This window comes from Malania oleifera, chromosome 2, assembly GCF_029873635.1.
Source record: "Malania oleifera isolate guangnan ecotype guangnan chromosome 2, ASM2987363v1, whole genome shotgun sequence".
Classification (NCBI taxonomy): Eukaryota; Viridiplantae; Streptophyta; class Magnoliopsida; order Santalales; family Ximeniaceae; genus Malania; species Malania oleifera.
Window position 1 is genome coordinate 22,355,908 of NC_080418.1, and position 72,089 is coordinate 22,427,996.

Sequence of the window (72,089 nt, forward strand, 5' to 3'; positions counted from 1 at the left end):
CTTAGTGGTTCAAATATTTATTCAATTGGGAGAAACTATTAAATTAAAAATTTAACCACTATCCATTATATCATTAGATATTGAAAGATTTTGAATTAAAAGTTATCAGTTTAATACATAGGAGTGAGAAATGGGTCTGTCATAACATCTCAGAAAAGGGTCCGGAATGGCGAAAAACAATAGTATTAAAAGTTTGATGGAGTCGCCACTAACCTATTATTTACCTAGGTGCGGTTAGTTCACCTAATTACTACTCATTGATTAGTCCCTAAGCTAGTCTAAAGGTCAAGAAACCAGTAGTCTCCGTCTGCATTTATCAGAGTTGGGATCGAGAGTTTACTTATGCGAGAAGAATGAACTAACACTCCCTACACACTCGTTCTATGAACGGGACCTGCTTAATAAATAAATTGAATCTAACGGTCTTTAATTAACTCCTTAAAATAAATAAATAAATAAATAAATATTAAAATATATATACATATATATATATATATATATAAAAAATAAAGTGCTATTTAAGAATATCTAATAAGACTTCTAAAGGAGTGGATCTTTTCAGATAAATCTCTCTCACAACTAATATAGGTACCTCTTTACCCTTTGTTTAATTATTGTAATGCGCACACACAAAAATAGAGTATATATACCAATAATAATCAAACAAACTCAACAAATTTAAACAAAAAGAGTTTTCGAAACATTCTTGGATTTTTCTAAAATTTTATAGAATTATTTTTTAAAAAAAATTTCTTCATTTTTGGTAGATTAAAAAATCCTTTTAAATAACATTCCCTCTCATACAAAAGCTAACACTTTAAATTCTCTTTCTTGAGCAGAATTCAAAGAGTTAGTACCCTATAACATTCATCCATTGAATAGTTGTCATGCTTACCTTGAATGTGTGCTTGTACATTCGTTTTGAAAATGCTCAACCTTCACTTCTTTTGAAAAGGTTTTTGTAAGATTTGTGAAAATCCTATTACTTAATATCCAATCAAAACATAACACATACAATACACAAACAACAAATAAAATGAAGAGATTAATGATGAATTTAGGATTTCTGTATAGTATTGTTAAATCAACAAAGTAGATTGCCTTCATGTACTCAAAAAAGGAATCAAGTCATTTATAGTTCCTAAAAAAATATTTTAAGTCAATTTTAAAAATACTTTTTAGGTTATTTATGAAAAGCATTTAGAGTTTTCATGATTTTTGGTTTCTTCGGAAGAAAAACCATAAAACCCAACTTAAAATCCCTTGTTTTATCTTTCAAAAAGAGACTTGTTAATCCATTCAATAGCCTTATCATGATGGTCCATTAAAAATTAAATTTTCTAAAAAATGTTTTGGTTTATTTTGAAGAAAACCCATAAAAAACCATTTCAAAAACGTGTGAACTTTTGGAAGGAGAACCACAAACGTGCCTTGACCGTCATTGAAAAGGTTGGAGAACACCCAAACACCTTTTCACGGATGTATGACCCCAAACAATTGGAAAATTTTATTAAAAAATTGATGTTTTATAGAAAATGTCGATAGTCATTTCTTGATCGAACTGGCCAAATCAAGCGACTAGATCCCTCACCGAAGATTGACCCTAATTGTCTGGCCCGTTTCGAGCACTTTTGCTCCTTTTCAAAAATTTTAACTGTCTCGAATGATATGAAGTAGCCTAAATAAGTTAGATGCAACCCGAGCAAGTTTTGGATTTTTGGCACAACAATTGAGAAAATCGCCTGGCCCATTTTGGGTGCTTCCGATCCTCTTTGACTAATTTTAACTATCCTGTGTGATCTAGAGTAGTCCATAAGGGTTAGAAGAAACCCGAAAAAAATTTTATTTTTCGACACCAAAATCTAGAAAATCGTCTTACTCATTTCAAGAGCTTTCGCTCCTCTGACTAATTTTGACCATCTTAAGTGATTTGGAGAAGTCTAAAAGATTAGAAGCAACCTGAGCAATTTTCAAGTTTTTCGCACAAAAATCGAAAAAATTGTCCAGCCCATTTCGGGTGCTTCGACTCCTCATTGACCAATTTTGACCATCTCAAGTGATTTGGTGCAATCTAAAAGGATTGCAAGCGATTCAAGCAATTTTTTTTTCATTTTCAACACAGAACCAGATAAATTTGCTCGACCCATTTTCGTGTGCTTCTGCTCCTATTTGACCAATTTTGACTGTCCCAAGTGATCCTAAGCAGTCCAAAAAGTTTAGAAGCAACCCCAGAAATTTTCAAATTTTCAGCACAAAACTCGAGAAAACCACTCGGCTCGTTTCGAGTGCTTCTACTCCTCTTTGACTAATTTTGTCCATCCTAGATAATCTAGAATAGTCCAAAAGAGTTAGAAGCAACTTAGGCAAACTTTAAATTATAACACAAAAATCAAGAAAACTTCTAGCCTGCTTCATGTGTTTTTGCTCCTCTTTGATCAATTTTGATCGTCGCGGGTGATTCAGAGCACTCCAAAAGGGTTAAAAAAATTTTAAATTTTTTGCATGAAAATCAAAAAAATTGTCCGACTATTTTTGGGTGCATCCACTCCTCTTTGACCAATTTTGACAATTTTAAGTGATTCAGAACAGTCCAAAATAGACAAATTTTGAGTTTTCGACACAAAAATTGAAAAAATTTTAAATTTATTTATTTATTTATTAGAGGGGCTTTGCTAGTATTTTTGAATTTTATTTTATTAAAAATGGAAAATAATAATAAAGGATTTTTTAAAGAAAAAAGAAAAGAGGGGGGGTTGGCGCATGGCCACACGCATGGGAGACTATGCGCACTTGTGCAAGTATACGCCAATGTGCAAAACGACGCCATTTTTTCCGTGCATTTATTTTAAAATGGGAGGCAAAGGCACGCATGTGTGGCACCCACACGCAGGTGCGTGCGGGCATGCACACGTGCCTATTTATTTTAATGACACCTTTTTTAAGCAGGAAAATTTTTTAAAATATATTTGAAGGAAAAAAAATCCTAAAACGATGTCGTTTTACCTGGGGGCAATCTTTAACCTCCCAAACCCATTTTGGATAGACTTTCTCCATTTTTTTGACGAAAAATCCAAAAGAAAAAAAAAAAATTTCAGGCTCCCCACTTCCTATTTTGACTCTCTTACTAGCCCTCATTCTCCTAAAATCTAAAAAAAAAAAAAAATCCTCTAAAAATTTTTTTAAAAAATATTCTAACTTCTGCTTCTCCCATTTTCTCTCCTCTTTTCTTTGCCACTATTGTGAAAATTGCATGCACAACGAAACAAAATGATCATACAACACAGCAATCAACAGTGAAATGTGCAGAGAACACAATCACGCAGATTATAATAAAAGTAACAACAATGATACAAAGAATTACGTGGTTCGTCAATGCCTAAATCCATGGGAGCAATCGACAATGTAATTTTCACTATCTTGTACCCAAAGACACAGAGTTAGATAATACATGTATATATAAGTTTTCCAGAGGCTTTCCCTCCAAAACCCAACATGTCCTGCAAGTCAGCATTCTTGTTTTCTTCATGTTTTCTCTTTGTACATGTCTTCCACTCAGCATATGAGCCACTTATTACAACAATCTCCACCTTGGCGAATATACGCCCCTTAAGAGAAAATTGAAAACATAAACTCATAGCTCCCCCTTGACCTTGGGACATTAGGTTGTGACCACCTCCCGTCTAGCAACTGGGGACATTTAGTAAGTCCAAGCAATACTTGAGCTTTTCCATGGTAACCGGCTTTGTCAAAATATCCGCTACATTCTCAGAAGTATGAACTTTCTCAAGCACAAGTTCGTATGAAGAAACCAACGCCCGGATCATGTGGAACCGTACATCTATATGTTTGGTTCTTGCATGATATACTTGGTTCTTCACCAAATATATGGCACTCTAACTGTCACAACACAGCTTAACTTCACCTTATTGTATGTCCAGCTCGTTGACTAAACCAGTAAGCCACAATGCTTCCTCGGCAGCTTCGGCGACAGTCATATATTCCGATTCAGTTGTTGATAATGCAACAAAAGATTGTACCATGGACCTCCAACATATAGGTCTTCCCACAAAGGTGAACATATACCCTATTTGTAGACCTCCTATCATCCAGATCCCCTGCATAATCTGCATCAACATATCATACAACTGACGGATCACTCTGTTGCTTGTCGAACATAATGCCATAGTGAGAAGTACCCCATAAGTATTTGAAAATCTATTTAATGGCATCCCAATGTTGTCTACCCAGATTTGAAAGAAACTCACTTACCACGCTGACAATTTGTGCCACGTATGGCCTTGTATATACCATAGCATACACTAAACACCTCTCTGCACTAGCATAGGGGACTTTTGACATGTCACAGATATCATCATCCGTCCTTGGGCATTGAGTGGTAGACAACTTAAAGTGATTGTCTAAGGGTGTACTTACTGGTTTTGCATAAGTCATGTTAAACCTCTCCAACACCTTTTCCATATAACCGTCCTGAGATAACCACAATCTCCCTACAGTTATGTCCCTACAAATTTCCATCCCAAGAATTTTCTTGGCTGCACCAAGATCCTTCATGTCAAACTTTTTATTCAACAGAGTTTTCAACTGATTTACTTCAGTCATATCTTTCGCAGCAATTAACATGTCAGCAATATAAAGCAACAAAAAAATGAGAGAACCATCATCAAGATTCTTTACATACACGCACCAATCATACTCACGCCTCATGTAGCCTATCTGGATCATATAAATGTCAAAGCATTTGTACCATTGCCTCAGAGACAGTTTCAGCCCGTTAAGTGACTTCTTCGGTTTACAAACCAACTGCTCCTGTCCGGATTGACTAAACCCTTCTGTCTGTACCATATATCTACTCCTCCAAATCACTATGGAGAAACGATGTTTTTACGTCCATTTGCTCCAACTACATATCATAATGTGCTACCAATCCCAACACCATCTTGATGGAAGTGTCCCTGATCACAAGGGATAAAATTTCATCATAATCGACAATTTTCTTTTGTAAGTATCCTTTTGCGACTAATCGTGCCTTGAACTTCTCTCCTTCATTTTCTGATATCGCTTCCTTCTTCCCATACACCCACTCGCAACCTATCGCCTTCTTCCCTTCTAGAAGCTCCATCAAGTCCCACGTCTGGTTCTTATGCAATGACTACATTTCCTCCACCATAGCACCCATCCATATACTTTTCTCCTAACTATGTACTGCCTCTTAAAAAGTAGTTGGATCCTTGCAACTGGTAATGAGTGCATAAGACACCAAATCATCAAATCCATATTTGGGTCATGGCCTGATAATGCGTCTGGATCTGTGTATAATGATACCATCATTCTACTGGTTTCCCGAGCTAGAACTCCCTGCATTTTGAATGTTGTCATCATTGCCCTGAGTCTCTAACTCCACTTACACAACATGCTTATCTCTACTCTAGTTTTTTGGATTTTATTTTTCTTTATCTTCTTACCGAGTACACTTCACCATCGATTTCTCATTGAAAACCACGTCTCTACTAATCACCACCTTGTTTGTCATTGAATCCAACAGCTTGAACATACTTTTCTGATACCATAGAAAAATGCAACATCTAGACTTTACATCAAGCTTTGATCTCTTCTCATTAGAAATGTGCATATAGGATGGACAATCAAATACCCTCAAATCAGAGTAGTCTACCGCATTACCAATCCATACCTCCTCTGCAACTTTTCCCTCTGGTGATGCCTTTGGCATTAACCAAGAAACACATCATACTCACTGCCTCGGCCCAAAAGTTCTTTGCTAGCCCTACATTCAACCTAAGGCACTGAGCTATCTCAACTAGGGTTTGGTTCATCCTTTCTACCATACCATTTTGTTGTAGTGTCTGGCAAATTGTGAAATGTCTCCTTATGTCATGCTGCTCACAGAACTCCATGAACCTCAAATCAGCATACTTGGTTCCATTATCTAACCTAAGGCATTTAATTCCCCTCTCGGTCTGGTTTTTCACCTCAGTTTTCCACAATTTAGATCGAGCAAACATCTCTAACTTGTGCCGTATGAAGTACACTCAAACCTTCCGTGAGTAATCATCAATGAAACTCACAAAGTACGTATGTCCACCCTGTGATGTTACTCTCACTAGCCCCCAAACATTCAAATGAATGTAGTCAAGAATACCTTCCGTCTTATGAGTGGTTGTTTTGAACTGCACTCTGTTCTATTTTCCAAGAACACAATATTTGCATAAATTCAGTCTGCATGTTTTGATACCCTTTAAAAGATTCCTCTTATGAAGTTCCTTCATTCCATGTTCACTATGCCCTAACCACATATGTGACAAAACAGTATCATCTAACTCATATTCTACGGTTACAGCTCCACCTACAACTATAGTGTCCAGCAGTGCATAGATATTTCCCTCTAACTTTTGCCCTTTCATAATCGTTAGAACGCATTTACACACCTTCATAACCCCACTTTCGGACATGTAACTAAATCCATTACAATCCAAAGTGCCCAATGAATTTAAATTCATTCATAGATCCAGTATGTGTCTTACATCACATAATGTTTTTACAGCACCATCACACATTTTAATTCTGATGTTTCATATTCCAATTATTTTGCATGAAGCATCATTTCCCATCATAATAGAACCAGAATTAACAAACTTGTAAGTGCTGAACCATTCTTTATTTGGTGTCAAGTGATAAGAGCACGTTGAATCTAGGATCCAAGAATCTGTGAGGTGATCCGACTCAAATGAAATAGAAAGCATATCACCATCACTATTTTTTGAGTTTCCTTCCTATAGTAGATTGCTGATTTTGAAGTGCCCTCTTGATTTTCAGCATTTCCTTTCTTCCTTTTCGAACACTCCAATTTTATGTGCCCCTTTTTTCCACACTTAAAATACCGGATATCCTTCTTCTTTTTGGACTAAGACCGAGACCTATTACCACTCGATTTGTTCCGAAATTTGCTTCACCCATGTTCCTGGTTACCCTTTACCATAAGCCCTTCACCATGTAAAATTTCATCGCTAGCCTTCTTTCTTGGATGAAAACCCAGCAGTGTGCTTGTTACTTCTTCCAAATTCAAGATTTCTTTACCCTATGTTAGAGTAGTAATCAAATTTTCATACGTGTGAGACGCGAGTATGGAATTCAATAGCATCAACGCCTTGTCTTCCTCCTCGAACTTCACTTCAACACGCATTAAATCACTCAAAACCTGATTGAATGCATTGATGTGTTGGTTCAAATCCGAACCTTCCGCTGTCTTAAGCCAATACAACTTCTACTTACGATACAACTGGTTCGTCAGAAACTTAAACATATACTGGCTTTCAAGTTTCTTCCAAATAGCCGCTAGAGATTCCTCGCCCATGACGTGATACAGTACGTCATCGGTCAAACAAAGTCTAAGAGTCGCCATAGCCTTCGCTTCCAATTCATTCCAACTTGTTTTATCCATGCTTTCTTGTTGAACTCCGTATAAAGCCTTCACCATACCTTACTACACTAACAGATCCTTAACCCTTCTCTGCCATAAACCGAAGTTTCCCATTCCATTGAACTTAACAACATCGAACTTTGTAGAAAAGGTTCCAAAAACCATTACAACAATGCTTTGATACCAATTTTGTTGTGAAAATTAAATATGCAACGGAACAAAACGATCATACAACACAACAATCAACAGTGAAATATACAGAGAACAAAATCACATATATTATAATGAAAGCAATAACAATGACCCAAAATTACATGATTCGACAATGCCTACATCCATAGAGCAATCGGCAATGTAATTTTCACTATCTTGTGTCCAAAGACACAGAGTTATATAGTACAACATGTATATATAAGTTTCTCGAAGGCTTTCCCTCCAAAACCCAACATGTCCAACGTCCCAATTCAAAATTTGAAAACAAAAGCTAAGTAACCAAGCCAAACCGTCAACGGTTTGTAGACATACTATTGACGGTTTAATACCGAGAGCAAACAGTCAAAGTGACAGACTCAAAATCGTCGACTATTTCACTGCACTGGACCAAACCGTCGACGGTTTCCTCTTGGAAGTTAGCATTCCTGTTTTCTTCATGTTTTCTCTTTGTACATGTCTTCCACTCAACATATAAGCCACATATTACAACAGCCACTCTTCCTTATCTTCCATCCTCTATAAAATCTCCTAGGGAGCTATAGGATTGGGGCTGGTTCTCCGAGATTCTCACTAACAAACTCTCCTCTCTCCCTTTCCTTATCTCTCTCTCATCAACTCTCTCTCTCTCTCTCTTATCTTTTTCTCCCTCTCGTTATCTCCCCTCACCAACTCTTTCCCCCTTATCAACCCTCTCTCTGTATCTCTTTCCCTCTCCCCGCACTCTCGCTCAAGGTCCCTCCTCTTCCCCATTAGGCTCTTGTAAATTGGTAACCCTGCCTCCATTAAAGCAAGGGGTGTAATTGGTATGCTTATTGCAATTAAAGCAAGGGATCAATGGAACCTTGAGGTGGCCTTGAAAAATTTTACGTAAGTAAGAATGGTGTAACTGATGTAAAAGCATCTATTTTCTTTTTCCCTACTCTATTTAATTAATTGCATCAATACTTGTGTATTTGTTTGAGTAATTTTAATTTGCTCTAAATTTGATATTGATATCAAACATTTATTTTTTATTAAACTCAATTCACCTAACCTACTCTCGGCTTGTCACTTGGCCCAACAAATAAGCCCAACTCATATTAACAAATGAGCCTTGGCTTAACTAAAACAATCAATGGTCTAGCACCCAAAAAACAAAAAAAAAAAAAAAAAAGGATCTTACTCAGCAATAACAAGGACGGTATGCTCGGTTTGTAAGTAAATAAAAAAACTAAAGAATAAAAAAAGAAGACCAGCTCATTTCATGTGGGAAAAAAAATTCCAACTTACTTCTAAGCTTTGAAAATAATTTTCAGGGTCAAAAGTGCAAGGCAATTAATGGAGTTTATATCTCAATAATGTCATATTTGGTTTACGAAATGGAATGAAATAGGAATGTAAAACACTCCTTGGATGGCAGCTTAAAGTGATCAAATAGGCACAATAAGACTCCGTAACCTTCAAGTAAAGTGGGGAAATAAAGGAGTATAACTCCAATAACTCACTTTAAATTAAAAGCAATTGACCATCTTTCTAGCTAATGATTGAGAGTGTCTTTTCTTGTTCTTGCATTCGTGTCTTCTTAGCTTAGAAGAAGTCCCATATTGTATTCAAACATGTCCCTGTTCTGAGATATCTAGAAGTGTGTTCAAGGCCCTTGAGATTGATTGAATGAGGTAGTTTACGCGAGTTGCTAAGGCTACTAGCAGATGCATTATATCTAACCAGACTGTGGCAAATCAATACAAGTAGCTAAACAACTTGCGGTGTATGGTATTAAGTATAGTACTCAGCAATAGTCATATCACTCCAACTAAGATTTGGAACTTCTTATTTAAGCTGGAATATCTGAGCTTTATTTCCTCTGAAATAATGATCATGGGGATAAGACCATACCTATTTAGCCGATGCCATAAACATCACATTGGTAGTAATTGTAGGCTTAATTGCATTAAAAAACCATGACATGACAAGTGGTTTTGTGGTACTCCAGTCATTGGATTTGAACAAATAGTCCCTTCGGTCACCCTCATCATTGATGCCAAGGTTGCTAGGGCGTCGGCGAATCTTTGATGCCTCCTTACAATCAGGGCACGTAATCAAACTCAATGAAATGAAACTTTTCATATCTTCTAAGAAGAGATGAAAGGGAAGTAGCTTGAGGTCTTAGTTTTCCATTTCCCAATTGTTTGCAAGATAATCGGGGACGAATCCCCATACACTTCTAAGTCTCTGACTTTCATTTCCAAAGTCGCTTGTAACCTAGTAATGTAGACTTCATACTCTGCAAAGTAATGCTATTTGTGCATGGGAAAGTCAACTTGAGCGCGATGGGATATTGCATTCCTTTCGAAGAGACCAAAATTGCTCCAATACCATAACCTAGTGCATTAGCCATCAAAATACATACACCAGTTTGAAGTCTCAGCTCCTCTTCCTCCAATCCAAATAAAGCCATAACATCCTCACCTAAAAATTTGATCATCATTGGCTCATAATATTGAATGCCACAAGGAATTTTTACTATAAAAGGACTATGGGGGGAAAGGTGAGGCATCTCACAATAATTTACTTCTATTCGATAAAAAAATCAATCACTTTTTAAGGGATGGTGTGGATTTAGATGGATAGACAGTGTGGATTAGTTGTACATGGACTCATTACATCAACTCCCATCAAAATTTCAAGGATAAGAATAGTAAGTGTAAAAACCGTAAAAATCATAGGAGGGAGAAAAGAATAAGGTGAAAAGACTTAGATTAAAGGAGGAAAAGAGAGAGAGAGAGAGAGAGAGAGAGAGGGAATAGACTAAAGGTTGAAGAAAGCAGGAGAAAAAGATATAAAGAGATAGGAGGAATAAAAGGCAATAGGGGTTGTTTAACGCTGGGCTATTGCATGATGATTATTGAATTGAGTTAAAGATCCTTACAAGACAAGTCGTACACCTATTTTATACTCATTTGAGGTCAAACTTACATCAATTCTAAGGTTACAAATAAATTCATACCATTAATCCTAATCATAAATTCAGTCCAATTGTAAACATTAAAATCCTAAGCATAAATTAAGATTATTTCTAAATACTAAAAGTGCAATTATTATAGTTGACAAAAATTTTATTATAATCGCATGTTTGCCCAATGCTTGTTTGCCTTATTACCTAATGATTAAGCGACCATCATTGCTTAATGACCACGTGGCCTTTCTCGCCTAGGTGACTATTTCTAGTTCATGTGCCACCTAGGTAATAAGCAATTTGCATCACCTAGTGACTTGGTCAACTACCAGATGCCCAAGCAATGTTAGTCTACTGCAAGCGTGCACAAAGATGACAAACAATGTCCCTTATGGTGGCTCCATTTAGTTCCACTTAATAGACATAAATGAACAATCGTAATGCTTTTTTTTCAACCTAAAGTGTTTTTTTTTATTTTCTTAAGCCAAACAATTTCCTATCGATCAATTATTTATAAATATTGATGCTCCCCAAGAAGGTTAGAGCATATTTAACCAATATACAACGGGGATTAAGAGATGATCACCTGATACCCGATCTTGACCAAACCAAGGGATGATCCTCACTTAACCAAAATTCTTGTTGATGAATTCACCATTTTCTAGATCAAGCTTGAGATCATCCTCATTCTCAAGATCTCTTTAGTCTTTAGTGAGCTTTGAGTCCTCAACCAGTGGGGAGTTATTGAATTATTCATGTTTAGCCAAGTTAGAGTGCTCCTCCACCTTAGTATAGTTTGTCACTAGGGAGTATTCTTAATTTATACAATGATAGATGCCCATAGGAACCCAAGCAAACATTGCACACCTCAACTCAAAGTCGCCACGTTCACCACGACGAATCCACCCATGTGAACATGCATGATCATGAAAGAACGGTTACCTCCTTTCAAAAAAAGATTAAAGGGATGCTATTGTACCTTTATTGGAATATGACAAGCAACTCGTCATTATGCATAGGAGAGAGACCACCTAAACCATTAACTAGAAAGACAATCCACAAGTGCAAAGAAATACCAGAGGACTCATTGGAACTAACATGGAAATGGCAAATGATCGCAACGTGTTCATTGAGAAGACCAAGCAAATTAATGACAAGATGGGATTCCAACATTTTCCATGAACTTGAAGGCAAACTTACTCCTAAAATAGGGGAGGCTTAGTTTCATGTGTCCTAAACTTGGCCTAGCCCTCTAAAGTGTTTCTTCTCTAATATTTATATATATATAACCAGAGCCTTCTTTGCAGCAGGGGCTTGCTCTAGTCAAGAACAAGATTGCAACAAATTTTTTCAACCAATTCTAGGAGATTCATCAGGGTCCACTCAGTGCATTCCACAATCCCATCTGATTGATTGCTCAGACTGTCAGCCAGTTGCTTGAACAAGAATTTTATGAACTCAAAACGTACATAATATCTAGCAATCTTAAGCAGACTGGCAGCCAATTGATCATATGGGGATCAACTTTTAAAATTGCAAACAAACACAAGTAGATTAACTCAAGAAGTGATTCATAGATAAAATCCACAGCAGATGCATCTTGCAAAATCGCAGGAGAAATAAAAATGGAACTAAGACAAAGACAGCACACATAGGTTCAATAAAGAGTGAAAAAATTTGCTTTTGAACTCGGCAATGAAACACAGCAGGTTATCTCATGGGGTAGCACTAGAAGCAGATAGAATAGCAAAGACAGAATTTCTTTTTCCAGGGGAGGAGGCAGCAGCAAAATCTTCTCTTCTTTTAAGAGTCTAAAATCCCAAAAACAATCTAAAAATAGAAAATTTATGACCTTGGCTTCTCCTTCTTTTCTTTAAAGAGAGCCAAAAGAGAGACACCAGATACCTTAACAACTTTAAATCTGACCCCAGGGATATCTCCTACAGCATGCCCCTTACGACCAAATCCTGCAATTAGCACTTCATCCTGCATACCAAGTATAAAATCATCATATTAGGCCAAAATACCAAGGAAAAATGATAAAATTTTGAGCATGGAAATATAAACTGGGAAAAGAGGAGGCTCCCCCTCCAGCACCCAACAAAAACAATGCTCACATTTTCTTCAATATAGTTCAAGCAACCATCATTTGGTACAAAGGCAGCAATCTTCTTTCCATTCTTAATTAACTGTACTCGAGCACATTTTCTGATAGCAGAGTTTGGTTGTTTTGCCTCGATACCACTGTAATCCAGCCAGTCAAACTACTGTTAGGTCCTGTGTAAAAAAACAAGTGCTTCAATGAATGAAAAAGAAATCTGCCTCACATTTTCTCAAGAACAATGCCTTTAGCATGGGAAGATCCAGCAAATGGCTTCTTCCATTCATTGCCAAGATGTGACTTCTTATATGCCTTATCAGCCCACCTCTGGTTCCTACGATGTGACTTCAGCTTGCGGCCAGCTCCCATTCCACGTGTCTTCCTATATTAAATCACAAGCAAGCTTATGAATTTCTTCAATTTATAAAAACTAAGGTCCAAAAAGAAAAATGTTTACAGAAAAGCTGCAAACACATGAAAACGTTCGAAACCAACACCCCCCCCCCCCCAACCTCCTTAAAAAACCACTCACAAAGGGCCCAAATACTTCATGTTGGAATATAGATTTTAAACGTACCAGCATATGAATTTTGAAACTTATAAATAAATAAAAAGTGACCATAAACAATCTCAAGGGACAATTTTTATAGAACCAAATGACAAAATCAGATTAAATGTACTTAGTTTATGATATTAGAAGGATAGATCTTTTAGGAGTTCATCCCTACTAACGGCTCTTGACTTCCTCTCTCACCCCATTCATTGGAAATCTGAATTAAAATAAAATACATAAAACATTCACAAAAACATCAACAATCTTTTGAATGGCTTTCTAACTAAAAGAATAAACTTTTTCAATTTCTGTTGGGTCACTGGAAAGCTCACTGGGCCTGAGCTTCACAAGAGAGGGTAGCCCATTCCTCATTGCAAAGTCCTTCCACTACCCCGTTAGGACCTGAGACCACTATAGAAGTCCCCTGCTCCAAGCATGGGATGTCCCCCAGAGGACATGAACCCTTTCAATATGAAGTACTTTCATATTACATGGCAAGAATCCATCATAGGATCAAACAACAAATAAAAACAGTTGGTTGAACCAAGATTTACGATTACCCATAGAGACTTATTGTAATATTGCATGGGCATGTAACGTGGATATGGGACAGACCAAGTCAAGTTCAAAAGTTGGAGAACATGCTATTATACATAAGCAGAATTTTTATCAATGCACAAGTATATTTTTATATGAATAAAATATAAACGCTATGTATTTTTATACTTACAATAATAAAAATAATCCTCCATAGCTCCTCCTTGGACCTAAATCGCTTTTTATTATACCTCATTTCAAAGCAGTGTTTGTCATGACTTCAACTACCTTGTGGCCTTGAGCTACAAAGCATGCTATTAATATGATACATTTGGTAATGCAAATCATGAGGTTTTTTTTTGGGGGCAATAGTTGGTGGCAAACACACAATTTATGCCTCTTGTAGCAGCGAAGTATACGTTGAAAGTATAACAGCAAATGTAGAGGAAAGTACTTGGATGAACTTATGATAATTAAGAGGCAAACTTTAAGAATAATAAAAGTTACAAATAATTACATATATATGATGAGAACTTCAAAAGCTTTGTGTCACAGGGTGACAATGTAAATGGATAACGGGGGAAGATAATGACTCCATTATGTTACTCTTCAGCAATTTGTTACCCTAGGTGTAATTCTCCAAGAAGTTGTATCGCAAACATGAACTTGTAGAATAAACACTAGTTGATTGAAAACTTGTCTCATAAACTTGTATTGTTGCCTTGTTGATTGAAAATATGTGGACCCTTTTATACTTGTGTATTGTATTGCTTGTTTTTTGCATGTGCAGCCACTCAATGGATACTTGTTATGTTCAAGATGCTTGCCCATATGAATTCGTGAACGTATATAACATTATTCTCGTTGTCAGCACTGTAGTTCAACTAACTTATGTGATGTCGTCACGAGCCAAGCTTGTTTAGGGCGTTATGCTTGCCTATGACCGCTTGTCTCGTGCGTTTGGGATGGGTTTCCATCATGTAAATACTAGTGTAGGTTTATTTTCTAGTAGTAGTTTCTCCCTATGCCAAATAAAACAATATGACTCCTCAGTCACTTTGATGTTTCCTAGTGCCAGAGTGAGAATTGCATAGAAAGCTCTTTAGGGGAGGGTGAGTGTTCATCAACTTGTAAAACTCACTAGATATTGTCAATGTGTTTAGCCTACTTGCTTCCCTCACTAGACACACAATGTTAACAGAGGTGTTGTTAATGAATTGCGTTACTTCAATGTTTACTGCTCACTTGTCACTGCTTTCATAATTGCTTACTTCTTCTGCTGATATTTGATTGAATGATAATGAAAGTATTTTGTGGATGAATTGTGGTAAACGATAGGCTCGCCAATTAAGCAAGAGTGCTTAAGCTAGTTCCGCGCAGTCCTTTCACAAAGCTGGGAGACAACAGCCAACAATGTGGCCACGAAGATGGTCCAATTGAGGGAACTTGTTGATGAAGTGATGGGATCACAAAAGCATCAAGCAAGTTTGATAGATGAAATGTCAGAGGATTTTCACCATACTGGGGAAACTTTGCAATCTCGGATAGCTAATATGGATGCAAAGACGAATTTAATGGTTCTTGCTATGGGAAACTTTTAACACTCCGGGGTTTAGCAAAACCAAGGTACTAGAATCCAAGACATATGGGGATGCCCATGATGCCAAGGAATTCGTGCTATGAGGACGGACTCAGAACAGGTGAAAGTGGATACTGCGATCATGTACTTGGTTGGGGATGCTAAACTATGGTGGCGTACCAAGTACAATGAAATTGAAAATGGGCATTGTGTAGTGAATTGTTGAGAAGACTTGAAAAGAGAGCTCAAGGCCCAATTCTTTCCTAAGAATGTTGAGTAGAATGCTAGGAAAAAGCTGAGAGACCCTCAAGCATACTGGATCAATTAGGCAATACGTGAAACAATTTTCTACTTTGATGTTGGATATTAAGGACATGTCGGTAAAAGAAAAGTTGTTCTATTTTCTTGAGGGGTTGAAACCGTGAGCAAGAACAGAACTTCATTGGCAAAAAGTTCAAGACTTGTCTACCGCACAAGCTGCCGCGGAACGCTTGACTGACTACGCTAGTGATAATACCTCCTCGTCGAAAGAGTTTGGCATAGGGGGAAACAACAGAAAGTCTTTCAAGAAGGGCAAATCCAAAAGTGGGAGAGTCGACTATAAAGCATTAACTTCAAAAGAAGCTTCATCATCTTGAGGGTTCAACACACCCACTGGAAAGAGTAAAATTTCGTGTAACTTGTGTTGAGACCCTCACAGAGTTTTTGAGTGCCCTTACAAAGCAGCACTTAATGTCTTACAGGCTTCCACTATGGAGTAGGTAGTGGAAAGTGATGTGGAAGAGGAGGATACGCCAATGATCGGTGCAATGAGGCGGTTGAACACATTGGAAAAGCAAGCGAAAGCACTAAAAGTTGCACAAGCAAAAGGACTGATGTTTGTGGACTTGAGGATCAATGGGAAGAGTACCCTAGCTATGGTGGATACTGGGGCTACTTAAAATTTTGTTTCGCAGACAGAAACATGGAGACTCAGCTTATCCTTGGAGAAGGATATAGGACACATGAAAGCAGTGAATTTTGTAGCCCAGCCTACTCTAGGAATAGCCAAGTAAGTGAGTGTGAAGCTTCGGCAATAAGTAGGTCAAGCGAATTTTACAGCGGTGCCATTGGATAATTTTCAAGAATTTTGGGAATGGAATTCAGAGGGGGACGAAGGCAGTGCTGATGCCTTTTGTTGATTCCCTGTGTCTGATGGGAGATCACCCTTGTATGGTGCAAGTCGTTGCGACAAAAGAAGACGATGGGAAGTTCCTTTCAGCCATGTAACTCAAGAAGAGATTGAGAAAGGGTGAGCAGACATATCTAGCCACGGTGGTGGTAAATGAAGAAGTAGGCCAAGAGCTGATGCCTACGACCATCCAAGTTGTGTTGGATGAATACAAGGAGGTGAAGCCGAATAAGGTGCCTCACAACTTGCATCCATGATGAGGTGTGGAGCATGCAAACAAGTTGTTGCCAAGAGTGAAACCACCTGCTAAGGGGTCATATCGGATGGCACCTGCAGAGCTAGCAAAGTTAAGAAAACAATTTGATAAGTTGTTGGAAGCAAGATGTTGTAATATGTTGCTCATATATTGAGTGGAACTCATGTACAAAGAAAACATTGTGGAAAAATAGAAAAGGTGGTTTGTAGGAAGAAACCGGCGATGGTTTGTCTAAAACTGTCGATGCTTTTGTTTAGGTTCAGAAGAAACAGTTGACAGTTTTGCAGAGTTATATCGACGATTTGGTCTCAAGACTAAATCATCAACGGTTTGTTTGAAACCATCGACAGTTTGGCTCGGTTACTCAACGCTTTTTTTTCAAATTTTGAATTGGGAAGTTAAATAGGCTGGGTTTCGGGGGGAAAACCTCCAGGGGTTGAGGAGGGTTAGCATATATACATTGTTGTATGTTGTAACTCTTAGTCTTTTGACACAAGATAGTGAAAATTACAGTAGTTTGCTCCTGTGGACATAGGCATTGTCGAACCATGTAAATCCTTTGTGTTATTGTTTTATTGCTTTCATATAATTTGTGTGATTGTATTTTCTGTATTGTTCATCATTGGTTGCTGCATTGTGTGATTCGATGATATATTCGCCCTTCCAAAGCACCGTTTAGAGCACCGGTGTTGTTTCAGAGGAAACAGGATGGGAGCATGCGGATGTGTGTAGACTACTGCGCACTCAACAAGGTGACAGTGTGCAACAAGCATCCTATTCTGTTGATTGCTGATTTGTTAGATCTGCTGAGTCATGCCAAGTACTTCACCAAATTTGACTCGAGGTCAGGCTACTATCAGGTGAGAATTGTTGATGGGGATGACCCAAAGACTACTTGTGTGACGCGATATGGGGCGTATGAATTCCTGGTGAAGCTATTCGGGTTGATGAATGCGCCTGCAACATTTTGTACCTTGATGAACCAGGTATTTCGTGAGTACCTTGACAAGTTTGTCGTGGTGTACCTGGATGATATTGTTATCTGCAGTTCCACTCTGGAGGAACATAAAGAGCATCTACAGAAGGTGTTCGACAGGCTGAAGGGGAACAGTCAGTATGTGAAGAAAGAGAAGTGCTTTTTCACTCAACGGAGCATCAAATTCCTTTGGTCATGTGATTGAGCAAGGTCATATCCGAATGGATATGGAGAAGGTAAGGGCGATTCAAGAAGGGAAGATTCCAACAATAGTGAAGGAGTCGCGTTCTTTTCGTGGCCTTGCCAACTATTACAGGAAATTTATAGGGGTATTTGCGGAAAATGGCTCCTATGACAGAACTACTGAAGAAGGATCATGGGTGGAACTAGACCGAGAAGTGCTAGGAAGCCTTTGTTGACTTGAATGATACCATGATAATAGATCTGATACTTGCTCTTCCGAATGTCATGAAACCTTTCGAGGTGCAAACAGATACATTGGGCTTCGCCCTTGGAGGAGTCTTGTTACAAGAGGGACATCATGTTGTGTCTGAGAGTTGTAAGATTAGTGAAGCAGAGCGGAAGTACACAGATCAAGAGAAGGAGATGCTAACGGTGATACATTGTCTCTACGTGTGGAGGCATTACTTAATTGAGTCAAGGTTTGTGGTAAAAACAAATAACTCAGGTGTTAGCCATTTCTTCACACAGTTGAAGTGGACACCCAAGCAGGGCCGATGGAAAAAATTATTGGGAGAACTTGATTTCTCCTTTGAGCAAAAGGCGGGGCGCCTGAACCAAGTCACGGATGCATTTAGTAGTAAGGCCGAGCTGATGGCCTTGCAGATGGTAGCACACTTGACTGTGAGTACTGTTACCACGACGATGCAAGAGCGCATCAAAGAGAATTTAGCCAAATATCTAGTTGCGTAGAACCTAATGAAGCTGAGCGAAGAGGGAAAAGCACGTCAGTTCTGGATGGAAGACGGATAACTGATAACCCATGGTGACCGACTCTTTGTGCCACGAGCTGGTGATCTGAGGAAGACGCTATTGAGAGTGTCATGATACCATGTGGGTCAGACATTCAAGATGGCAAAGCTTTGGCTTTTCTGAAGCAGAGGTATTATTGACCGCACATGCGTGATGATGTGGTTGATTCTACCTGAACTTGTCTCACTTCCCAACAAGACAAGGAAGAGCAGAGGAAGATTGCAAGGCTACTGGAGCACCACCAGCACCATCCAAACTGTGGGAAAGTGTCTCACTGGATTTCATCACCAACCTACCCAGAGTAGGAGATGCAAGGTCTATACTTGTGGTTATAGACAAGTTTTCAAAATATGGTATGTTTATACCCACACCAAAGTACTGTTTGATAGAGGAGACGACACAATTATTCTTTAAGAATATTGTGAAATATTAGGGTGTTCTCCAAGACATTGTTAGTGACCGAGACTCAAGATTCACCGGCAGCTTCAGGACAGAACTTTTCAAAATCCTTAGTTCACAACTTGAAATCTCTTCGAGTTATCATCCACGGACAAACAGACAGAAGGAGAGAGATTTAATGGGCTACTGGAAGAGTACTTGCGCCATTTTGTCAACACAACTAGAAGAATTGGGTGCAACTACTTGATGTGGCTCAGTTTTGTTTCAATGCCCAAAGAAGCTCAACAACCAACAAGAGCCCTTTTGAGCTTGTTATAGGCCAGCAACCATTGTTACCTCACACAGTGGACAAGTTGTACATACGAAAGAGTCTTAGGGCGTACATCTTCACTAGAGAATGGAGACAGAATGTAAAGATTGCCCAAGCCTACCTAGAGAAAGCTTCTAAGCGGATAAATAAGTGGGCAAATCAAGGGAGAAGACTGCAGCACTTCAACATACGTGACTTGGTGCTTGTTAAGCTCAATCCTGAACAGATCAAGTCACTATGAGGACAAGATAGGAGACTCCTTCGCAAATATGAAGCACCAGTCCCCATCTTGGCCAAATTCGGGAAGGCCTCTTACAAAATTGACCCCCCGACTTGGATGAAAGTGCATCCTGTGTTTCACATCAGCTACCAAGCCGCGGCTCAATGCTGACAGTGAAGATCCAAGAAGAAGTCAGCCAACTAGAGCAAAATTCAAGACAATGCAACCTAACAGACGTGAAGTTTAAGATATCCTTGCAAACAAAGAATTCATATCCTCAAGGAAGAAGCGGCAGGTGTTCTTAGTGAAGTGGAAAGGTCTTGGTGATGAAGAAATCAGCTGGATTTCTGCAGAAGATATGCAACCGTTCGTGGACAAAGTAGAAGTGTACCTAGTGTCAAAGTCTACGAGGACGTTGACCGCATAAGTGGGGGAGCGTCACGAGCCGAGCTTGCTCAGGGCATTATGCTTGCCTGTGACCGCTTGTCTCGTGCGTTTGGGATGGGTTTCCATTATGTAAAATCTAGTGTAGGTTTATTTTCTAGTAGTAGTTTCTCGCTATGCCAAATAAGGTAATATGACTCCTCGGTCACTTTGATGTTTCCTAGTGTCACAGTGAGAATTGCATAGAAAGCTTTTTAAGGGAGGGTGAGTGTTCATCAACTTGTAAAACTCACTAGATATTGTCAACGTGTTTAGCCTACTTGCCTCCCTCGCTAGACACACAATGTTGACGGAGGTGTTGTTAATGAATTGCGTTTCTTCAATGTTTTACTGCTTACTTGTCACTACTTTCATAATTACTTACCACTTCTGCTAATATTTGATTGAATGATAATGAAAGTGTTTCATGGATGAATTGTAGTAAACGATAGGCTTGCTAGTTAAGCAAGAGTTCTTTAGCTAGCGCCGCATGGTCCTTTCACAAAGGTGTGAAATAGTCGGCCCGTGACACTTGGTTGTGGGAGAGCTCTCGATAAGTGCAACACGACCTTTCCAAATGTCTATACATTTGGGTACATCATAATTGGTATCAAAGCCAACCTAGGGTAGTGTCCCTTGGATGGATCCTATAATATAGTTCCCATAAAAGGGTATAGGCCACTCTAATGACGACATCATAGATCAAATGGAGCATCTTGTTGCAATCCCATGTTGGATGTGTATTAGGGAAGGATCTTGGCCAATATAAGGATGGTTAAGGCTTCGACTTTATAAGGCACCTTTTATGCGGCAAAACCATGAAGCCCAATACCAAAGTGAAAAATAAATCACTAGAGTTGAGCTACAACTGTTAAATCTTGTGCTAGTTTAGTTCGCCCTTGGCAATAATGCAAATAATAAGAGATTCCACTTTAACATCTCCCTGAACATGCTTCACTTCAACCTTGAGAGGCGCCATTTTGTTATTGATGAACTCACTAGGAGTATCCAAAACGAGATCCCATGGTGTACGTTATTTGCAGGTGATATTGTTTTGATTGATGAAAGCAGGAGTGGAGCAGAATCTAAGTTAAAATTATGGAGAGAAGCTTTAAAGTCTAATAAATAGAAATAAGATAGAATATATGAAATGCAATTTCAACCAAGGTAGGAGGAACATTGGAGAAAATATTAAACTTTAATGGTCAAGAAATTAATAGCACTAGAAGATTTCAACACCTTGGATCTATCATGCACGTAAAATGAGAAATTGAAGAGCATGTAATACATAGAGCTAAAGCAAGTTGGGTAAGAGAATATCGAATTGAAGGCGCGAAAGTTGGGCCATTTTCTCTCGGTGCATGTTATCATCTATGAATGTGGTGTGCACCATTCTTGAAAGTTCTTCAAGATTTATTGATTTCTCACCTAATTTGAAAAAGATTTTGAGTTGAATCTTTCAATTTCTATTCTCTTATTGCAATATTTCTTCATTTGTCTTCTAAAAATTTTGTAAAGGGTAGTTATGTGAAGCGAATAGTGTAAAGATCTGTGAAGTCGTAAAAGCAATTCTGCAAAGCTGATACTGAATTGCTTATTCTGATACTGTAAAGATTAGCAATCCATTGCTTTTGTATAATATGGAAGATACAACTAAAGTCAAAATTTCTACTAGTATAGCTACGGATGAGGTTTTCTCCTATTTGAAGAGTAAAGATATCTCTTATAAAGTGAATCTTGTGGGTAGTAATAAAATGAACTGGAAAAATTTGATCAAGGAAGATGAGATTTCTGATGAGTTGAAATATCATGACCTCAAAATGTTAATGGTTGGATTATTGTTGATCCTTCGGATGATGTGTTTTCTATTGGTGCATATAAATGGAATGATGTCGTTATAGAGAAGTTTATTGGTAAGCCTCCTTCATTTACATATCTCAAATCGGTTACTTAAAGAATTTGGAAGAAGATTGGATAGGTGTATATTTTAGCTTCCCTTCAAATATTTTCCGTTCAAATTCACTAAAAAGGAAGAAGATTGGATTATTGGGAATAGGCCAAGGCCTATTCCCATAATCCTATGTTTCTTCCACATTGGTATCCTACTTCAGAATTGTAGTAGTTGAAGGTTGATAAAATTCCTTAATAGGTGAAATTGTATAATATTCTTTCTGTATATTGGACTATGGATGGATTGAGTTACGTTGCTAGTGTAATCAAGAAGCTAGTCTATCAGTGTTTCAAAAGGCGTCCTCAATGTGTTTTCAAGCTAAAAGGCCCCAAAGCATATTTTAAAATGTGAAATTCCCCATATGTGTACGCCTTTTGCAGCTAGGTGTATGCATCAGCCAAAAAAAACACACCTTTCACGTCTCAGAGTTAATGGCGTACGCACACTGATCCCCACCAACCTGTTTTCTAAAATATAATGTATACTTAAAAAAAATAGAAAATAGCATATTAGGGCCCAAATCCACTTCATTCGTGCAGGCCCCAATCCCTCCTCGATAATGGCAGCCCATCAACAAAACATCCCACTCAATAGAGCATCCCACTCGACAAAGCAACTCCCTTGACGAAGTCTCTCTTCGACAAAGCTTTATCGATCTTCTCCGGCAAGGCTCCTATTCCAACTCTCTCATCTCTCTTGCAGAACACGATTCCCAATCTTCTTTTTCCAACAGGGCGATTGGTGTTTTTTGATAATTTCTCTCACGTCACGTCTCGACTATTTCTCTCTCTCATATCTCAAGTTTGTCTCTTGTCCAAGTGTTCTCCCAATCTACAGAGGAGCAGCTCACTACCCTTTTTTGTACCCTAGTGTCATTTCTATTAAGTGTGCATGTGGCTGTCTCATTACAGTCCATGCAGTGGGCATGTGGCAGATTTATGTATTTAGACTTTAGAATTCTTGTTTCCATACTATTTTTCAGTTTTAAAATTCAAACAATAAAATCTGTAATTTATTTTAACAAATTTCATATTTATTTTGATATATATAATTATCTTCATATAACTAAAATAAAAAAATTAATTTCCCAAAAGCCTTATGCCCCAATGCCTCAAGGCTTATCGCCTCACTGAGAGTAAAACATCTCGCCTTATGCATTCGCCTTTTAAAACAATGTTGTATATCTTGATTATGTTACCATGCAAATGAAGATTTTGTCTTATGCCAGAATAAGCATTGAGATTGAGCTCCCTTGGTCCGTTAACATCATAACCAAATGGTGAATTATTTAACCAGTGACTTGGAATTTGCTTGGACTCCTGTCAAATGTAATAACTGTAAAATGTTGGGCCATTCAACTAGAAGATGTAAAGCACTTAAAAAATGGATACCTAAGGATCTGAGCAAAAATAACGGTTGATTTTCCTGATGAATCTGTTGTACAATTTGTTGAAGACAAGGCCGAAAGTTCAAAGAAGAATAAATCTTGGAAAAGGAAACGAGGACTGAGATTAAGCAATGCGATGCTTTTGATTTGATGAGTCTCTTGGGAATATAATTGGAGTTAAAAATAGCAGTAAGCACCATGATGGCTCTATATCTGGGTCTGATGATACTAGTAACAAAAGGAAGCTGGTTGCTGTAAGGGACGACAAATAATAATAAAAGTTTAACTGATGAGAAACAAGTTTGTTCATCTAATATCCTGCAGAAACCTGAGAATGCTATTTAGGCCTCCTGTGAAATCTTCTAGCAGTGGCAGTAAGAACTCTTTTATGAATTCTGATTCTGAAGTAAAAAGGTAAATGGAAGGAAGAAGGGGAGAACCCCAAAGAAACAAACTATGACTGATGAAAGCTCCATCTTACTGTCTAAATGATTTCAATTGGTAGTTGGAATGCGAGAGTTTATGAATTCTGATTCTGAAGTAAAAAGGTAAATGGAAGGAAGAAGGGGAGAACCCCAAAGAAACAAACTATGACTGATGAAAGCTCCATCTTACTGTCTAAATGATTTCAATTGGTAGTTGGAATGCGAGAGGGTTAAATGAACCTGTTAAACAACGAGAGGTAAATAGATTTATTTCTTCTGATAAAATTCTGACATTGGAATTGTATGAGACTAAAATCAAACCAAAGAATTGTAAGAAGGTGTTCAACAATATGCAGAAGGGGTGGATTCTTACTCATAACTATGAATCTGGCAATTTTCCTAGCAGGATCTGGGTGGGTTTTAACCCTGAGTATTTTAACATTAAAGAGGTTATCATTCAGAAACTAGTTATAACTCTGCAGGTTTTTATGGACAATTTGTCTGCCTGGTTTTCTTTTGTTCATGCTTTGACTTGATTTTAAGAAGAGAACTCTGGACTGATTTAAAGAATTAGGTAAAAAAAAGAGGTGGGAGATAGTCCTTGGTTGGTTATGGGAGACTTTAATACTGTTACAAGCTTCTTAGAAAGAAGTTCTCTTATTCAGCGAAGTGGATTGGTCAGTATGAATGACTTTAATGAGTTTCCTTTCTGAAATGGCCTGGATGAGTACCCTTTCAATGGACCAACTTTTACTTGGTCTAATAAAAGAACTGATGATCTTATACTTAGGAAACTGGATAGGGTCCTAGTATCTCATAATTGTTTCAGTTTTTTGCAGAAAATGGAGGTGTGCCTTCTTCCAACTGGCATTTCAGTTCATTGCCCTGCTATTATTACATTTTTGGAGATAAAAATATTAACAGGAAAAGGAAAAGGAAAAGGAAAAGGAAAAATCCTTTCAGATTCCTGAACTGTTGTTGTAAGAACAATGAGTTTCTTAAAGTAGTTGCTGATTCATGGAATATCATCATAAACAGTACCCCCCATGTTTGTTCTATATAAGAAATTGTCTATTTTCAAAAGTAAGTTGAAGCTGTTTCACAGAATGCACTATGCTGATATCCATGATAAGGTTTTGGAGGCTGAGCAGGAGCTGAAAGTTGATCAATTAAATCTGTTAGAAAAGAAGGGAGATGCAGATAATGCTAATAGAAAGCTTAGCAACTATTTGTCTTTGTTGAATGCTGAAGAGCAGATACTACATCAAAAAGTGAAAGAAAGCTGGCTTAAGCTTGGTGATAGGAATAATAATTTTTTTTTGAAGATGATTAATCACAAAAGAAATAAAGATCAGATTATCTCTCAGGAAGTTAGGAATAGGAAATCCGTTAATTTAGCTGAGGAAATAGCTACATTCATGATTTATTTTCATACCAGCTTATCGGGGAGAAAGATGTGGAGGTTCAGCCTTGTAGTTCTGTTTTCTTGAAGAATTTGCCTAACTTCAGTTGGTCTGAGACTCGGAAAGAAATTTTAAGCAGGGAAGTATGTTAGGGAAATCTAAACAGCTATATTCTCCTCTGCTGATGATAAATCTCCTGGATTTGATGGGTATAATGCTTTTTTTTTCAAAAAAAAAATGCTGGCATATTGTGGGGAAAGATGTGTCTGATGCTATTTTATCATACTTTGAAGACTCCCAATTACTTAAGCAGGCTAATGCTACTATTCCTGTGCTAGTTCCCAAGGTAAAAACGACTTTTCATCGTAAAGATTTTAGACCAATTGCTTGTTGCAATTTAGTCTATAAATGCATCACAAAAAATTTAGCAAATAGACTGCAGAAATGTCTTGGTTCTTTCATTAGTGCTAATCAAACAGCCTTCATAAAAGGAAGAAACATTCAGGATAATGTCCTTTTAGCCCAAGAGCTCTTACACGGTTATCATATTCACTCTCCTCAAATGGCTATAAAGGTTGATCTGATGAAAGCATTTGATTCAGTTAATTGGGTTTTTTTATTCAGCTGTCAGATTGTATTAGCACTCCAAGGAATTTTGTGGGATGGATTAATGAATGTATCTCTACCCCTTCTTTTTCAATTATGATCAATGGTGCTCTTGAGGGCATTTTCAAAGGAGAAACAGGGCAAGGAGATTCAATTCTGCTTACTTATTTTTTATGATAATGGAGATTCTGACCAAGCTTCTTCAATATGCTGCTATAGAAGGTACTTTATCTTTCCATCCTAAATGCAAGAAAATAAAGATCTCTATTTTGCTGATAATTTACTGATCTTGGCAAGAGGTGACTCAAAATCTGCTAAGGCTGTAAAGAATATCTTTTAAAAAATAATTGGTCTTAAATGTAATAAGGCAAAATCTGAGTTTTTCGGTTTTAGTATTCAGCCTGATATTGTTAATGCCTTCTCTAAGGAGATTCAAATTCAAAAGTGCCAGTTACCAGTGAAGTATTAGGGTTTGCCCCTGATTACAAAGAGTATAAGCAAAGTTGATTGTGAGCTTCTTGGTGAAAAATCTCTAATAGAATTCATTCTTGGACCCCACAACCACAAGTTTCTTTCTTACTCAGGGAGACTATAACTTATTAAATCCATATTTCTTTGCCTCTATGGTTATTGGGTGTCAGTTCTGGTGCTTCCTAAAGCTGTATTAATTGAATTAGAAAGTAATTCAAAGCTTTTTTATGGGGAGGGAATCAGAATGATACTTATAATTGCAAAGTTAGTTGGAAGGATGCTTGTAAGCCTCTAAATGAGGGAGGCCTTGGAAATCAAACTCCTTAATGAGTGGAGTATTGTCGCTGCTGTTAAGTTACTTTGGAATAAGTTCTTCAAAGAACTTCTTATGGGTGATTGGGTGCATAACTACAAACTTAAAGGTAGAAGTATTTGGGTTGTAAAAGATTATACCAGTAATTCTTGGATAGGGAAGAAAATTCTTAAGATTAGGAATTATAATTATTCTCTTATCAAATGTAAATATTGGTGATGGTAAATTAGTAAATCTTCTAATGACAAATGGCATATGCACAGTACTATCATAGAACACTATGGTTCACATTTTGCTATGGAGCTAGGCATTCATCATAATTTCTATTGTGAATGACTTTATTGATGGGAACTCAGGGAAATGGCCTCAAAGACAGACTGCTAAAGTTTCAGCTTTTAAAGCCACTTTGAACTTCTTACTCAACTGTAATATGGCTGATAGAATTATCCGAATCTTAACATCAGATGGATCCTTTTCACTTCATTCAGCTTGAAAAAAACATTAGAGTAAGGAAGAATACTGTTTTGTAGGCTAAAGCTGTAAGGTTGAAGAATGACATATTAGAGCATGCATTTGTTGCATGGTTAGCTGTAATAAACAAGCTGAAAACTAAATATAGAATCATGGCTTGGGGTAAATGCAGTGATCCTAAATGTAGTATGTGTGGAAATGCTGTTGAATCTAGAAATGATCTGTTTTTAGAATGCCCTGTTCTTGGACAAGTTTGTCAAATAGCAAATCAGAAGCTGTATTTGCAGGGCACTCTGTTGAACTGGGGTGAAAATCTGAATAGGCTCTCTGCTATGGTATATTCGAAGTTAGAAACAGTAGCAAAAATGACTTAGGCTGTAGCAATCTACTACTCCTAGAAGGCTAGGAATCGTTTGATCTTTGAAGGAACTCCAGTTTATCCAGAACTAATTGCTAATCAGGCAGTAAATGATGTGATTTTAGCTTGTTCTGGGCAGAAGAGTTTTGAGTTTTTGGCGTATGAGAGCAGTACTTGATTTTCCTTTTTAGTTTGTCAGTTGGCTGTTTGCTTGCTGGTCTGTTTTTCAGCTTAGTTGTATTTGGATTGCCAATTCCCAGCTAATTAATAGAAGTGCTAAATTCTTCCTAAAAAAAGCAGGTTGGGTAAAATGAAAGAGCACTTTGCGCGTGCTGTGTGATATTGCAATAAGATTAAAATGAAAAGGAAAATTCTATAAGACAGCTATAAGATCAGCCATGTGATATGGATCTGATTGTTTGGTAACTAAGAAACAACATATTCAAGAAATAGAAGTTATTGAAAAAATGTGAATGCTAAAGTAGATGAGTGGAACAACATTAAAAGATAAGTTAAGGAACGAACATATTCGCAATAAGATAGGTAAAGAGGAGAGGCTTAGATGGTTTTGGGGGCACCTAAAACGCAAGCCAAATGGTGCAACACTATGGCAAAGTGAGCTATTGACTATTACTGGTGGTAGAAAAGGTAGACAAACCTAAAATAAAATGGAATGAGATAGTGAGAAAGGATTTAATAGCTCTCGAGTCATCCAAGGAAAATACTCTTGATCATGTGAAGTAACAAAAAATGATTTATGCAGCCAACCCACCCAATGGTACTTAAGGCTTGGTTTGCTGTTGTGGTTGATATATGAAAACACCAACTAAAGTCATGTCAGTGCCACATGAATCTAAAATAATCAAGTATAATAGAGCTTCGGAGGTTTTCAAAATGTCTCAAAACATTTGTATTTAGAAAACCGGAGATTTTTATGCTTCTTCATAAGAACTAAATTCCTGGATTTAGACATTCAGTTACAGCAGCTTAGCAGTATGACACTAAGTAAAATAGTTTTTTCTGTCTCACACAAGATAAAACATCATGAACAGATGCAGCACATCCAAACCATACATCTTGCCCTAAATATTGATCCAAGGCATCCAACACACAAACTTAAAGACGCAAATCTGGCTGAATCACATAACCAAAATTTGTGGAACTATATAATAAAACAAATGATCAACCTACAATTACATCTACATATGAAATGAAAAGGCAGAACCCACTCTATCTCTCCCCTCCACCCCACTCTCTAACACACTGTGTGATTAGGTTTGAGAGTGATTACAATTTTCACAAAAAAGACACTTAGGTGTGGTTTGGGAGATGGACTTCGAGCACTAAATTAGGATTGTGTAGATTTAAAATAAATTCAATACAATTTTAAACTACATTTTGTCCAACTCCACAAAAATCCAAATTGAAGGTTCAAAATCCACGCACCCAAATGCCGGGTTACCCATGTTTGGGAGCTTGAAATCATATTTTAGATTTAAATTTGTGTGAAGTTGGATAAAATGCAATACAAAATTGTATGGACTTGGGCCCAAACCTACACAAATCCAAATTCAAAACTTGAAATTAATGCTCCCAAACATAACCTTACTGAATTTGGATGACGTGCAAAAACAAAATTGTTTTGAGTTCCATCTAATCAAAATCAAAACTAAAAAATAGCTGAAGAAACGCGGCGTCATTTGTTAAGCATTTCAGAAGTCATTTTCTAGCATTTCAAATTAAAAACTACAATATCGAAGTAACAACAAAAAAAATTCCGCCATAGAAAATCCATTCAAAAAAAAGGTTCGTACCCCATGTTGATGACGGTAAGAGGAAGTTCCTCGACTGTAACGAGTCTGTCGCAGTTGCTGAGTCGAAGAAGATATGAAGAACAAAACGGCTGCGGCCTCCCCCAAAGAAACCCTAAACCCAGAGGCAGATTACTTAAAAAAGATAACTAACTCGACTTTTTTCCCGATTTGTCTTTATATTAAAATAATATCATATCCGAAAAAATATTTCTCAGATGACATTTATGTAATCTCACTATTTGATCCATCAAGTTTTGTCACGCATCACTCAATCGAATGGATATCATTTAAAATTATTATTCAAGTTGTTCTTAACGCGTGACAAATCTCGCTGAATATTTACTATGCATTTAATTTTTTTTATAATTAAGAGAGATTTTAGAATTTTTGATAATTCTATGTACTGTAAAATTATAAGTTTTGAATGTTATATTTGTTATGCTGCTTAAATTATTTATTGTATTGATTTGTTATTCATTCTTCAACTATTTCAAAATTATATGTTTTTATATACTCTCAAAAAATATCTATATATCTATCCAAATATCATATCTGTCCATATACAATTTTATTTTAAAATATTTGTTTCTATGATATTATTAATGTGTTTTTATGTAGACATAAATGATAAAATTAAATATTTCCAAAATAATCAAAAATCTTTATCTATTTAGAATTTTTAATTTTTAAAATTTAATATTTTCTTAAATCAATAAAAATATTTTAAAAGTAAAAATGAAAAACTGTTGATTTGTTCATATGTAATTAGTGGAGAGGCGCAAGTACTGCACAAATATGAGACATTTTTTTAAAGCACAATTTAATTTACATGTTTAACACGCAATTGATTAATCTTGAATAAATTACTTAAAATATTTTTTTACTGTACTACCAACTAATAATGTGTACCTTTTCAATACATATGATAGTGAATAAAGAATTAAAATTTAAATCAACTAATTTAACATTGTTTCTGTATAATTAACTACCTACCAATCCATAAATGTGTCTTTGTTTAAAAAAGAGTCCAATAAATATATATATCTTATATAATGTCACTCATTATAGAAAATATATTATTTGCTTTTCTTTTTTTGTACAAATATTGATTCTTATAATATTAATTTTATTTCAATTTTTTTATTTTTATATAATTAATAAATATCTAAGTGATGCAAGGACTACCATTTAAATATGTACTTTTTTCAATACGATAAACATTTTGGATAGATATATAATGTGAAATTTCAATAATATATCAATTATATCTTCTAAATTTGATCACATTTTTGACAATTAAAAATTTACTTTAAATACTCAGGTGAGTGTTTTAAATATATTTTATTATTTAATTAAATACATAATAAATAAGAATCTTATTGTATGCAATTCAACCTAATAAAGAAGTAAGACTATTTTCAATAATCAAGTGATTGATTTAAATGGGTACTATTCTCATTTTCACGACGTCCCGGATGCCGACACTGGCACGGGTGCGGCTACGAACTAGGAAAAGGGGTGATGGTGAATTTTGAAAATGACATTTTCGTGGAAAAACAATGTGTATGGAGTCGCCACTAATCTTTTGAAATGTGGTTAGAACACTTGATTACTACCCCGTTAGGGGTAGAATCGGTTTACGCTACCATAGTCGGACTCGAGAATACGGTTATGCAAGGAGAAGGTATTAGCACCTCCTACGCGCCCGTTTTTACGAACGGTACGTAATTAATAAAAAATTATTTCAGAAATCTAATAAGTCTTCTTATTTTACTCCCTAAAAAGTGTGGAAAAAATGTACAAAATAAAATACCATATAAAATTCCCTTAGAACTGGGACATACCAATACTACGAAGAGTTCATGGCCTTTGTTGCAATCATCGGGATGGAAAATTAAGAAAATAGAGTACAAAATACTCTCCTGGGCTTTTGAAATTTTTATAGAATTTTCAAAGTGAAAAGTAATATTCCGGCAGGTTTTTGGAATTTATTTGGGATGGAAATGATTTTCTGGGTCTAAAAAATATTTTTGTGATTTTTCTAAGTGTGAAAACATTTTTTGTGATTTTTTTTAATATTTTTTTCCGAACCTCAAAATAGCACAAATAAAATTAAGACAAAAATCATGGAAGTCAAAGTTTGAAAAAAAAAATTTTGGAATTTTCTGAAAATTTTGTGATTTTTCTGACATTTTTTGTGGACTTTTGTGGACTTTTCAATCATTGAAATGATACTAAATAAAATGAAGAAAATTGGTGCCAACCGGTTCGAGAGGGGTGAATCGATCAAACATTGAACAGCACGGAAAAAAATCAGTTTAAGGTCTTGATCGAGACCAATGAGCTTAGAGTAGGTCCATGAACCTAGGCACGGATGTGTGTGCCTCTATATGAAGTGAGTTGCATGCATGTATGTGCATGAGTATGTGAGTGTGTGCATTGCATGCATGTGCATGAGTATATGAGTGTGTGTATTGCAGGCATGTACGTGCAAGAGCATGTGAGTGTATGCATGAGTATGCTTTAGTGTGTGTGGGTGATTTTAAATTAGTGTGTGTTAGTGGTGTGTGGGTGATTTTAAATTAGTGTGTTAGGTGTGTCTATCAGTGTGTGTGCAGGTGTGTGTTAGTGGTGTGTGCAAGTGTGTGTGGCAGTAGGTGTTTGGGTGCGTGTTGTGTAAGTAGTGTGTTAATGAGTATATGGCTGTGAGTGGTGTGTGCTTTAGTGCATGAAACTGTGTGTGTGTGTGTGTGTGTGCGCGTGTGTATGGGTATATTTTGTGTTTGCAGGTAGTGTAAGTTAGTGGGTGAGTGTTGTGTGTGTAGTGCGCGTGGGTGAGTGTTGTGCGTATTTTTTTGTTTGAGTGCGTGAAACTGTGTGTGTGTGTGTTGTGTGAGTTTTCTATGTGTGTGATTTAGTGAGTGTAGTGGTGTGTGTTACGGGTGCTTGCGAGGTGCGTACAAATGAGGGCCGCCAAAGCTGTAACCGAAGCGTGAGGAGGTCGGCCATGATCCCCTACCATGATGTTCAAAGGTTGGGCGGGCGTTGTAGGTAGTGGGCGAATGGTGTATTTCAGAGTGTGTAAATGTGTGTGTGGTTGTGTACCTGAGAATGGTATAGTTGTGAGCGGTGGGGGATGTGAGGGTGAGTGCAGGGTTATGTCGTGAAGGGTGTTGTGGTGTGTGCTTTAGTGAGTGAAGGAGTGTGTGTTTTGGGAGAATGCTCTAAGGACAGGGACGTCGCAGGCGCCGATGAAGCAGTTGTGGAAAAAGATCCGGAGTATTCCGGCTGTCGTGGTTGCGTGAGATGGATGGTGGTGGCTGGCCATTTGCAGGTTGGGCGAAGGTGACAAGTAAAGAAGAGAGATGAAGGGAGAGTGGAAGTTGGAGGAGAGTTGTGAGGGGTTGTCGTGTTGATGTTGGGGTCGGATTTATAGAGGGTGGTCAGAGACTGGTGCGGCTACTGCTGCAATTGTCTAGTGGCCATTTGTTGGCTGCCATGGTGATGGTGAATGGTGGCGGCGGTGTGTGGACGAGCTGAATGTGCCATGGATGGGTGCGTATGTGCATGAGTGGGTGAGTTGGTGTGTGTTGTGCATGGGGCTATATGGGTCACTATTTGTAAGAGTCGTATATGTAGTGTGTGCATAGAGTGAAGGGAGTCGTGAGAGGGGGTTGGGTGATGGATAAGAGGGTGGTGGCTAGAAGAGGATGGGGGAGACTGGTCGTGAATGTGGTTATGTGTGTAGTGTGTGAGTTTGTGTGTGTGTAGGTGTGTGTGAGTGGGTGAAACTGTAACGACTCGAAGAATAATAGCATTTAAATAATAAAGAAAGAGAGAAATGGAAACAGTGATAGAAGGAGGCAGTTGACTTCGCGTTCGTCGATGACATTGCATTTTGAATATAATAAACTAGGGGATTTTCTCATGGCCGAGAGTACAAGAGGGTCTTGTCGACGAGGGCAAGTTTTGTCGACGAGAAGATGCCGAGAGAGAATTTTGGAAGTCTAAAATTCGTCAATGAGGGTGCAGGTACGTCCACGAACTTTCTACAGGACTCGTCGACGAGGTGACGTGGCTCGTCGATGAATCCCGCAATATAAATAGTGCTAAACTCATTTTCTTACGTAGAAATTTCACCGAAACCCTCTCCTCTCTCTCTTCTACGGCTCCACCTCCTTCTCTCTTCGATTTCGGCCCCGTCAGTCGCCGGATCGACGATCTGAGGCCACCACGACGCTCTTGGCGAAGTTCTCTTCAAGTTTGCTGGGGCGGATCGTCGATGAGATCAAGTTGAATTTCTTCCCAAAATTAGGGTAAGGCCTTTTAGTCAAATTTTGGGTTTCTAGAAGTTGTAGGAAATGATGTAAACGTAGAAATAATGACGTTTTGTTCTGGGATATATGGTTTTCAAGGTGTTGAGTGGAGAACCCTGCGGGTGTAGGACCCGTCTTAGTAGGGGGATTTTAGCAGAAATCAGGTAAGGGAAATATGCTATGTTAGGTAGTTCTAAAATGATTTCCAGTATGAAATGTATATTTTTACCAGGTTATTATTCACAGAAGGACATTATACAGTTTATTAATTATGAATATTATGTATTAAATTATTGTGGCTTGAGAATATAAATATAGTACAGAAGTATGTTTTACAGTATTTTCAGTGTATGTTTTACAGAATATACAGTCAGTGGATATGTTTTATAGTAATTACAGAATACCATAATTATACTGTTTTCAGTACCATGATTATACAGTTTCAGTACCATGACTTACAGATTACAGTTTAGTTCAGAAATACAGTTGACACAGTTACAGTTTATTTCAGTGTCATGGTTAATGTAGTTATTTCATAATCATGGTAAATCAGATAGTTGTATATAAAGATGTATTATATAGTATCAGACCCTATTGGACCATACAATTTACAGAGCACGATACCGTAGTTACAGATATTCAGTTTAGAGTGCAACCACCTATTCAGATAATACGTGGTAGTAGGTCGATCGTGCCCAGACGTGGACAAGCTCCCCATCAGATATAGGTTGAGGAGTGGTCGATCTGACTAAGGGAGTATAGTGATTTACCCTTGTCGGTTAGTCAAGGTAGATCCCGCCTATGGGCCGCACAATCCTATCATGAGGGGTTAAATCATGACACACAGTTATCCACAAGGAAGTTTTCAGTTATGATTATATATATATACAAATTTATAGAGACAAAAAATATACTTATATATATTAGAAGTATTTTGAGTAGAAACCTAAAATATAAATATGTTAAGCAACTTGGGAAGAATGGTGATTTATATTACTTGTATTGTAATTACAGATTCAGTTATACATGATTATAGAGCAACAGATTTTCATAATATTGTAACTCATTTGCCACACACTAGCAATAGCATATTTCGTTTTACTGAACGTTGGCTCATCCCATTACTTTAATATTTTTCAGGTGATCCAGGTAGGCGAGCAGACCAGGCTCCTAGATAGAGGGGCCTCAGTATTGCCCTGACAGTAGAGTGAGTATTTTTGGAAGTATTTTTGTATAACCCTAGCCAATTGAGGGTATTTTAGGGAACAGTCATATATATATATATATATTTTGGGGAACACTTTAGCACTCTGGTATTGTATATAATTACATATGGTTATGTTTATTTGATTTCTGCTTCTTATTGCTTAGGTTGATGGTTAGGTTTAATTCAGTTTGATATCAGAGCATTATAAATTTTATAGTATAAAAAAAAAATCCTAGTTAAATAGCAGGTCATTACGAAAACGGTGTGCGTGTATGTGTGTATGGTAGTAGGTGTTAGTGCGTGCGTGAGTGGTGCGTGCATGGCTGTGTGAAATGGTGTGTGTGTATGTGTGTGTGTGTGTGTGTGTTGTAGAATACGGGTATGGGGAAGTCTTGGGTTTGGGTAGTGTAGGTGGGCGAAGAACAGGTGGCGGGCAAGTAAGAGGATCGGTTCAGGTCGAACCTAGGTCGTGAGGTGTCGTTTTAAACATAGAGGAGCCATAGGAGCTCGCTACCGATGTCGATGGCCATGGTGACGTTCTGTGGCGGAGTTCCAACGACAAAGGACAACAACAAGAATCGATGCAGATTTCGGCAGAATCGTAGCATTTGTACTCGAGACACCTCAGGCCATTGAAGAGAACTTCCAAAATGTACCGTCTCTCTCTTCTTTTCTAAACAACAAAATAAATACCCTCTCCCCTATCCTAGATCCTCTACCAAAATTTCTCTCAATCCAAGATCCAACGTAGAGGAAAGAGAGATTGTACCAAGAAATTTTAATAAAATATTGAGAAAAAGATGCAGATTACAGATAGAGGGGGGGGGGGGGAGGAGAGTGAGGTAAAGAGAATAACCTAATTCTCAGCCAAAGAAACAGACAACCACACGGAAACGAAATCCACACAATCAAACAAGAACACATCCTCGGAATAGAAAAGACAATACTAAAGCACCAACAAAAATAGATCTAAACACAAAACAGGAGAAGAAGAAAAAAAGAAATGAAAGAAAAGTTACCCGACCGGAAATCCAGATAGAAAAGGTCGCGAAGATCCAACCGATGATCTGAAGCTCTGTTTTACTCTAATACGGGATAGAAACCGAACCTAGCGCGTAGAGGATATGCAGAGCTGGGTAACAACAACGACGACTGCTCCCTCGACAGAAGGGATAGGGACGAAGTGCTCATCCTGACTAGGTGGAAATGGTGCTGTCGAGCTTGGCGGCAACGCGGTGTTCGTCTATTGGCTCCAGGGGTGTGAAGCGGATGAGGGTGAGGGAGAGTGGCCATGAATGTGAGATGGAGGATGGTGATAGAGGTTGAGAGCACGAAGAGAGGCCAGTGGGTCAGTGAGGGAATAGACGTGGGGAAGATGATGAACAGTGCTATTGGTGCGTGGGTGATGCCTGGCGAAAGGGTCGGAGAGATGAGGCGTTCACGGGGTGCTCTGGTCTGGCCATGAAAATGAAAGAGATGGTTTTTTCAAGGTGATAGATGAATAGTAACCAAGCCTCCCCTGCATGCATGAAAAAAAATGATTTCCTTTTCCCCTACAATGACGAGTGAACAGTGGCCTTTATAAGAGTTGGGTGGTGCGATTTGGCACGAAAATGCCTATGGGAAAGCAGGGAAATATCCCAACAAAGATATATTCTCTCCTGCTGCCGCGCGTGAACAGTGCGCCCACAACCCTTGAGTGGTTTTTTCTCTTTTTGCATGTACCCCTAGGTTGCATTGGATGACCCATTATTTGTAGTGTACAAAAATTACCTAACACAAATATGTACATATACACACATTTACCTTCTTCTTTATATATATATTTATTTATTTGCATTATCTTTTTCTTTTTGTTTGTCCAATGTTATTCCTCCCAAAATGACTTCTTCTTTATATATATATATATATATATATATATATATATATATATATATATATATTTACATTATCTTTTGCTTTTTTTTTTTTTGTCTAATGTTATTCCTCCAAAAATGAAAATTAAAACTTAGTCCTCAAACATTGAAGGACCCGGATGTAAGAACTTAACACGAGAATTTTGATATAAATAAATAAGAAAAGAGGAAGGAAATTAAAAAGGGAAAACTAGCAGGACTCGTCAACGAGGCTTTTTTTTCTCGTCGATGAGGTCCCTTCTACATCTCGGCGACGAAATTCAAAGGTTTGTTGACGAGTTTCATCGCCAAGAGGATGCCATGGGATTTTGCAAAATTCTGAAATCTCAGGCTCGTCGACGAGGCAACTCCATCATCGACGAACTCTCTTCTTATGCTCGTCGACAAGCCTGGTCGAGTCAAAGGGGTTATAAATATCTATTCATTTCTTCATTGCTAAGTAAACTAAAATTCTCTCTCTCTCTCTCTCTCTCTCTCTCTCTCTCTCTCTCTCTCTCTCTCTCTCTAAAGTTTCGGGCCGTCTGTTATCCGAATCAACGATCCGACATTACCACATGGATCAGGTGGGGAATCTCTATGTTTATAGCGGATCAGAATTTCGTTTCGAGGACTTTCAGGTTTTCATCCAAATCGAGGTAAGGGTCTGATTTCATTTTTGGTTTGGTAGATATGTAGTGGATGAGATTATATTGAAGTATTGTTCTTCGATTTTTAGGTTTTGGGGGTCCCATGTCGTTGTTTTGGACCAATTAAGTTCATGTTTCGGTTTTTGGGAAAGGTTAGGGGTTTCTGTTTATATCAATTGTTTTTGTAATCTGAATCGATAAAACTACAGTTTACGATTCTACGGAAGTTTTGGTTACTTATTTAGGAAAATCTATCAGGTGAAATTATGGGATTTTCAGTTTACCATTTTTGGGAAAATTAGGAGTTTTGGGTATCATCTCCGTTTCTATTGAAAACTTTATATTGGTATAAACTGTGATATGGAGATGACCGTGCCTTTGATTATTTTAAATTGTATTTTTGGAATATTTGATATGTGATTGTTTGTTTACCCAAATGAGTGTGGAATGAGATGGTGAATTTGAATGATGTATTTTGTAGTAAAGCATGCCAGTTAACTATTGTAGGCTATGAATTATTCAAATGAGATATAGGGACGTAAGTTCCAAAATTTTCCAGGTTTTGTGAAAATGTCGAGTCGGAATAAGACTGCAAGCTTTGATGTCCAGCTTTTGCTGAAGAATGCACAAAACCACTAGATCGGTCGATTTTTACCGAAGGGTGTGAGAACACTAGACCTGCACTGGTTCAACGCTGTGGGGGCTTATGCTATGCCAGGTTACCGGGGGTACCAAATTTTGCTGAAGGGTGTGAAATACCACAAGACAGTCCAACTTAGGCTGAAGAGTGTGACGACACTAGATCGTATTATTTTTGTATCGTATGTACACTGGAACTGTATTTGTGAAAATGTTGGAAGTGTGAAATGTCTATGTTTTGCTGTTGAAATAATACTTATGTGCCACACACTGATATAACCTGTTTCTCCCTTACTGAAAGGTGTCTCATCCCTATCATACAAATATTTTTCAGGTCCCTCGAGTAGCCGACACTAGTGTCCTAGCATTTCAAGAGCGTGGTTGTTGGTTAGCTTTGTAGGAGTACTTGTGTGAGTACTATTCTTTGGCCAGGTTGTCATTTTTGGATTATGTAGACACTCGGGGTATATTATGTATTTTGGGGAACTAGATCCTATTTTGGATAGACTCTAGTATGATAATATGATGTAATAGGTTGAATTATTTTCGCTGTATATACACTGTGTATGTGATGATGGTTAGGGTATACGTGAACCCTACGGGGTCGGACCCTTATATTGTGTAGTATCATGGATGTTTTATGATACAGGCATAGGTTAGGTTACTAAATCACACCCTAGGTCCCATTTTCAGGTTCGGGGCGTGACAACTTAGTATTAGAGTTAACCAGGTTGTTAGGTATTGTATACTTGGTTAGGCGTGATTTTGTGAACATACCAGAGTATAGGATGTAGGAAATGGGTAAAGTAGGTTGAGGGTTGTCTTGTAGCTTGACAGGGATTCATTGACAGTGTTCTGTGTTTTTCCTAGAATGACGATTTTAGTAAAATCAAGGCAAACCATTGATGGTTTGGTGTTTGTGCGGTAGGGCAGACCTAGGCGTGAGAGTCTAGAGTTTAACATGATTATTCTACAATGATTGTGTTAAATGTGCTATGATATAGGAATGCTAATATATTCCTATACTATTTTCAGTATAGAGCCCAAAGATAGCAACTAGGATAGTAGCTCGAAGGAGACTGCGAGTGAAGGGTCACCTTCCATGCCTCGAGGCTTGACTAGGCATATTATGCGAGAGATCGGGCGAAGTGTTAGGGGACATGAGCATCCACCTATGGCTGCGAGTTGCACCATTGATAAGTTCACCCGCATGCATCCTCCGACGTTTACTAGGAGCCCGACCCGATTGTAGTAGAGAAATGATTGCAAAAGACAAAAAAGATCCTGAAAGTTCTGCATTGCACCAATGAGCAGAAAGTTCTCTATGCTACGTTTTAGCTGGCAGGAGAAGCTGAGAGGTGGTGGGTGGCTGTGAGTCTGCTTAAGGAGCAGAGAGCCGATTCACCTAGGATGACGTGGGGCCGATTTAAGGAGGTGTTCTTTGAGAGATTCTTTCCGGCTTCCGTCTGTGATGCAAAGGTAGACGAGTCCTCGAGTCTGACTCAGGGGACCCTAACAATGTAGAGTTATGCAGTTAGATACATCGAGCTATTTCGATTTGCACCGTGTATGATCTCGAATGAGTATGAAAAGGCTCGAAGGTTCGAGAAGGGTCTAAGGAAGGATATCCGTAGACTGGTAGGAATGCTGCAAATTTGGGAGTTTTTGGTTCTAGTGGAGAAAGTCGTCTTAGTTGAGGTTGGTCTTCGAGAGGATGAGGTGGCACAGGATCAAAAGAAGAGGTCGGTACCTTCTGGTTCTTAGACTAGTTCTAGATAGGGACAGTGGAAGAAGAGGAACTATGATTCAGGAAATCACCAAAATATGGAACGGCAAGGTCCGCAGGGGGATCCACCTCATGCGCATTGTGCCAAGTATCATAAGTGGCATGATAGGGAGTGACAGCCATTCATAGGTAAATGTTACCTCTATGGCGAACCGGGCCATGTATCCCAAAACTGTCCTACACCAAGGACCGGTACGGCTGCACCAAGTCAAAATCAAGGACAAGAACTAGGTGCCTCGGGGAAACATAGCTCAGGTGAGAGTGTACTCGCTTACTCCAGTGGATGCAGAACACGCTGGCAACGTGGTGACATGTACCATGTTACTGTTTTTAAATAAAGTTGTTGTTTTATTCGATTCATGAGCAACCCACTCCTTTATATCTGCAAATTTTGTGAAAATGTGTGAGGCTGAAACCCAAGTGATGGATGAGGGGTTGTTTGTGGCTACACCGTCTGGGAGTGTGATGATATCTAGGAAGATGTTCGGGAACTTCCCAGTGGTAATTCAGGGAAGATTGCTACCGGTGAATCTAGTAGTATATGACATGTATGGGTTTGATGTTATACTGGGGATGGATTGATTATACTCTAGTTTTGCAGTGATTGACTGTCATAGAAAAGGGGTGGTGTTCAGACCTCCTAGGGAGCAGGAATATGATTTCATGGGATCGTGTGTGCATTTGACGCCACAAATTTTGTCGGCTATGCAGCTAAAAAAGTTACTCTTGGACGGTCGTCAGGGGTACCTAGCTTGTGTGAAAGAACCACCTCGGGATGATCTGAAACTCGAAGATATCTGAGTGGTTAATTAATTTTCGGATGTATTGCCGAAAGACTTACTCGGTTTACCTCCTGATCATGAGGTGGAGTTCGCTATTGAATTGTTACCAGGCAAGGCACCGATTTCTAAAGCTCCATACTGGATGGTACTAGCTAAACTTAGAGAGTTGAAGGAGTAGTTGCAGGAACTACTGGATAAGCGCTTTATTCGACCTAGTGTTTCATCTTGCGGAGCTCCAATATTGTTTATAAAGAATAAGGACGGGTTAATGCGAATGTGCATTGATTACCGCGAGATCAACAAGGTAACAGTGAAGAACCAATGCCCATTGTCTCGTATAGATGATTTGTTTGACTAGCTGCAGGGAACGCATGTCTTTTCAAAGATCAATTTACGGTTAGGGTATCATCAGGTGAAAGTTAGGACTGAGGATGTTGCGAAGACTGCTTTTCGAACCAGATATGGTCACTACGAGTTTTTGGTCAAGCCATTTCGGTTGACTAATGCTCTGGCGGTATTTATGGACCTAATGAATAGGGTTTTCCATGAGTACCTGGATTAGTTCATAGTTCATCGATGATATTCTAGTATATTCTAAGAGTTCGGAAGAGCACGAAAACCATTTGAGGTTGGTACTTCAGGTACTACGGGAAAAGAAACTATATGCCAAGTTGAAGAAATGTGAGTTCTGGTTGAAACAGGTCGCATTTCTTGGCCATGTCATATCGGGAGGTGGTATCTCAATTGATCTACGTAAGATAGAAGTAGTGGTTAACTGGGTGAAACCGAAGAGCATGTAGGATGTTTGGAGTTTCCTAGGACTGGATGGGTATTACCAGCGGTATGTGGAGGGATTCTCTAAGTTATATGGCCCTCTAACATGGTTGACGATGAAGGGTGTGAGATTTGATTAGACCGACGAGTATAAGTAGAGTTTCCAGGAGTTGAAACACCAACTGGTCACTGCTCCGGTTTTAACCATCCTATCTAGGGATGGTGGTTTTGTGATTTACAGCGACGCATCGCTGAAGGGTTTGGGATGTGTGTTGATGCAATAGGGGAAAGTAATTGCTTATGCTTCTTGGCAACTCAAGGAGTATGAGAAGAATTATCCCACGCATGATCTGGAGTTGGCAGCGGTGGTGTATGCGCTGAACATTTGGAGACACTACCTTTATGGTGAGAAATGTGAGATCTTCATGGACCAGAAGAGCCTCAAATACTTTTTCACGCAGAAGGAGTTGAACATGAGGTAGAGGAGGTGGCTGGAACTGATCAAGGACTATGATTGCACCATTAGCTATCATCCGGGGAAAGCTAACGTGGTAGTTGATGCATTGAGTCGGAAGTCAGAGAATGCAACAGTATCTACAGTGATAGTTTAGCATCATATCAGACAGGATCTTGAAAGCCTTGGTGTGGAGTTGGTGGATGGTAATCATCAGGCTTTTTTTGCTAGATTGGTGATCCAGCCGACATTATTAGAGAGAATTAAAGCCGTGCAGGCTAATGATGTAGAGTTGGTCAAGGTTGTAGAGAAGGTGCAGCAGGGGCTAACTACAGATTTTAACATCTCCGAGGGAGGTGTATTGACTTTTGGAAACAGACTGTGTGTTCTAAACGACAAGCAGATAAGGAGGACGATTCTAGAGGAGGCACATCGTTCTTTATATACGGTACATCCGGGTGGCACGAAGATGTATCAAGATTTGCACGAATCTTTCTGGTGGAGTGGCATGAAAATGGAGATTGCTCGATTTGTGGAGTAATGTCTGACGTTTCAGCAGGTAAAGACTAAACATCAGAGGCCAGTAGGGCCATTGCAGCCATTAAGCATTCCGTAGTGGAAATGGGAGCACATCTCCGTGGACTTTGTCACTAGATTGCCATGAGCAGTTTATGGGTAGAATGCAATCTGGGTGATCGTGGACAGGTTGACTAAATCTGCTCACTTTGTACCGATGAAAGTTAGCTACTCCTTGAGTAGGCTAGTAGATCTATACATGCAAGAGATAGTTAGAATGCACGAGGTACCGGTGTCCATTGTTTCAGATTGAGACCTGAGATTCACTTCTCGATTCTAGAAGAACTTATAGGAGGCACTGAGGATGAAGCTTACTTTTAGTATAACGTTCCACCCCCAGACTGACGGACAGTCAGAGAGGACGATATAGATCTTGGAGGATATGTTACGGGCTTGCGTGTTAGATTTTGGCGATAGTGGGATTCAGTTTCTACCGTTGGTGGAATTTGCCTATAACAATAGCTTCCAAGCTAGTATTGGTATGGCACTGTTCGAAGCATTGTATGGTCGTAGATGTCGGTCTCCTTTGTACTGGGATGAGGTTGGTGAACGGCAGATATTGGGTCCCGAACTCGTACAGCAGGCTTCTGAGAAGGTAAGATTGATCAGGGATAGGATTAAATCAGCTCAGACTCGGCAGAAGAGTTACGCGGATGTGCGCCATCGTGTGTTGGAATTCAAGGTAGGGCTAAGATATTTCTGAGAATCACTCTGATGAAAGGGGTCATGAGGTTTGGGAAGAAGGGCAAACTGAGCCTGCGGTATATCGGACCATTCAAGGTACTTGAACAAGTGGGTCTAGTAGCCTACAAGATTGCACTACCTCCAACGCTCTCTCGGATCCACGATGTATTCCACGTATCTATGTTGAGGAGATACGTGTTGGATCCGTCACATGTGATTAGTTACGAATCCTTAAAGATTGGGGATGTTTTGGCATATGAGGAGATACTCGTTCAGATTCTGGACCAGAAAGTTCAGAAGCTGCGTACCAAGGAGATACCGTTAGTGAAAGTTCTGTGGCGGAATCACACGGTTGAGGAGACTTCTTGGGAATTGGAGACTAAAAATAATCCAGAAATATCCACATTTGTTCTAAGGGTAATGTTTACGGATACAATTTAGGTAAGTATTTGATGTATCTGTTTAGAGTATTAATGTGTGGTTGGTCTCTAGGGGGTTTTGTGATATTGTGAACTCCCGAGACATTGTGCATGTAACCACGGTATTCCTCCACCATAAGTGAGGGCATGTTATATAATTGGGACGGGGCTGCTTTGTAGGTGGCCGCCGACTCTTTCTAGATTTGGGTATACGTTTTGGTATGTGGGTGAGTTGTCTAGTGAGAGATTACAAATTTCGAGGATGAAATTTTTGTAAGGAGGGGAGGTTGTAAGAACCCAACCTAAGAATTTTAAATTAAATAAATAAGAAAAGAGGAAGGAGATTAAAAAGAGAAAACTAGCAGGGCTCGTCAACGAGGCTCATTTTTTCGTCGATGAGGTCCCTTCTACATCTCGGCGACGAAATTCAGAGGTTTGTCGACGAGAGGATGCCGAGGGATTTTGGGAAATTCCGAAATTTCAGGCTCGTCAACGAGGCAACTCCGTCATCGACGAAATCCCTTCTTATGCTCGTCAATGAGGACGCCGTCTCGTTGACTAGTCTGGCCAAGTCAAAGGGGTTATAAATATCAATTCATTTCTTCATTGCTAAGTAAACTAAAATCCTCTCTCTCTCTCTCTCTAGAGTTTTGGGTCGTCTATTACCTAAATCAACGATCTGACGTTACCACGTGGATCAAGAGGGGAATCTCTACGTTTATAGGGGATCGAAATTTCGTTTCGAGGACTTTCGAGTTTTGATCCAAAATCGAGGTAAGGGTTCGATTTCATTTTTGGTTTGGTAGATATGTAGTGGATGGGATTATGTTGAAGTATTGTTCTTAGATTTTTAGGTTTTGGTGGTCCCGTGTCGTTGTTTTGGACTGATTAAGTTTGTGTTTCAGTTTTCGAGAAAGGTAAGGGGTTTCTATTTATATCAGTTGTTTTTGTAATCTGAATCGATAAAACTGTAGTTTACGATTCTACGGATGTTTTGGTTACTTATTTAAGGAAAATCTATCGAGTGAAATTATAGAATTTTTGGTTTACCGTTTTTGGGAAAATTGGGGGTTTCCGGTATCATCTCCGTTTCTGTTGAAAACTTTATATTGGTATAAACTGTGATATAGAGATGACCGTGCCTTTGATTATTTTAAACTGTGTTTTTGGAATATCTGATATGTGATTGTTTGTTTACCCAAATGAGTGTGGAATGAGATGGTGAATTTGAATGATGTATTTTGTAGTAAAGCGTGCTGATTAACTACCTTAGGCTGTGAATTATTCAAATGAGATATAAGGACATGAGTTCCAAAATATTCCAGGTTTTGTGAAAATGCCGAGTAGGAATAAGACGTAGGCTTTGATGTCTAACTTTTGTTGAAGAGTGTGCAATACCACTAGATCGATCTGTTCTTATCGAAGGGTGTGAGGACACCAGACCTGCACTGGTTCAACACTATGAGGGCTTATGCTATGCTAGGTTACCGAGGGCACTAACTTTTGTTAAAGGGTGTGAAATACCACGAGATAGTCTGACTATTGCTGAAGGGTGTGAAATACTACCCGACAGTCTAGCTTAGGTTGAAGAGCGTGACGACACTAGATCGTATTGTTTTTGTATCGTATGTACACTGGAACTGTATTTGTGAAAATACTGGAATTGTGAAATGTTTATGTTTTATTGTTGAAATAACACTCATGTGTCACACACTGATATAACCTATTTCTCCCTTATTGAGAGGTGTCTCACCCCTATCATACAAATATTTTTTAGGTCCCTTGAGTAGTCGACACTAGAGTCCTAGTGTTTTAGGAGCATGGTTGTTGGTTAGCTTCGTAGGAGTACTTGTGTAAGTATTGTTCTTTGGCCGGGTTGTCATTTTGGGTTATGTAGACACCCGGGGTATGTTATATATTTTTGGGAAATAGATCTTGTTTTGCATAGACTCTGGTATGGTAATATGATGTAATAGGTTGAATTATTTCCGCTACGTATACATTGTGTATGTGATGATGGATAGGGTATACATGAACCCTATGGGGTTGGACCCTTATATTGTGTAGTATCATATATGTTGTATGATACAAGGACAGGTTAGGTTACTAAATCACACCTTGGGTCCCCTTTCCGGGTTCGGGGCATGACACAGACTTGACTACTAAAAAAATAAATAAATACGGGACTTAATTAAAATTCAACGGGACTTAACTTAAAACATCGGGACTCAATTTAAAACACTGGAACTCAATTAAAAATACCGGGACTCGATTTAAAACACTCAGACTTGATTAAAACATCGGGACTCAATTTAAAATATGGGGCTCTTCAAACAGGGTCCTCCAATTTTCTGAATTCAAAGTCAACTTTATTTACACCAGATTTTCTCGAAAATGACCTAGTTAAAATTGGGGTGTCTACAGTTGCCCCTCTTTGTGGGTTTTGTTGTTCCAATATAATAATAGGAACTCTTCTACGTTATTTGTAGCAATAAGCCTGTAAAGATAAAAGGCACCTATTTTAACTAGGCCGCACAACCATTAAGTGCCCTTGGGTCGATCAGGGATGCTTGCCTATCAGGGATAGGGAAATGGAAGTGTCACATAGCTCTTTGGAAAGTTTGTAGTTAGCAATTTTTGGTTAAAAGTTAGTGGGAGTTAACGGGCAATGGGTAGTACAAAATCGCAAAGGGTCAATAAGGTGGGACTGTGAAAGGTCAATAAGAGTGAGACCGTGAAGGGTCAATAAGAGTGGGACCGCAATGGGTTAATAAGAGTGGGGCCGCGATGGGTCAATAAGGTGGGACCGCGATAGGTCAATAAGAGCGGACCGCAAAGGGTCTATAAGAGTGGGATCGCGATGGGTCAATAAGAGTGGGACCGCAAAGGGTCAATAAGGTGGGACCGCGATGGGTCAATAAGAGCAGACCGCAAAGAGTCAATAAGAGTGGGACTGTGATGGGCTAATAAGAGTGGGATCGCGAAGGATTAATAAAGTGGGACTGCAATTGGTTAATAAGAGAAGACCGCGAAGGGTCAATAAGGTGGGACCGCGAAGGGTCAATAAGGGTGGGACCAAGAAGGGTCAATAAGGTGGGATCATGATGGGTTAATAAGAGCGGACTACGAAAGGTCAATAAGGTGGGACCGCGAAGGGTCAATAAGGTGGGACCGCGATAGGTCAATAAAAGTGGGACCGCAAAGGGTCAATAAGGTGGACCGCGAATGGTTAATAAGAGTGGGACGGCGAAGGGTCAACAAGAATGGGACCGTGAAGGGTCAATAAGAATGGGACCATGAAGGGTCAATAAGAATGGACCGCGAAGGGTCAATAGGAGTGGGATCACGATGGGTCAATAAGAGTGGGACTGTGAAGGGTCAATAAGGTGGGACCACGAAAGGTCAATAAGAGCGAACCGTGAAGGGTCAATAAGAGTGGAACCACGAAAGGTCAATAAGGTGGGACCGCGAAGGGTCAATAAGATGGGACCACAATGGGTCAATAAGAGCGGACCGCGAAGGGTCAATAAGAGTGGGACCACGATGGGTCAATAAGAGTGGGACCATAAAGGGTCAGTAAGGTAGGACCGCGAATGGTCAATAAGGTAAGACCGCAAAGGGTCAATAAGAATGAATAAAATAATCAAAACAATTTGGATGAAACTACTCGCATGAATGAGATAATCAAGAAGGTTTTGAGGTGATCCAACGCCTCGGTTTTGTTGACACAATTTTTGGATGTGAGGGTCGATGCCCTAATTTCAAGGTAGATGACTCAATTTGGACCAGGGGGATGGTTACTCTATATGGGGATGATCAATCAGGTATGGGGTCTCGAGATTTTTTGGGAAATGTCCTCAAGTGTAGGGTTCTAAGTCCTAAAGAATTGTTCCGCTGAGGATGATCAATCGGGTGCAAGATCTCGAGACTCTTTGGAAAATAAACTCATGTGTAGGGTTCTAAGTCCTAAAGAATTGCTCCGCTAAGGATGATCAATCGAGTGCAAGATCTCGATACTTCTTTAAAAATAAGCTCATGTGTAGGGTTCTAAGTCTTGAAAAAATTGCTCCACTGGGGAAGATCAATCGGGTGCAAGATCCCGAGACTCTTTGGAAAATAAGCTCATGTGTGAGGTTCTAAGTTCTGAAAAATTACTCCATTGGGGGAGATCAACCGGGTGCCAGATCCTGAGATCTTTCCCTGAGCCAGTTTTTCCCATTTATGGACATTAAACATGATTGCTTCTTGGCAAGGGATGCAGAGAATATGATCGAATGATGCTACATGATGCACGTTGCTACTTATGGTGCCAAAATGCAGGGATAAGTATGCATGTTGCATGACATGATGCATTTGCATTTCTATTTTCTTTTTTTATGCAATGCATGAAATGCATGGTGATGCATGAACTTTTTTTCTTTCCAATGCACCTGTAATCAACAAACCAATCTCTGATCTTGGGCATACTTTTAACACGAGAACTGCCCCAATTTCATTCATCTGGTCACTGGTCATGACCCTATTTTTGAATTCTATTCTGTCATGAAAGCTCCCAAATTTGCTCTAATGGAACTCGAAAACTACCCCAGTTTCAGCCCTCAGCCACTGATCTTGGCTATGTTTTCATCTTGTGCTCTGATATGAAGACATCAAAATCAATTCAGACAAAACTCAACCCAAATCTGACCCAGTTACCATCGTTTGTCACTAATCTTGGCTTCAAATTTGGCTTTGACATGAAGGCACTTGAATAGGCTTCACTGAAACTCAACATGGAGTTTGCCTCATTTAGGTGCATCTATAACTATTCTTGACCATTTCATCCGCCTTTCACAAGGATCCTCTTTTGGCAAATGTGTTGGTGATTAAGCCCTTTTGACTATCCGCCCTCCTTTTGGAGCTTTTGAAGAATGGAAAATGGAATTTTTATTTTTCTCTTTTTTCCTCTCTCTCTCTCCCCTTTTTTTTTTGTCTTTTTGTTTCTTTGTTTTTTTTTTATTTTGTTTTTTTTGAATGATGAATGATCATGCATTTAGGACATCAATTTGCTGAATTTGAAGGTCATATGCACAAAATAGATGTTTTATTATATTCACATGCTATTTTAACGGAAAAACTTCATTTCGGTATTCGAGAGCCATATGATAATGGTGCTAACTTTTCAAACCGAATAGCTAATTTTCTTCTTTCACCGATTGCCCTAGTTTTATCAAGAGACTATTCTTTTCTTCTATTTTGTTCTGCCGTGAAACCACTAGGAACCTTTTGTTCAACTGTTGCCCCTAGTTTAGCCAAGTCTAACCCATGTTTTGATCTCAAGATTGTCGAATCGGGACGAAATGTAGGCTTCGGGGTATGAGTTTTCAGAAGAAAGGGGAAACCAAGGCTCAAAAATCCCATCCCTTGATAACTTATGCCCCAGTTTGGGGTTTTTGCAAGGTATTGATCGAACTTGTCACTTGAACAAGCTGCCTACATACCTTTTCAGGATCAGGTCATTACGTAGTTCAGACTCAACATTAAGTCTGACAATTCATTTGAGACAATAATGTATGTCAATCTGGTCAAGACTTTCATTTGGATTGTAATGTAGGTGAAACCTAAGGTGTAGTTCAAAGAGGTGGGAGGTGAATTGGGTTATTTAAAATTCCTTAGAGTGTTTTTAAGAGTTCTTGTCTTTTTAAAATCTTTTAAAGACTTCTTATATTCTTGTTGATTAGGAAATGCAGACAAACACTTATTCAATCCACAACCACAACATACACAACCTATTCAAACCAACAAACACAATACAAGTAATCAATATTTGCTTTGCAATATTTAGCAACCCTGCATATGAATGTGCAAGTCCTGTAGTTGGCCTTTGAACTGAAGATTAAAATAACATCCAATTACTTTTTCCAAAAATCAGAATTTAAATAAACCTTCAGCTAATAGGTTTTGGGTTATTAACCAATCAACGTACTCTCTTACGGTTTCCGTAAAAATTGATTAACCAATGTACTCGCTTTCGGTTTCCGCAAGACCAAGAACAAATAAGGCTTTGGTTTATTTAATTTCCAATATATGTTGTTTTTATGATTGAAAGAATTACAACATCCACACAGTTTATATTTTGCTGGAATTTAAAGCGAGTAAAAGAAAGAGAGTGACACCGCTGCTTTTACAAGGTTTGACTTACCCCAGCCTACGTCCTCGCCTTAGGTCAACCACTTAAGGACTTCACCATACCTTGTTCCTTCCGGATGGAACAAAAACCTTTACAATAACCAACCTTTTTTTTTTTTTTTCAGGAAGAGAAACCTCTCCAAGCAACAACCTATGCTTGGTCCAACGATCCAACTATACCTTGAACCGCCAAAGATTAAGTAGAAAGGAATGGATATCTGCGTACAAAAACACTTTTAAACACAGAGCAAGTTGTACAAGTTAAATCACTAATCGTACTTCAAAACCAAAACTAAATAGGAAATGTGAAGCTCAAGGTTTTAAAGTCACCAATGGTTCTTTCCTATTGATGTAAAGATTTTAGATGCAACTCAGAACAAACTCCTTTTTAATCTAGCAATTTCGTAGAGTTTTTCCCCTAGCAAGAGTGTGAGCGAGTATGATCTTTTAGAAGAACTTTAGCGTAGAAATCGTGTATTGCTTGAGTGTATTTTTCCATTGAATAAGGGAGGTATTTATAGATTTTTTAAAGAAAAGTTTCCTCATTTAACATGGAGCATTTAGGTAACTTTTCAAAAGATATTAAATCATAGAATCAATTTTGAAAATCTTCTCGTAAATTTGAAATTTAAAAATTCTCCGCAGAGTTAGTCAGCTGACTCACTCGAGTGGGTCACTTTTTGTACTAGTCAGTTGGCTGGACAGGCTGTTAACACCATTCTATCTCTCAAAGAATTATTCTGATAAATTGCCAATTGGATGATTGAACCATGTTCAAAATGGTCAGTCGACTAGGTATTGTTAGTCGACTGGGTGTTTTTTAGTTCATCGAATTAGTTGGCTGGACAGTTAACTTTGCTGTAGGTTTCCTATTAGTTGGCTAACTGGACCACATTAACAAATGGTCAGTGGGCTGGGCACTGTCAGTGGGCTAGGTGTTTTCAGTTCATCTAGTCAGTCGGCTTGGCAGTCTTCTCTTTTCTAATATTCTTTATTTCTGATTTTTTAAAATATAGTTTACTTGAAAAACTTAATTAAGACTTTTCAAATACATTTTCAAGGGTTTTTCAAGTGCTAGTCTTTAAGTCTTTGTATCTTAAGGAACTTCACATATCTAAATAGTAATGACTTAAAGTACTTACAAATATCCTTCTAAGCATGATCTCCTTAATCACTAAGTCTTTGTAGCCTCTTGAGGTTCAGTCTTTACTTCAAGACCTGCTTAGCCTTTAAGCTCTTCATTTGTCCTTCATTGCTTCAATATATTGAGAAGCTTTCACTTGATTGACTTTTAGTGTCCCTTTAAGCTTACTTCCATGATTAACCATGAGTGTCCTTTTCCTTTGACTTGAAATAAAGTCACTTAACAACACAAGTTAAAACATCCTTCATTTGTTATCATTAAAATAAGATTGAAAAACCCAATTAGGCCAACAATAGGCTTAAGGTTTTAGTTAGAGAAGAAAAAGGTACAATACGACTCAAACTTTGCTAAACTTAAAAAAGGGTAATCCTTGGTCAAAGATCACATCCTAAGCATGTTCCTTTTCATTTTCTTTATTTTTCTCCTTTTTCTGCATTTTCTTCTTTTTTGGCTTTCCCTTTTATAGAGGATTTTTTAGCATCATGTTCATTGGGAGCTCAATAGGGACTAATCTGTTTTTTTTTTTTTTTTTAACTGCCCTAGTGTGGGGTGTGATCATTTGACGGGTTAATCAAGAATTGAATTCTTTTAGGCTCAAGAGGGCTTGCAAGGGATTTCTTCTTTGGTCTTCTTCTGAGTAGCAAAAAAGACGGCCTACCGTCACTTTGGTAGCCAGTTGTTGTCTTATATGATTTGCCAAACCCTTGAAACCCCTAACTCGGTTAACCTTTTGGAAAATGACTTTAGAAGAAAATGGTTTAAAACTTAACTTAGGCTCAAAGAGTTTAACGAGTGATATTTCAATGTTTGGTTCTTTTATGGGAAAAATGATCGGCCAAAGATGACCATCTGTCATTTGATCAAAACATGAGTAACGAACCAACATGAGATTCATGGAACAAATAGATATTTTGCTGAGGTTTTCAAAACACTTCTTTGTAGTATTTGAATTCATATGATGACGAACATTGTTTCATCTTCCTTTACTTCTGCTTCCTAGCTTGAATTTTCATAACTAACATCTGCTTGTGGCTCATGAATACTAGTATTTTTGTTTTCCTTATCTTAGCATGAAACACGAGCAAACAAAATTTTGGCAATTGAACTCCTGATGCAAGTGTTATACGAAAATGCAAAATTTTATTTCATTGATAGGAAAGGAAGTTTTTGAGACAAAAGCATCAACGAATTACAACAAGAGACGAAAACAAAAGCATCCATGAAATGGGTGGACAATCAAAAGCTTGCCAATTGTATATCTCTACTTCCATGGTCAAGGAGTAAACCCATTCATTTCAGAATACATGTGGAATATCCCTGGTCCATAACTATTGTACTCCTCTGTCTAATCTCAACTTCAAAATATTCTTCTAACGTTGCATAACGGGCTTCTCCGTGTCAAACGACAGTCGACCCAAATCTCTTAAGGCTTGTACTTTATGCTTAAAATGCCAACATTTTTTGATTGAACGACCTATTGCCCCAGAATGATACTCGCATCGAGCATTTGGGTCGTACCACCTTGGGAAAGGGGGTTGCAGCAACAATCCTGGTATTGGTACAACCATTTTAATTGCCACCAATTGTGGGAGCAATTCCACATAAGTCATCGGAATGGGTTGAATTTCTTTTCTCTTTCTTTCCATTGGGGGGCCCCCTCCTGTGTCCTGAACATTTGGCTGCCTTGTAATAGGCCTAGGCCCGAGGGAAATTGCTTGGGGTCGTGCACCTGGCTGCACTATCTAATGGACTCTGGGCTCGTAAGCAAAATTCTTATTGGTCCACTAGGTCTTACCCTCTTGGTAAGGACGCCCTTGAATCATCTGTGCTTCTTCATCTTTCTTCCTACCAGTCCACTTCTTGCTTGGATCAATCTCGGCGTTACCATCCTTGACCCGGCCTGCCTTGATGTCGACCTTAATCCTTCCCCCTGCAGCAACAATATCCATGAAATCATGGTCCCCGAAGATATCCACGATAGGGTTCTTTTGGTGTACTTACAAACAATGTGATGGCCTCTCGGTCACCTACCGAAGGGTCCACTTGGATTTCCAAGTCTCTCTACCTATAGGCGTATTCTCTAAAGGTCTTTGTGGGAATCTTTTTCATCTCTAGCAGGGCCATCCGATCTAGCGCCATTTCTATAACATGACAAGTATTGAGCGACGAAGGCATTGGCTAGATCTTTCCAAGTGTGGACCTGAGTCCTATCTTACTGAATGTACCAACGGATGGTAGACCTAGTCAAACTACTTTGAAAGCAGTGCATTATCAGCTTTTCGTCATCTGAGTATGCTGCTATCGTCTGACAGTACAACTGTAGGTGGATTCGAGGACATCAAGTTCTGTCAAACTTCTTGAAATCTGGGATCTTGAATTTTGGAAGTAGAGTGATCATCGGTACTAGGTAGAGGTCCACCGGATCAAAAGAACCGACTGAATTGGATCCCTTGATGGCTCTCAACTGTTCTTCAAGCACGTCACAGCGGTGCTCGGTTGTGTTTCTGCTTACCCCCATATGTGTCATTGTAATTGGGGGGGGGGGGGTACTCCAATTGCTAGGATTCCTGGCATTGGTGCGGTAGGAATGAATGAAGCACTCTTTGGAAAGGGGTTTCCTATGGTGACTGGAGGTTGTGCCGATGTTTGCCCGTGGACAGGGGTGAACCTCGGAGCGTGGATGGCATCCATGTCAGCTTCATTATCCTGCTCCTGCACTGTCTTTCCCTTATCTAATAGCAAATCCAATATCCTTTTCATCTGTCTAGTCAACTCCTCCTGTCCTTGCTCTATGCCCAGGACCCGACTTTCTAATTGCTCTGCCATGACTTTCGCTTTACTTCTGGTGTTGTAAGGGTGGGTAGAGGTGGGCTTAATCTTGGAATTTTGGTCTTTGGTTCATCCTGATTTTACAGGAAATCGGAATGTGATTACTGGCCCATTGGATATGAAATCTTATTATGCGTGAATTTATGTATGGATGCATGTAATGCAACCTAAATAATCTTTTGGCCAAAGTTTCGAGAAAAAACCCTATTCGTTGTTGATCTCGGGAATGATCCATTTTCCCTTTGGCAGGGTACTTTGGGAAATAAAATTTGACTTTCTATAGATGAATTGGGATTTTTTCGAAATACTGGCCAAGTGATATGAAGGCTCAATATGGATGCAGAACATACAACACAACACAAAGCATTTACCGAACATATGCACAATAAACATGGACTACAACATGTAGAGAAGAATGCGGCTACTGTCCCAACCCCATGGTAAGTATGTACACAGGGTTTTCTGAGGCTCTATCCTAGGCAAGGGATTCTGGATGATTATGTGTGGTTAAGATCTAATCCCTATAGGCAAAAGGTCCCCAGATTGAACTCCATCTTCCCTCACAGAGGTCCGGACAAAGCTCGCACTGAGCAGAGTGGTTTGCGGGTCCCCATAAGCCCTACCACATGGGGACTAACACTATTACACTCCTTTCTAACCCTAATAGGGAAAGCCTGGGTATAGAGTTATGAAAGTGTGTGAATCTTTCCAATTTTAACCTAATCCCTCTACCCCGCTTTTATTCTCATGCTATTTAAAACATACATGGAAACAAAAATTCACAAGTAAACATAGATATTCACATGTTTATTCAAAGATACAGAAACAAAAATTCACAATTCATAGGCTTATTAAAAAATGTGGAAACATATATTCACAATTAATCATATGGAGACAATGTATTCATAATTAATCATGCTTATTCAAACAACTATGGAAACAACAATCAATCAAAGAATGACACATATGTACATCATATCAAACAAATATTAACACTATGTTCAAATATGGTGGAGGAATCAAAAGGCTTATTATATTTAATTTTTAGGATAACTCTCAATTAATTATTGGCTCGACTCTCAAGTGTTCCCAGCGGAGTCGCCAAGCTGTCACGACATCCTGGACCCGCCAAACACTAGCACGGGTGCGACTGTAAACTGGGAAAAGGGGTGATGGTGAATTTTGAAAATGACATTTTCATGGAAAAACAATGTGTATGGAGTCGCCACTAACCTTTTGAAGTGCGGTTAGAACACTTGATTACTACCCCATTAGGGGTAGAATCGGTCTGCGCTGCTAGAGTCAGGTTCGAGAATACGGTTACGCGAGGGGAAGGTATTAGCACCCCCTACGCGCCCGTTCTTATGAACGGTACCAAAAGTTATCCCAGAATAAGTCTAATAAGCCTTCTTATTTTACTCCCTAAAAAGTGTGGAAAAAATGTACAAAATAAAATACCATATTTCCCTCAGAATTGGGGCATACAAATACTCCGAACAATCCATGCCCTTTATTGCAATCATCGGGATGGAAAATCGAGAAAATAGAGTATAAAATACGCTCCTAGGATTTTGAAATCTTTATAGAATTTTCTAAGTGAAAAGTAATATTCCGGGAGGTTTTTGGAATTTGTTCGGGATGGAAATGATTTTCTGGCCTTAAAAAATATTTTTGTGATTTTTCTAAGTGTGAAAACATTTTTTGTGATTTTTCTGACATTTTTTTTGTGGACTTTTGTAAACTTTTCAATCATTGAAATGATACTAAATAAAATGAAGAAAATCAGTGCCAATCGGTTCGGGTGGGGTGAACCAGTCAAACATTGCTTGGCACGGGAGAAAACCAGTTTAAGGTCTTGGTCGAGACTAATGGGCTTAGAGTAGGTCCATGAACTTGAGCACGGATGTCGAAGGCATGGATGTGTGTGCCTGTGTATGAAGTGGGTTGCATGCATGTATGTGCATGAATATGTGAGTGTGTGCCATGCATGCATGTGCATGAGTATATGAGTGTGTGTATTGTAGGCATGTACGTGCAGGAGTATGTGAGTGTGTGTATGAGTATGCTTTAGTGTGTGTGGGTGATTTTAAATTAGTGTGTGTTAGTGGTGTGTGGGTGATTTTAAATTAGTGTGTTAGGTGTGTGTATCAGTGTGTGTGCAGGTGTGTGTGGAGGTGTGGGTTAGTGGCATTTGTATTAGTGTGTGTGCAGGTGTTAGTGGTAGTAGGTATTTGGGTGCGTGTTGTGTAAGTAGTGTGTTAATGTGTACGTGGATATGAGTGGTGTATGCTTTAGTGCATGAAACAGGGTGTGTGTGTATAGGTATATTTTGTGTTTGCAGGCAGTGTACGTTAGTGGGTGAGTGCTGTGTGTGCAATGCACATGGGTGAGTGCTGTGTGTGCAGTGCACGTAGGTGAGTGCTGTGTGTGTGTGTGTTTTTTTTTTTAGTGCGTGCAACAGTGTGTGTGTGTGTGTGTAGTGTGAGTTTTCTATGTGTGTGGTTTAGTGAGTGCTGTTGTAACGATTTGCCTAATTTACCATAATTTTTTTCCCATAATAATATCCAATATAATAATCCTGACAAATAATAATCAACCTGGACCCATGGGTACTAGGGATATACCTGAAATATAACATGGATGCTTAAGCAACAGGATACGTAAAATCATATACATATCAAATTATCCAACCAATACAATACTAGAGTTTTACTACAACTGTCATATACATACACGTATCCCAAAATATCCAAAAGTGGCCTAGGGTCACCATCCAAAAATCTGCCAGACCCTAGCAAAATGACTTACCCTTCAGATATGATAAAATAGCTGACCTCTAACGCTACGGAGCTCTATCCGATCTTCTATTTAGGGCTCCTAAAATGTTTATATAGCTGGGGTGAGACACCTCTCAATAGGGGAAATAAACTAATATCAATGTGTGGCAACATGAGTATTTTCGTGTTATACAATAACAATACAAAATCATACTTGATAAAACTATCTGTATTATATCTAGGAAAAACATATTTTATCATAACATAGTATAACATACTGAATTTCTATACATATAAATCATCTCATATAACTGTACATGGAAAACACCCTGGATGGATAGCTAACTGGTGTCATGTCTTACCCCCATATGACTGGGTTGTGCGGCCCAAAGGCGAGACCTAGCAATGGCTGGCCGAGCACGCTAGATCAACATAAGTCTGTAAGTACGATGGGTCTGTCCCTCCTGGTCTGGACACCAAAGGGATGCCTGTACTACAATAAACCACATCAACTGCTGATCTCCCACTGCCCCTTACGGCAAGCGGTAGCACTAACATAAACATGATCGTGATCATATAGTTACGGTACCGTGCTTCATGAAAGCCTAAACCAAGCCAACCATAACATAAAATATATTTTCAAATAATGATACATGGCTATTTCATAATAATATTTGTCATGTTATTATTTCCATAAAACCTTGGATAACATATCATATAAAATTTACGGGTCTTACGCCGACATAACATATCATAAAAACCCTCGACCCTTACGCCGGTATATCATATAAAACCTAGGCCCTTACACCGGCATATCATATAAAATCCTCGGCCCTTATGCCGATATATCATATAAAATCCTTAGTTTGAAAATCCCTGTATCATTTTAATATTTTCCTGAAAGCAGTAACAACATGCTTATGTTGAAAACATAATATTTTATCATCATAATTTTCATGATAAATGTTACTCATGTCACACAAAAGGGGTAATACTCAGATCATTAAACTTTTTCTAAAATCATATTTCTTGATATTATACATGAAAACCATATTTTTGATCAACATCATATTTTCCAACATAATTCTACTATATACATATTTAACTGAAATTAAATGTTGTAAAATAGTAAATACATTTTCATAAGGAACCTGACTTAGTTTATCCTCTTACCTGACTTATGAAAAAACCCACAAAATAACTAGCCCTAAACCCACAAAATAACTAGCCCTGCACCCACAAGGTTCCTCGTTCAACACCTAGAAAACAACATTGCCCCGAGCAAAACTTTAGTATTTCTTCAAATGCTACGTTTTCAACAATTATAGGAAAGTCAAATACTCAACATAAAGCCTTACCCTAAACTTGGGATGGAGTCCAAGTTAGCCGCACCAACGATCTACTTCAGCAGACTTGAAGATAACTTCCCTAGGAGTAGCGTGGTGGCTTTAGATGATCGATCCGACAAAGAACAAACCCAAAATCTTATAGAGAAGGAGGAGAATGCGTTTTAGAGAGAGAGACCATTTTGCATGCAAGTTTTATACTGAAACCCGAGTTTAGGGCTATTTATATACCTGTCCTCGTCGATGAGACACGTCACTTCATCAACGAGGATATGAAGGGAGTTCGTCGATGAATTTTAGAGCTGAAAAATAGCCCCTCGGTAACTTCTCGTCGAGGAGTCGCGTGTCCAAGTCGACGATCCCATCAAGCGTGTTCGTCGACGAGACCCCTGTAAAATTCCAATTACAATTTCTTTTCTCTTCTTCTCCTATTATTTAATTAATATAATACACCGAGTCTCTACATTCTCCCCTCCTTATAAAAATTTCATCCTCGAAATTTACTATCCTTATGATTCACCATCCCTTAAAGACAAACAGTCTACTTATTTTATTACTTACCCTCACGTATGGCAGAAGAATACCGTGGTTACATTCAGGGTTCTAGGAGATTACATATATACATAAAATAAAATTCTCCCACAACCAAAATACTATATACTACCAAAAGGTTATTACATCTAATTAACCTGCACAAAAGAAATTTTACATATTTATTAGTAACTTTTCCTAATTACTACTGATCCCCACTGAAGAGATGCAGGTACTTTTGTCATATTTGCTCCTCGAGTTCCCATGAAGCCTCCTCTATCACATGATTTTTTCACAAGACTTTTACCAATGGTATCTTCTTATTGCGCAATTCTTGTTCTTTCCTATGCAGAATATGCACTGGTACCTCCTCATAAACTAGTGAATCACTGAGCTCTAATTCACCATAATTGATTATGTGAGAAGGGTCCAGAACGTATTTCCTCAACATGAAAACATGGAATACATCATTTTTCCTAGACAACACAGGTGGTAAAGCTAGCTTGTAGGCAACCGGTCCCACTTTCTCTAGAATCTTGAACGGGCCAATGAACCTAGGGCTAAGTTTACCTTTCTTCCCAAATCTCATAACCCGTTTTAACGGAACTATTTTCAAAAACACATGAGCGCCGATATCAAACTCCAATTTCCTACGACGGGTATCGGCATAACTCTTCTGTCGGCTCTGAGTTGCACTGATTCTATCTTTGATAAGCCGAACTTTATCATATGCCTGCTGCACTAGCTCTGGCTCCACAACTCGCCGCTCACCCATATCATCCCAGTATAAAGGAGAACGACATCTCCTACCATAGAACGCCTCATAAGGTGTCATGCTAATGCTGGCCTGGTAGCTGTTATTATATGCAAACTCTACCAGCGGCATATACTAGGTCCAACTAGCCCCGAAATCTAACACGCATGCCTGCAACATATCTTCTAATATCTGAATCACCCTCTTAGTATGGTCGTCCATCTGAGGATGGAATGCTGTGCTGAAAGATAACTGAGACCCCAGAGCTTCCTAAAAGCTTCTCCAAAACCGTGACGTGAATTGTGGGTCTCAGTCTGATGCAATAGACACTGGAACTCCATGTGATTGTACAATCTCCTAAATATATAATTCCTCCAGTCTATCCATGGAGTAGTTGATTTTAATAGGAATGAAATGAGTGGTCTTCGTCAATCTATCGATGACTACTCAAATAGAATTCTGAACATGAGGTGCCGGCGGTAGATCAGTCATGAAATCCATGGATACATGATCCCACTTCCACTCTAGGATGTAAAGAGGCTGCAACTGGCCCGTTGGCCTTTGATGCTCAGCTTTTACCTGCTGGCACGTCAGAAACTACTGCACGAACTCTGTAATTTCCCTTTTAGTACCGCTCCACTAGTTAGACTCTCGCAGATCCCTATACATTTTAGTACTACCTGGATGAACCATATATAAGGACCTGTGAGCCTCTTCTAAGATCGTTCTCCTGATGTCCATATCTGTAGGCACGCATAACCTGGAACGGAACCTCAAGGCCCCATCATCAAAAATACTGAATTCATCTCCCTGTCCATCCTATACCTTGGCTATTAGCTCTACTAAATTTGCATCATCTTTATGAGCTATCTTAATCCTTTCCTATAAATTAGGTTGCACTACTAGGCTGACAATAAATGTCTAAGGATCACTCTCTACCAACTCTACACCGAGTCTCTCCAAATCCATCAGAATCGGATGCGGAACCTCCATAGCTACCAGTGTTGGTCCTATTGATTTCCTACTCAGAGCATCAACTACCACATTCGCCTTCCCTGGGTGGTAACTAATAGTGCTGTCATAATCTTTAATAAGTTCTAACCACCGTCTCTGTCTCATGTTCAGCTCCTTTTGAGTGAAGAAGTACTTCAAACTTTTGTGATCGGAGAATATCTCGCATCTCTCACCATACAAGTAATGCCTCCAAATCTTTAATGCGTGCACCATTGCAGCCAATTTTAGATCGTGGGTAGGATAGTTTTTTCATATTCTTTTAACTATCGAGAGGCATAAGCTACAACCTTACCATGCTGCATCAATACACAGTTGAGCCCTTTCAAAGATGCGTCACCACAAATTACATAACCATCACCCCCTGACAGAATGATCAACACTGGTACAGTGACAAGCCTCTATTTCAGTTCCTAGAAACTCTGCTCACAATCCTTATCCCATTCAAACCTAACATTCTTCCTGGTTAGCCGTGTGAGAGGTCCTGATAAAGTTGAAAACCCCTCAACAAACCAACGGTAATAACCCACCAATCCCAAGAAACTCCTAATTTCCTGAACATTCGTTGACCTTTCCCAATTCAACACTGTCTCAATCTTGCTAGGATCCACTGAAATACCATCCTCTGAAATGACATGCCCCAGAAACGACACTTTCTTTAGCCAAAATTCACATTTACTAAACTTGGCATACAACTTTTTTTTCCTTGAGCATCTGAAGTACCAGCCATAAATGCGTCTCATGCTCCTCAAAACTCATCGAATAGACCAGTATATCATCAATGAAAACTACGATAAACTGGTCCAAATACTGGTGGAAGACTCTATTCACCAAGTCCATGAATACAGTAGGAGCATTCGTCAGACCAAACAGCATAACATGGAATTCATAATTGTAACGACCCAAAAATTACACCATTTTTTTAAAATAAATAAAATTACTCTGATACCTTTACTATAACATCCCAAGCTTCAGATGGGCACTGAGGTATTCCTGTACATACAGAGACACCTATGCAGTGGAAAACATAAAATCATACATCCATATATACATACAATACCAGAAGTCAATATTTCCAGACCATACTTATATTTTACATCTCTCTACAGTACCATCTACCCCAAAATACAACACTCTATACAAACTTACTCTATAAATAGGGCAACCAAGTAATCACTCTATCCGCGAGCCTAATCTGCTCGCCTAGCTGGCTCACCTGAAAAATATTAGAGTAATGGGGTGAGACGATGCTCAGTAAGTGGAAATATGCTATTACTAGTGTGTGGCACCTAAGGTGTATATTATTTTAATAACTTTTGAAACTGTATAAATGGTAAATCTGTACATAGCACAACATGTATTAAAGCGTAGTTTAAAATATAACTCTGTCATCTGATTTTCTACTTTTCATACTGCTAATATCATACTATATTGTCAAATGCTGTAAAACTGTATACGTATACATAACTATGCCTTTTCCCTAGAACTATGTATGTCTTGATTTGACCACTCATGACAAGGTTGTGCAGCCTATAGGCGAGACTTAACGCTAGTTGGCCCTCTAGGTAAGTCACTATACTTTACACTACCTTAGTCCGGCCAAACTGCATCCACTCCTAGGCGCGGAACTGGACTGCTACCTTGTCAAACTGGCCCCCTCAACCCAGTGAACTGAGGAGCTGCATCCACTCCGAGCATGGTTTGACGATACCCACACACTATCTGAGATATGTGGTTGCACTCTATCTGTATTAGCAATGGTACCGTGCTCTGTAATTTGTATCTATCTGTAATATTTTCACCGGAATCTAATACCATATATATAATACTATAATCTTTCTACTGTTTTCATTATGTTTCCAAAATAACCATAACACTATATTTCTGTACTGTAAATGCTGTAATATCTGTATAATACAATTGTAGCATCTGGATGTTATATCTGTATATTTGATTGTATAATCTGTTTGTATAATCTGAGTGTTATGGTATTAGGAAACATGGCATTTTGTAAATACTGTAATATACTGATCTGTATAAAAACTCTAATATACTGTATTGAAAAAAAACTTTAATATACTGATCTGGTAAATATCTGTGTATATCAATTTATATCTATATATACTTTATAACATGATATGTTGGAAAAAACTGTATAAGTTCTATAACAAATAAATATCTACTCAGGTCACACAAACATTAAAAACTCTTATTCTGTAAAAACTAGATATTGAACTAGTATATATATATATATACACATATAAATCTATGATAACATCGTTAAAACTCCTAACATAACATATTTCCCTTACCTAGTTTCTAAAAAGCCTCTTCTATATCTGGCCTCACGCACGCAAGGTTCCCCACTCAACACCCTGAAAACCACATCTTGTAGAACAAAATATCATTATTTGTTCGCATACTATATATATCTTATAACTGTGGGAAAGACAAATACTGAATAAAAGGCCTTACCCTGAAATTGGGATGGAATTCAAACCACTTCCACCAACGATCCACTCAGGTAGATTTGTAGAGAACTTTCCTAGGAGCGTTGTGGTGGCCTCAGATCGTTGATCCGGCGAGAAATGGAGCCGGGATCAAAGAGAGAAGGGGAGAGGGACATTTTAGAGAGAGTGTGTGTGTTTCCTACGCCAAATTTTGCAAAAATATGGGTTTTAGCTACTTATAGCCCCAAGTTCGTCGACGAGACACATCATCTCGTTGACGAGTCCTTGAAGGAGTTCGTTAACAAATAGAAACCCCTCGTCAACAAATTTCAGACTGCTCAAAATCCCTTCTCAGTATCTTCTTGTCGATGAGACGTGACCTCATCGACGAGATCATCATGTATCCCCATCGATGAATCCCCTGATTAATTTCTTGGGTTATTAGATTCTCCCCTCCTTATAAAATTTCATCCTCAAAATTTGCTATCTGTGTTGAACACCATCCATTAAGGAAAATAGTCTACTTATTTTATTATTTACCCTCACTTATGGCGGAGGAATACCATGGTTACATTCGAGGTCTTGGGAGATTACATATATAAAAGAAAGTTCTCCCAAAGCCAAAATACTACCTATACTATAATCTAAAGAAAATTCAGCTATACATTCACTACTCTATACTTAACAATATAAAATGATTATTCTTGAACTTTACCACCCACAACTAGATCTCACAAAAAAAATGCGGGTATTTCTATATAATTTCATCTTCCAATTCCCATGAAGTTTTCTCTATAGCATGGTTTTTCCACAAGACTTTTATTAGCTGGATTTCTTTGGTGTGCAATACTTGTGTCTTTCTATCCAAGATTTGAACTGGTGCCTCTTCATAAGCTAATGAATCTTTAAGTTTGATTTCTGTATAACTGATTATGTGAGATGGATCTGGGACGTACTTCCTCAGCATAGCTGCATGGAATACGTTGTGTATCCTGGCCAAAGCTGGTGGCAAAGCTAGCCTATAGGCTACTGACCCTACTTTCTCCAGTATCTCAAAAGGGCCAATAAACCTAGGGCTCAGCTTGCCCTTCTTCCCAAATCTCATAACCCCTCTCAAAGGAGCTACCTTCAAGAATACTCGGTCCCCCACATCAAATTCTAATTCTTGGCGGCGTGTGTCTGCATAGCTTTTCTGCCGACTCTACGTGGTATTAATTCTTTCTTTAATCAGTCAGACCTTGTCATGCGCATGTTGCACTATCTCTGGACCCAAAACTCACCTCTCACCTACTTCATCCTAGAAGAAAGGAAAGTGATACCTCCTATCAAACAGTGCTTTGTAAGGTGCCATGCCGATACTAACCCAATAGCTGTTATTGTAAGCAAACTCAACTAACGGCATAAGTTGGGTCCAGTTACCCCCAAAACCAACATGCATGCTCGAAGCATATCTTCTAATGTCTGAATTGTTCTTTTAGTCTGACCATCTGTTTGGGGGTGGAAAGAAGTGCTGAATGCTAATTGTGTACCCATAGCTTCCTGAAATTTTGCCAAAAACGTGAAGTAAACCAAGGATCTCGGTCTGGGACTATGGATACTGGTACACCATAGACGTGAACTATCTCCAAGATATATATTTCTGCTAATATATCCATGGAGTAACTAACTTTAATCGAGATGAAATGAGCGGTCTTCGTTAGAAGATCCACAACCACCCAGATTGCATTCAATCCCTATCACACTAGTGGTAACTCAGTAATGAAATCCATAGAGACGTGATCCCATTTCCACTATGGGATGAATAGTGGTTGCAACTGTCCTACTGGTCTCTAGTGCTTAGCCTTAACCTACTTGAACGTCAAACACTATTGTACGAATTCAACTATTTCCCTTTTCATTCCACTCAACCAGAAATACTTTCACAGATCCCTGTACATTTTAGTACTGTCAGGATGAACTGTGTATAGTGATATGTGAGTTTCCTCTAAAACCATTCTTCTAATATCATCATCCGCAGGCACACACAGTCTAGTGCGAAATCTCAAAGCACCATTATCAGAGATGCTGAACTCCTCTCCCTGACCATCCCGCACTCTAGCCATTACCTCTACTAATTCTGCGTCATCACCTTGAGTGGCCTTAATCTTTTCATATAGTGTCGATTGCATAACTAAGCTAGTGATAAATGCCTGTGGATCATCCTTTACCAAATCCACACCAAATCTTTCCAAATCCATTAGGATCGGGTGCTGAATCTCCATAACTGCCAGTACGGGTCCCACTGATTTCTTGTTCAGAGCATCTGCTACCGCAATCGCTTTCCTTGTGTGGTAACTAATAGTGCAGTCATAGTCTTTAATAAGATCTAGCCACCTTCTTTGCCTCATATTTAGTTCTTTCTGGATAAAGAAATATTTTAAACTTTTATGATCCGTGAAGATTTCGCACTTCCCACCATATAGATAATGCCTCCAGATCTTGAAAGTCTACACCACTACAGCTAACTCCAAATCATGGATAGGGTAGTTTTTCTCATATTCTTTAAGCTATTTAAAAGCATACGTGATAACCCTGCCATGCTACATCAATACACACCCAAGACCCTTCAATAATGCATTTCTATATATCATAAACCTGTCCTCTCCTAATGGAATAGCTAGTACTGGAACTGAAATCAATCGCCGCTTTAACTCCTGAAAACTCTGCTCACAACCATCGGTTCAATCAAACTTCACATTTTTCCTTGTAAGTCGAGTTAATGGACCCGACAACCTAGAGAAACCATCCACGAAGTGTCGATAATAGCCTGCCAATCCTAGAAAACTCCTAACCTCCTGGACATTTCCTAGCCTTTCCCAACTGACCACTGCCTCTATTTTACTCGGATCAACTAATACACCCGCCTCAGAGATCACATGGCCAAGAAAAGAAACCTGCCTTAACCAAAACTCACATTTTTTGAATTTTGCATATAATTTTCTTCCCCTCAATATCTGTAACACTAGCCTCAAATGATGCTCGTGCTCCTCAAAACTCCTCGAGTAGACCAGTATATCATCAATAAATACCACCACAAACTAGTCCAAATACTGATGGAACACCCAGTTCATTAAGTCCATAAATACTGCCAGTGCATTAGTCAACCCAAATGGCATCACTAGGAACTCGTAATGTCCATACCTCGTTCGAAATGCTGTTTTCGAAATGTCTTCCGCTCGAACTTTCACCTGATGATAACTCGACCGCAGGTCAATTTTAGAGTAAACTTGGGTCCCCTAGAGCTGACCAAACAAATCATCAATTCTAGGGAGAGGATACTTATTTTTAACTGTCAATTTTTTAATCTCCCTATAATCGATAAACAACCTCATAGTTCCATATATCTTCTTCACGAACAGAACTAGTGCTCCCTAAGGTGACACACTGGGCTTGATGAAGCCTTTATCTACCAACTCCTGTAACTGATCTTTCAATTCTATTAGTTCAATTGGAGCCATATGATATGGTGCTTTAGATATCGGTGTTGAACCCAATAATAGATCTACAGTAAACTCAATCTCTCGGTCTGGTGGTATGCCATACAATTCCTATGGAAAAACATCTGGAAATTCATGCACAACTGATATATCAATTTGTTTTAGTTCTTCTTTCGACGATTCCTTTACGTATGCAACATACCCCTGGCAACCATCCTGTAATAGTCTCCTCACCTGAATCACTGACATAAGCTGTGGTGAGGCACGGATGCGTGAACCCACGAATCTATATTCTTGCTCACCTAGGGGTCTAAAAAATACTTCTTTTTTATGGCAATCTATGCTGGCGCGATGAGTTGCTAGCCAATCCATACCCAGTATCACATTAAATCCCTGCATATCTAAGACCACGAGATCAGCAGGTAGTATTCTCTTCAGAATACTTACTGAAAAATTTCGAAGCACCTTCCTACATCTTACCACAGATCTAGTTGGCATACCTACAGACAGCTCTACATCGAATAGCTGTGTCTCTACCCCAGTTATTCTGACATACCCCACCGATATAAAGGAATGAGTGGCATTTGTATCAAATAAAAATATAACTTTATACGGTAAAGAAATAAGGGTACTTATGACTACGTCTCCGACTGTCTCAGTGTCACTCGACGTCAATGCATAGACTCTCGTCGGCGTAGTATTCCTTTGCTGACCTTTGCGGGGTACCTGGTATCCACCCCAAAATAGTATAGGAGCCAGTGCATAACCCGACGGCATCTGATAGGATCGAGCCATATGGTCGAGTCTCCCGTAGCGATAGCAAACATTCTTCCCTAGCCAACACTCACCTAGATGTCTCTGTCCACATCTGGAACAAGTGGTAGGAGGTTGTCCATCCTGAAATCCACCCTACTCTACCATCTGTCTCTGACCCCCACCAGATCTACCTCCTCTCTAAGGACCTCGGCTGGACCTCACCTGGAAACTCAAGGGTGCGGCCTTCTTCTTCTGGTTCAGTGTCTCAGTCTCTCTCGGCAGACTCTCCTCTACTATAATAGCCCGGTCAACTAACTCTGAGAAATCCTATATTCTCAATACTGCCACCTGCCTATAAATATATCGCCTTAGATTCCTCTCGAACATCCTAGCCTTCTTGATTTCTTTTGGAACAATATAGGGGCAGAAACACGATAGCTCTATAAATTTCACCGCGTATAGCTGGACTGTCAACGATCCCTGGGACAAACTTAGAAACTCCTATACTCGAGCCTCTCTGACTGAGGCAGGATAGTATCTATTAAAAAAAATGTCCTTGAATCGGGCCCAAGTCATCGACACCGGAATAGCCCTCTACTCCTCCAACAATCTAGTGGATGTCTACTATCTCTTGGCCTCCCCTGCTAGTCTATACATAGCATATAAGACTCTCTGCTCATCGGTATAGTGAAGTACTGTCAAAATCTTCTCTACCTCCTACACTCAATTCTCCGCAACTGCAGGGTCAGCCGCTCCTAAAAATGTCAGTGGGTTCATCTTCATAAATTTTTCTATCGTACACCCCTGAGCCGGTGATGGACCTCCCTGCTCCCTGGAGCTTCGAGCAATCTTAGTCATAACTTGTTGAGCCATATTACGTAGCACAACATCTGAATCCCCGCCTCCTGCACTTGAAGGACCAGCTCCGCCATCTCCACTAGCGTGAGCGCTACTACCTCTCGGGTCCATCTTGCAATATTACCAAATTGTTTGAGTATTTGCGTTCTACGACACTATATTAACTAAAATACTCCTAACCTCTCATTACTAATTTAAGGTCGAGCCCTATTGCATAAAAATAGAAATCATCGATAGTTTACTATGGTTTTCCTAGAATCGTCACCTTAGGAAAATCACAGAAACCACCCCGAAAGTCTACCTCCAAACCGTAGAACGAAACCTTAAATTCTCATCCTAATTTCCCAATATCAACTTCACCAATAGCTAGTTCCACTTTTCTTAAGATTCAATTTCCTAAATTTTGGTATTGTTTTCCGATGTACTCTAGAATCTACAGAACCTAGCAACCTAAGCTTTGATACCAAAAATGTAACGACCCAAAAATTACACCATTTTTTTAAAAAAATAAATGAAATTACTCTAATACCCTTACTATAACATCCAAGACCTCAGATGGGCACTGAGGTATTCCTGTGCATATAGAAACACCTATGTAACGGAAAACATAAAATCATACATCCATATATACATACAATACCAAAATTCAGTATTTCCATACCATAGTTATATTTTACAGCTATATGCAGTACCATCTACCCCAAAATACAACACTCTGTACAAACTTACTCTATAAACAGGGCAACCAAGTAATCACTCTATCCGCGAGCCTGATCTGCTCGCTTAACTAGCTCACCTGAAAAATGTTAGAGTAATGGGGTGAAACGACGCTTAATAAATGGAAATATGTTATTACTTGTGTGTGACACCTAAGTTGCATATTATTTTAATAATATTTGAAACTATATAAATGGTAAATATGTACATAGTACAACATGTATTAAAGCGTAGTTTAAAATATAACTCTGTCATCTGATTTTCTACTTTTCATACTGCTAATATCATACTATATTGTCAAATGTTATAAAACTATATACGTATACATAGCCGTGCTTTTTCCCTAGAACTCTGTATGTCATGATTTGACCCCTCATGATAGGGTTGTGCGGCCCGTAGGCGAAACTTAATGCTGGTTGGCCCTCCAGGTAAGTCACTATACTCTACACTACCTCAGTCCGGCCAAACTGCATCCACTGCTAGGCGCAGAACTGGACTGCTATCTCGTCAAATCGGCCCCCTCAACCCAGTGAACTGGGGAGCTACATCCACTCTGAGCACAGTTTGATGGCACCCACACACTTTTCGAGATATGTGGTTGCACTCTATTTGTATTAGCAATGGTACCGTGCTCTGTAATCTATATTTGTCTATAATATTTTCACAGGGATCTGATACCATATATATAATACTATAATCTTTCTACTGTTTTCATCATGTTTCAAAAATAACCATAACACTATATTTCTGTACTGTAAATGCTGTAATATCTGTATAATATAACTGTAGCATCTAGATGCTATATCTGCGTATCTGACTGTATAATTTGTCTATATAATCTGTTTGTATAATCTGAGTGTTATGGTATTAGGAAACATGGCATTCTGCAAATATTGTAATATACTGATCTGTATAAAAACTATAATATACTGTTTTGAAAAAAAAACTTTAATATATTGATCTGGTAAATATCTGTGTATATCAATCTATATCTGTATATACTATATAACATGATATGCTGGAGAAAACTGTATAAGTTCCATATCAGATAAATATCTACTAAGGCCACACAAACATTAAAAACTCTTATTCTGTAAAAACTGGATATTGAACTGGTATATATATAAAAATCTCTAATAACATCGTTAAAACTCCTAGCATAGCATATTTCCCTTACTTAGTTTTTGAAAATCCTTTTCTATATCTGGCCTCACACCCGTAGGGTTCCCCACTCAACACCCTGAAAACCACATCTCGTAGAACAAAATATCATTATTTCTTCGCATACTATATTTTTTATAAATGTGGGAAAGACAAATACTAAATAAAATGTCTTACCCTAAAATTGGGATGGAATTCAAACCACTTCCACCAACGATCCACTCCGATAGATTTGTAGAGAACTTTCCCAGGAGTGTCATGGTGGCCTCAGATCGTCGATCCTGCAAGAAACGGAGCTAGGATCTAAGAGAAAAGGGGAGAGGGACGTTTTAGAAAGAGAGTGTGTGTTTCCTGCGCCAAATTCTGCAGAAAATCTAGGTTTTAGCTATTTATAGCCCTAGGTTCGTTGACAAGACACGTCATCTCATCGACGAGTCATTGAAGAAGTTCGTCGATGAACATAAATCCCTCGTCGATGAATTTCAGACTGCTCAAAACCCCTTCTCAGTATCTTCTCGTCGATGAGACGTGACCTCGTCAATGAGATCCTCATGTATCCCTATCGATGAATCCCCTGATTAATTTCTTGGGTTATTACAATAATGCCCATATCTGGTCCTGAAGGCTGCCTTCGAGACGTATTCTGCTTTTACTTTCACCTGATGGTAGCCTGATCTGAGGTCAATCTTGGAATAAACCTGCGTACCTTGAAGCTGGTCAAATAAATCATCTATATGGGGTAGAGGATACTTGTTCTTGATCGTCACCTTATTAATTTCCCTGTAATCTATACACATCCTCATAGACTCGTCCTTTTTCTTTACAAACAACACTGGAACTCCCCACGGTGATACACTAGGTCGAATAAAATCCTTATTCAACAAGTCTTGTAACTGATCCTTTAGCTCTCCCAACTCTGTTGGATCCATTCTACAAGGAACTTTAGAAATTGGTGCCGTCCCGAGAAGTAGATCAATAGCGAAATCTACTTTGCAGTCGGGAGGTAACCCAAGTAGATCTTCTGGAAAAAAAAGTTGAGAAATTCCTTAACCACTGGTGTATTGCCCAACTTCGAATCATTTTTTGATACCTCCTTTACCAAAGTCATAAACCCCTGACAACCATCCAGGAGTAATCTCCTCGCCTGTAGAGCTGATACTAACTGTGGCGAGGATTGCACACGCGACCCTATAAACCTGAATTTTGATCTTCTTGGAGGTCTGAATATCACTTCTTTCAAACGACAGTCTATACTAACGTATTTGGATGCCAACTAGTCCATACCAAAAATTACATTGAAACTATGCATATCTAATACTATCAAATCAGCTGGCAAGACTTTCCTCTGAATGTCAACTGGACAGCCTCGGAGCACTCTACTACATCTCATTATTGACCCTATCGGGGTAGTTACTAACAGTTTGGTGTCTAACAACTGTGTCTCTGCCCCACATAATCTAATACACCCCATAGACATGAATGAATGTGTGTCTCCTGAATCAAACAATACAATAACTTTAAATGAAAGCATCTTAATCATACATGTCACCACATTGCTGGTTGTCTCAGCATCCCCAAGAGTCAAAGCATAGACCCTTACTAGAGCTACATTCCTCTGCTGGCCACCACGGGGCGCTTGATAGCCTCCCCAGTACGGTTTGGGAGCAGGAGCAGTATCTGGTGGTGTAGGGCAATCTTGCACCAGATCTCCCTATTTTTCGCAGCGATAGCAGATAACTTTCCCCACTCGACACTCTCCCAAGTGTCTCTTCCCATAAGTCTGACAAATAGGAAAATTTTGCACTGCCTGAACCTCACAACCTCCAGTCTCCTGCCTCTGTCCTCTGCCATAGTTTCCTCTCCTCCATTGACCCTACCTAGATTCCTGCTGGAAGCTTGAAGGCGTAGATCTCTTCTTCTGTCCCTGCTCCTCTGCGACCATGCGCTCACTAGCCTCAGCCAATGCTGCTCTGTCTAACTCAGCAAAGTACTGTATTTTCAGCACTACCACATGCTTTTATATTCCTCCCCTCGATACTCTTTCAAACTGCCTCACCTTCTTTACTTCATTAGGAATGATATACAGGGTGAAGCGAGATAACTCTATAAACTGCGTCGCATACTGCTGGACCGAATGTTGTCCCTGTTTCAGATTCAGGAACTCTTCCACTTTAGCTTCCCTGATAGTGGCTGGGAAATATCTACAAAGAACAATTTTTTAAATCGGTATTATGTCATAACTATCGGCGTCGTCCTCTGCTACTCTAGAAGTTTCACCACAGTCCACCACCTCTCGACCTCCCCTATCAGTTTATAGGTGGCAAAGAGAACCCTTTGCTCCTCCGTACACTGTAATACCACCAAAACTTTCTTGATCTTCTTCATCCAATTCTCAGCGAATGCAGGATCAACTTCTTCAAAAAAATGCTAGAGGATTCATCTTGGTAAATTTTTCTATCGTGCACCCATGGCTTGCAGACGAGCCTCCCTACTCTCTGGAGCTCATAGCCATCTTATCCATAACCTACTGAGATACGTTGTGTAGTACTGCATCTGAATCAGTCCTGTCTGCACTCGAGGGCCTTGCACCGTCACTACCACTCGCATGGGT

General features: G+C 38.9%; 1 protein-coding gene across 1 annotated transcript; it reads right to left on the reverse strand.

Moving 5' to 3' along the window:
- Positions 1-12,260: 12,260 nt before the first annotated feature.
- Positions 12,261-29,570, reverse strand: LOC131149470 (small ribosomal subunit protein uS12). The gene is made up of 4 exons (XM_058099926.1): positions 29,322-29,570; positions 12,932-13,087; positions 12,722-12,848; positions 12,261-12,590 (listed from the first exon to the last, which is right to left on the reverse strand). The coding sequence occupies exons 1-4, from the start codon at positions 29,324-29,326 to the stop codon at positions 12,450-12,452; spliced, it is 429 nt and encodes a 142-aa protein (XP_057955909.1). The 5' UTR covers positions 29,327-29,570; the 3' UTR covers positions 12,261-12,449.
- Positions 29,571-72,089: the final 42,519 nt, after the last annotated feature.

Coding starts and splice junctions, on each gene's coding strand:
- LOC131149470 (XM_058099926.1), bottom strand. Junction 12,849..12,931: donor GGCATTGTTCTTGAGAAAAT/GTGAGGCAGATT, acceptor GCTGGATTACAG/TGGTATCGAGGCAAAACAAC. Junction 12,591..12,721: donor TGAACTATATTGAAGAAAAT/GTGAGCATTGTT, acceptor CTTGGTATGCAG/GATGAAGTGCTAATTGCAGG.